The 56,333-nt window shown below is 39.5% G+C and overlaps 1 protein-coding gene across 4 annotated transcripts; it reads right to left on the bottom strand.

The window, feature by feature from the left end:
- Positions 1-4,848: 4,848 nt before the first annotated feature.
- LOC118914675 (AP-2 complex subunit beta-like) lies at positions 4,849-43,941 on the bottom strand. 4 transcript variants are annotated; one of them, XM_057496805.1, is made up of 10 exons: positions 43,858-43,941; positions 38,842-38,901; positions 33,144-33,249; positions 29,903-30,038; positions 23,137-23,247; positions 19,780-20,025; positions 8,115-8,305; positions 5,893-6,114; positions 5,264-5,384; positions 4,882-5,133 (listed from the first exon to the last, which is right to left on the bottom strand). In XM_057496805.1, the coding sequence occupies exons 2-10, from the start codon at positions 38,876-38,878 to the stop codon at positions 5,020-5,022; spliced, it is 1,284 nt and encodes a 427-aa protein (XP_057352788.1). In that variant the 5' UTR covers positions 38,879-38,901; positions 43,858-43,941; the 3' UTR covers positions 4,882-5,019. The 4 variants fall into 4 exon arrangements, with proteins under 4 accessions (XP_057352790.1, XP_057352788.1, XP_057352787.1 ...); XM_057496804.1 differs by lacking the exon at positions 43,858-43,941 and adding an exon at positions 43,509-43,831 and having other exon boundaries at positions 4,886-5,133; XM_057496806.1 differs by lacking the exons at positions 23,137-23,247; positions 43,858-43,941 and adding an exon at positions 43,509-43,827 and having other exon boundaries at positions 4,899-5,133.
- Positions 43,942-56,333: the final 12,392 nt, after the last annotated feature.

Here is a 56,333-nt window from a genome sequence, read left to right as displayed (position 1 = left end):
ATGAAAAGCCCCAAAAACAAAGAAACATATACACACATATAAAATTTAGTATATGATTAAGATATTTCATAACAGTAAGAAAAGAATGATTTGTTCTGGGGTTTGATCCTCACATTCATATCTTTTAGCAAAATTATTTCTATTTTAATTATCAAAAACCTCTTTAAGTGTAAAAAAAAATCACTGCCATAAAACTGGAAAATAAAGGTGCCCCTAACTTTAAAGTGAAAAAGACTACTTTGTAGGGTGTGCCATGGAGATACCATTGAGAAAAAAACTGAGAACTCCCTACATAAACAAATGTAAACATCTGTGCATTAAGAAGTTAAATGAAATCCAAAGGAAAACAAATTGGGAAAATAACTGCTAAAAAAAGGAAGGGTTAATATCTTTAATAAAAAAGGATTTTAAATATGTTCACCTCAACTAGAAATCAAGGACTTGACTACAAGGATCCTCCTTACACCATTATTGGGAAAAAGAGCAGAACAACTTTACAGTCCTACAATAAGGGAAAGGCTAAATAAATTATGAAGCAATCACACATTTTGTCTATACCACTAAAACTGACACAAAATGTTATTGGTAACATGGGAAAATGTCCATGTATAATAAGTGAAAAAAGCAAACTACAAAAGTTAATAGCATTTGTAGGATGATTTCACTTTTGGAAAAAATACACCCATGCATGGAGAACTATATAAACCAAGGTTTAAAATCAAGCCTATATCATCTCTGGGAGATGGAACACGGATGGGGGTAAAGAGAAAGCAGTGTGTTCTATTTCGACTTGTCTTATTTTATCACCCTATGTAGTAAACACATATGACTTTCCTAATAGGAAAAAATGAAAATGTTGTTTATTTCTGACTTAAGGGATAAGACATAAATCAGTATCTTATCTTAATCTATACAAATAAGAAATAGTGAACACCAAAGAACAGAAAACGAAGAAGTAAGGAACTCCTGGTCTTAACTTAGTGCCTTAAATTATTTTAAATAAAATAATTTGATTTTATCTAGAAGATTAAGAACGGAGAGGGGTTTGCTTCTCTCCTTAAAGAAATAGGTATGCACTGTACATACATACAACTTTAACTTGTAAATCATATCTCCGTAAAGCTGGGGGTGGGGGAGTAAAACCCATTAAAAAAAAACAAAAAGGCAAAAGTTACTGGAATAAAAAAACAGTACTATGGGATTGCTTTTTCGGTATTATTTATTGACTCAACAGCATACTGCTTGATCTTTAACTTAAACAACTTAATGCATTTTCCTCACCTCAGTATACTTGCAGACACACCTGAACTTACAGTTATGATAAAAATATAACTCCAACTCTTAAAGACACATAAACTTTCCAATAGGCCTAGTTCTCTTAGCTAAGTACTAAATGAAAATTCCTTTTTTCTCATTTGTCATATCTCTGAAACCTACTGTGCATTTGAAAAAAAGAGAAAGAGGCCCTGAGAGAAAGCAGAAGCTCAGTTTAGAAGCTGTACAGCAAGTCTGTCACAGTTCTCTGGCTGGGTCGTGTCCCTCTATCCCAAGGCAATCATTGCCTATCCTTTCCCAACCACTGTGTTTGGGGGACTAGGTAACTCTTTCCAACTGGTAACTTTCATAATTGAAACAGTTCTACAAAAACTTTGCAGGCAAATCCAAGTAACCAAAGCTAACGGGGCACTAGAAAAAAGGCACGACTTTTGAAGGCTGATCTCAACTTTCCAGAGAAAATTCATTCTTCACATACTTTCATTTTCCCACCACGGAGCCCTGAGTCATAGGAAGAAGTGAAAGCCATCAAAAGCTTATCTCTTCTGGATCAAAAAGACCTGAATGTAAGTCATGAAACCATAAAACTTTCAGAAGAAAACTTAGGCAAAAATCTCTTAGATATAAACATCAGCAACTTTTTCCTGAACACATCTCCTCAGTCAAGGGAAACAAAATAAAAAATGAACAAATGGGACTACATCAAACTAAAAGACTTCTGTACAGCAAACGGTACCATCAGCAGAACAAAAAGGCATCCTATAGTATGGGAGAATATACTTGTAAGCAATTATTCAATAAGGGATTAACATCCAAAAAGAAATTATACGCCCCCAACACCCAAAAAACAAGTAACTCAATTAAGAAAAGTAGAGAGGATATGAACAGACAGTTCTCCAAAGAAATTCAAATGGCCAACAGTCACACGAAAAGATGCTCCACATCGCTAATCATCAGTGAAATGGCAAATTAAAACCACAATGAGATACCACCTCCCACCCATTAGAATGGCTACTATCTAAAAGACAAGGAACAGCAAATGCTGGTGAGGATGCAGAGAAAGGGGAACCCTCCTACACTGTTGGTGGGAATGCAAATGGATACAACCACTGGAAAGCAGTTTGGAAGTTCCTTAAAAAACTAAAAATAGAAAAACCATTTGACCCAGGAATTCCACTTCTAGGAATTTACCCAAAGAAAACAAGATCCTGGATTCAAAAGGAGATATGCACCCCTATGTTTTTTGCCATACTATTTGCTATAGCCAAGATATGGAAGCAACCTAAGTGTTCATCAAAAGATGAATGGATAAAGAAGATGTGGTACATACACAATGGATTATTATTCAGACATAAAAAGAAAAATCCTACCATTTGCAACGACATGAATGGAGCTAGAGGGTATTACGCTCCGTTAAATAAGCCAGGTGGAGAAAGACAAATACCAAATGATTTCACTCATTTGTGGAGTATAAAAACAAAGCAAAACAGAAGGAACAAAATAGCAATAGGCTCATACACACCGAGAAGGGAATAGTGGTTAGCAAGGGTAAGAGGTTGGGGCGGGGGGCAGAGATTAGGGGCACAATAATTCACAATCACAATATAGGTTTGTCACTGGCTAGTAGTACAGCACGGAAAGTAGTTCATGATGCTGAAACATCTTACTATGTTGGTGGACAGTGACTGCACCGGACGGGGTGAGGACTTAATAATGTAAATAAATGTTCAACCACGGTGCTGTGTATTTGAAACCAAAATAAAATGGTGTATCAATGATACTTTAATAAAAAATTAAGAAAAGCTTATCTCTTCCACATTATGACAACTTTTCCATTAGTGACAATCATGGCACCAATGGCCTCCAGGAATATAAATGTTTTGAAAACAATTTCCATCATGAGGCCATCATTTCCAATACATGAGGCCATCGTTAATTCCAGGGGTAGAAAAATCTCTTTAACTTTGGATATAATCTTGTACAACTCTTTACAACTTTATCAGAGATCAGTAAGACAATGACAGTGTGGCAGTGAAAAGCAAAAAGAAACTCTTAAGCTACCACAATTCTTTTGAAAACTATCTACCTTAAGTAGGTGGTTATACCTCAGTAAGAAAAAGAAAAAAGACAGGTAAGTATGTGAAGTGTGGTAATAAAAAAAAAGATGTAACAGACTTTCCCATTTCTGAAATGGAGTGACAGAACTGTATTAAGAATCTGAAGCAACTGAGAAGAACCAGGAGGAGAGAGGATTAATTAACTCCTTGCTGTAACAGCTAGTTTACTAAATGATGTATCAGTGGTTAACTAATGAAGAATCACTGAGTTGAATAAAAACAAGGAAGGGCAATTAGGAACTGGGCTTTCATAGAAGCTTCTTTGACACAGGATGTTTCCTTTTTTTCTCATGAAGTCCTGGCTGGACATACTGCACAAATTAGTTTAGGATCCTTGAGAAATCACATGGTCCAACACTGAATCTAAGCAGAACTGCACACAGTCAAGGAGTAAGAACAAATACAGAGTTCTGAATCTACCAATCACAGTGAATAGAGGCCATCAATATTTTCAACAAATTTCTGAATGAGGAAAAACAAGTGGAGGACTGGTGACTGATGAAGCAGGGCAATGCAAGTTGTAGCTCATATACCTACTGGAAGGCTGCAACCAAGCTAGAAACCAATCGGCCCTGTAAGACCACAGAGAGGCTCCAGGACTACCAAGATCAACTCCCTGCCCTAAAGCAGAAAACCTGCGAATACAAAGTGTTACCTACAGGTGCACAGAAATCCTAGTGAACTTTCTGTCATCTCATTCTTAATATAAATGGGCTGCAATTTACTATATGCATGGTAAACACCTTAATTGAAAAGCTATATATATACACAAGAAAACGTCACCCATATAATACCCCAGATGATTCAATTCAAACTGCAGAAACAAACAACAATTCATATCCCAGACTGAGAACCTACTACAACCACAAAAAAAGGGATCACTACAAAAACGTACCAATGACAAGAAACAGCAATGAAGAGAGGCTGTATGGAATGATGGCTGTGCAGAGGCCAAGAAAGCAATCAGCCAGACTGGAAGAAGAGAGAGGACAGAGGACTAGAAGCTCAAAGGGACTAGGACAAAATGTTTATACAGATTTGATATAAGCTTGAAAAGCTGGTTGAAGATAGGGTTAGAATGAAGACACACAATTCAAGAAAAAGAGGCCATCATAAAACTTGAGAAAAAGAAGTCTGTGTAAGAAAATAACTATTATGTGTACTGTGGTGACTCTACATATTTACAGTCACAGTATGCATACTGTTTTGCAGGACTACAGTTGACAGAACAAGAGATATAGGTGTATTATCTCAATTTATAAGGATAATCAATAAAGGAACATAAATTTCATGGTATAACTATACCAGAGAATAGGAGGGTAGAAGTAGGAATGGTAGGATATATGAACTAAGTTGCTTACGTCATAGCAGAAAGTTAATAGACAATGTCTATAATTGGTAAATCAAAAAGTAAAACACAAACATATTAGAGATACAGAAATAATCAAAACAACTAAAATGAGAAACAGTCAAAATGATTCTCTCTGGCAGGGGAGGGACCAGGGACACCTGCTTTTTACTAAAAGTTCTTTAATATTTTAACTATGTCCTTTATTCCTTTAATAAACTTTAAAAATGTATTTTAAAGAAAGGAGTGAATACTCAGAATCCCCTGAAGTGATCAGAGCTACCACCAGACACTTGCCTCCACCTTGATGGCGCACCTCCCAATGGCCCGCACAGCTTTGCGAACAAAGTCAACATCCACCTCTGTGGCATACTCCTTCAGTTCTGCTAGAACCTGGTAAAAATCCAGAAGTGGACAATGACTAAGCATTTTCAAACAGCAATTTCATGGTCTACCTTTTTCTGAAAGCCAGACCTTAAGATCTAAGTCACTATAAATAATTTGAGTCTGCTTTAGATCCCACCTGAGCAATGTTGGCTTGGGATGCCAAGTGAATCATTATGTCCAACTTCTCTAGTTTAACATAGATAGGGTCATTGTACTTCACAAAGAAGACTTTGATTTCCTGCTTCAAGATTTCAGGCCTGTGGAATGAAGAAACCCGAGATAAGAAAAGTGAGACATATATTGATATATCCTACTAAGTCTGTATTGATACCTAAGCTGTGCCTCTCTGCTCCCTATCCACTCGCCCCAGGGAAAAACCCACAAACTTCCTCTACATCCCTTTAACTGTCTATTTGGCAGACTATTTTAGCCTTTTTAATGGTCAGGATATATACTGCCAAAAAGAATTGCTGGGAGAATGACAATCTGCCTCCAGATAATGGCCTGCTCCATATTAAGCAGGCAGTAGCTAGGATACCATTAAGAGGCCCTCAGAAAACAAACCCAACTGGAGAGCAACACCAAGCATTTATTACAGGAACACTCTGAAATCAATGCCCTGCTGACTCTGAGCAAGTTGCTCGGCCACACATTTTCATTTCCATACATTAAACACAGCTTAACAATTGCCTCTTTATATATCGATATTCAGTTTAATTCAAAATGATAAACACTTAAATCATCACTAGTTCATTTTTTCCCAACCTTTTCTGGACAATTAGGTTGATGTTCCTCAGGGCGACGTACTGCACCTCTGGCTCCCCAGACAGTAAAGTGACAAGTGGAGGGGCCAACTTCTTCAGCAGCATATTGTAGTAGTCAGAGTCCTTAGGTAATAACTCTAGAAATTTCATTAGGACTTTTACTGCTGAAAGCACCACTGCTGAGTTGGCATGAGATAGTCGGGGAGCTACCCGCTCACAGATGCTGAGGGCAGAAAAGGAAGATTAACAGCTTGAGTTATAATTTCTGTGCTTAATCCAGTCTATAATGTGTCAGAGTTCCATGGCCCAAGTATAGGAACTTAAAGAATCAATTAGATAAGTCAAAGTTCCAAGCATAGGTAATAAAACTGGGATCCAATACTGCAAAGCCAGCAAACTACAGGCAGAGCATGTACAGTGGTAGACTTTAGGAAATCAACAATAAGGGATATTCAAACTGGAAGGAAACTGGCTACTAAACCAAACACTTGAAGCTCACACTATTTACCTTCCTTTTCAGAGTTCTGTGTCCCCTTATTATGTAAGAGCTCCCTGCCTCACAGCCTATTTCTCCTCAACATACAGGAAGTCAAATTAAGCATTCTGAGTATTATTTCATAGTGAGAGATACCATCCAAGTGTGGCTGAAGGTTTCATTGTAAGATGCAGGAAGAAGTGGGTTGACAGAGAAAACTACCCAACTGCTTGTCTTCAGAATAAGAGAATCTTTCAAAGGGTTTTTGTTTGTTTTTTTAACAGAAGCACTGAAATATTCTCTCAACCTTTTCTCCTTGTCTTAGCTCCTGCCACGTACACTTACATGCCTTACGAAATCTTGAATACTGAGTTATCTTTCGAGCGTTCTTCAGAAATTAATCTTTTATAGCTCTTATGCAACATGAGCAGCTAGTTACCTATATTCAGTTAAGGATACAAGATAAACTGTTTCTCTCCTTTCCTCCTAGATCTACTTGACTAAATTCCTTGACCTCCTTCAGGTCTTTATACAAATGCCACCTGCTCAGGAAGGCCTTCCCTGACTAGTCCCAAGTGGCCAGTATCGCTTAGATCTTTCCCTGCTTTACCTTTCTTCTTAGCACTTATCATCATCTGACATATTACGTATTCTACTATATATACATATAATATGTACTTCTGTCCCCATCCCTCAGAATAAGTGTTCCAGGAGGGCTACAATTTCTGCCCATCCACTTCTATATCCTCAGGGCCTAGAAGAGCATGGACTCAAAAAATATTTGCTGAGTAATTAAGTGTGAGATGTCAATGACCAACAGAAAATAAAATTTTATCATCGTAAAGTTCTTTCCAGAAGATACTTGTACTTTCAATGAGTGAAAGGATCTATCAAGGTAAACTTTAGTGAAGTCCAGAGGGAACAATTTCCCAGACAAGTGAAGAGCACTTACGTTATAGTAGCTTGAGCTTCAGCCAGGCAAGGAAGGTTCTTATCTACCATAATTAAAATATGTCAGCTTTAATACAAAGCCAATATTTCTTCAGAAGTACTTTGCCTACTACAATGCCTATATACATAAAATGCTCATAAAAATTGGTGAAGATTCCAACTCTGTAAACTAAAATGTGAGTATGTGTATATGAAATTTAGTAGGAGTTCATTTCTGATAGAGAAAATTTGTAACATGAAAGGAGCAAAGGGCTGAGAACAATCCAGGTGTACCTTTAAAAATCTTCTCTAAATTCAGAGTGCTTTGATTTCTGTATCTATTGTAATACTTTAAATATAGAAATTTTTTGTGTGTGTGGTGCAAACACACTTTACCTAGTACTAAATTACAGGTATAGCTCAGATCAATTAATTCCTATCAAGCCACTTACTATGTACCTGACAGAGTGAAAGTTTGTCACTACAATGAGACACTCAGAAACCGTTGTTTGTCAAATGGCCAGGAACCGCTGTATGGAGATGTGAGACCACGATGAGGCAGATTTTAGGAGAAATCAACTGTACTGCTCACATAAGAAATGAAAAACACACACTGCTTAAGAAAAGCTATTTTTTCATGGTTTACTCCACCACCTAAAATGTTCCTAAATTGAATGAGAAAGTACCACGAGGACAGCAGTATCTATCCCATAAGCCACTGATCTTCCTCAACATAACAGACCCTTATTCTCATACAGACACTAGAACTTGTTCAATCAGACAAGACTCCCAGACACCATGCAGGCAAACAGACTGACCTCTGAGCCTCCCGGTCATCTTTAGGGTTGTAATTAGACAGGCAGTCCAGGATGAAAATCTGGCCCCATTCGGTGCACTCATTCAGGGCTGTCAGCAGCTTATTAATGTTCTGTGGGTTCAGATCAAGTAAGTTGCTATTTGGGTGAGATTCACTGATTTCAGATAATGCTGCTACAGCATTAGCCACCACCTGGGAAAGAAGCAGGTAAGACTTTGATTTACCAAAAACAGTACATCTACAGACAAATACTTAACCTTCTCTAACTCACTTTATAGATATCAAGTCATTACTATTCCTGAACATTTCCACAGGCAGCATAAACAGATAAAACTGCTTTCAAAACATACAAGCACACCTTAGCTCAGTGACTGCACCAAGGTGAACACTGAAATAAACTGAGTCGAATGAATTTTTTGGTTTCTCAGTGCATATAAAAGTTATGTTACATATACTGCAGTTTATTAAGTGTAGCATAGCATTAAAAAAATGTGTATGTCTTAATTAAAAAATACTTTATTGTTAAAAAATATTCTAACCACATCTAAGCTTTTGGCAAGTTTGTCACAGATCACCATAACAAATATAATAATAATGAAAAAGTTTGAAATATTGCAAGAATTGCCAAACATGACAACAGAGACATAAAGTGAGCAAATGGTGTTGGACAAATGGTGCTGAAAGACTTGCTTGATGCAGGATTGCCACAAACCTTCAATCTCTGTGAAATTCAGTTTCCTCATCTGAAAACTGGGAATAATTTAATCCAAACATCGATTTTAGTTTGAAGATAAAATCAGATGACATATGTATAAGCGCATCTACAAAGCCTTGTGCAAATTTAAGGTGATAATAACAGCATAATTAATTAAGGGTAAGTTGAAATTTTTTACATTCACACCTCAAACTGGGATGCCTTTTGTAATCAATAGCATGTAAGTTTAATAGGAAGTATTTTTCTTTCCAGGTACCACAGAAAATATCAATGCATCTTACAATCACTGGCATCTTAGAATCAGTGATTATGGTATCTCAACTGTATCCTCCTTTCAGGAAGTACAATAAATGAAAAATTGCTACCAAATTTAAAAACTATACTTGTATCCTGACTTACAGATCTAGGAATCCACATAAGCTGCAAAATAAACAAAATGAAATGAAAACAAATTTTAAGTTTTCCCAAAATTATAGGTTTTTAATATAACTGACAAATCTACAACCAATCAATGTTTAACTTAAAAACTCCAACAACACCTAAAAATAAAACAACAGAAAAACTACACAACGGTCCTGTACAAGTCAATTTAAAACCATGTTTGCTGTGAGGCTCCCAGTTGTTACTAAAAATAGCAAGGTAAGGCTAAATATAAATATTCTTAAGTACAAATGAGACATGAGGGGAGAGAGCAGCTTCAGTAATTACTTACATATATCAAAGACACTCTCTGCCAGTGTATTCATTGTATTTATTTATTTTTTAAAGAAGAAATAAAAACCCATCTTCTCAAAAAAAAAAAATTCTCAAAAATGTCAGCTCATTGTAGTTCTTGCTAAAGTCCCTTGTAAAAAGCTTGAGAAACTAAGAGTTGTGTGATTATCCTTTTGCTGGAAAGAAAAGAAAGATATTGGCCACAATTTAACTATTTGAATACCCGTATTATCTAGGTAGCCGGCGGTTTATTCTAGCATGTTTTTACCTAGAAAGTAAGTGTCGAGAGAATATGACTTTTTAGCTGAATAATACATTTATAGCAATATCCATTATTGTGTGAATGATAATGCCACAAATAGAATCATCTTTAGCTATAATTTTATGATCACAACAAAAATTGCAAGATGAGAAATCAACGACTTGTGGTAAATATGGTTATGGATACAGTATTTTTGTTATTAAGACAAATTGGGAAGAAACAACTAGTCCACCTATGACATGGTAGCATATATGAAGTTGTTTTCTGACTTAATTTTTATTTGCTGACTCCGCCATCAAGATGGCATTTAGTGAAAACTAAAGGCATAAAGAGTGAAAGAATAATCCCCTCCATCATTTCAGTGCTTTACACGCAGGAAAAAGGTTATTTTATTTCCCATGCATGATACACTTGATAGATTCAATTACAGGATAAAGGATCAAAATGTCATACAGGAAGACCAAATATTGTTTTCATCTATTGCTGCCAACATATGCCCAGTCTTGGTAACCAGTTGTCCAAAATAAAACATCCTACCACATTTACTATTGCTGCCAGCCAAAACCTTTAATGGTGTTTTTTTTTTAAGTTAAACATAAGGTCTATTAATAGGAGACATAGAAGAAAAAGTGAAAATTGGGGTAATTAAAAAAAGCAGTGGCTGAAAGGAATGAAGCATTAGAATCCCTCTGTTAGTATCACAGGCAACTGGAAATTAAACCAAGTATATAATGCAGCTAATAAAGCATATGTTCTGGTGGTAAAACAGGCGATTTCTGCTTATTATCACATTAAAACAAGAAAGGGAATAGGGAAATGTAAGTCTAATGAAAAGATCCAGAGAAACCAGATTACAAGATCATGTTTAGAAAAGCCTTCACTGAGAAAAGGAGATCACTGCCAAATGGTCACTGAGCCAATGATCTACCAGAAAGATGTACCCCCCCCCCCAATAACAAAGCTCTACCTTCTCCCTTTCATCTCCACATCTTCACATTCAGGCTGTTACATTTTCAGAAATGTACCAAAGCAGGCTCATAAGAGACTGCTTAGAGTTCTCCTGGTCAATAAGCCATGTTTCTCTCAGTCTTTCCTGGAAACTTAAAATAAGCCAGTTACACTGAATTTTAAGTAGAAAAAGAAAGAAACTGACTTCAAGACAGCAACTGGATGGCTAACTAGGGTATACAGGATGATTCAATTGTCAATGTTTATACTCTGTTTCTCCAGATTTTTGTACTATATCCTAGTACCTATATTGTTGATTTTCTTTTTATATTGCCAATTTAAAAAAATAAACTTTAAAATTAAAATTGAAACTTAAGATTTACTTCCTCTTCCTAGAAAGCCTCCAAAAAATAAATCAGTATCACAAAGAACAAATCAAACCCTTGCAGTAACTGCCTTGATACCATATATTAAAACAAAGTTCTCTCTTTTACTTGAACCATCACTCTGAATTTGAACTGTAACTAACACATGTTAGTATTTTTCCCCCTAGAAAATTGCCATTTTTCTTAGGAAATACTAAAAGAACATGAAGACAACAGTGAAAAACTAGACTTCCCAAGAAAGAAAGGGTTTCTAAAGCAAGTTTTGCTTTAAAAATGGATTTTCAAATAGGTTTTCTTAAGTGAGTTTCTTCAGTACATTGGTCGATTTATAAAAAGTTGGCATCTAGGCTACAAAAGAACACATCCATAGAGTAAAAATAATATTTTATATTTCATCTTGCCAGAAGATACATATAAAATCACACTCAAAACTAGACAAATCTTTCTCTGCCTTAACTAGACTTCTCTTCAATTTAGTACTTCTATGAACCCTTGGAGCCTGCTGAATGTCCTTTAAAGTAAGCAATTTGCATTCTGACCTATACTTAATAGAATGAGTTGTACAAAAAGACAATGATAGCTAAAGTTTATTGAAGACTTACTGTGCACCATTCATGCTCACAGCAACTCTGATGTAGCTGCTATCAAAATCCACTTATTACAGATAAAGAAAACAGGTTTTAAAAATTAATTTATAAATGGGGTTAGAGAAATTCTGTGACTTGCTTACTCAATATAGCCAGAAAGGGGTAGTGCTTAAATATGAACTCTAGGCCTATATCTGATACCACAGTCTAACTAGTACTCTAGAGACAGAGTACTAATCACTCTAAGCAAGTTCCAAGAGCTGTGACCTGCAATGGGGGGGAAGGGAAAGAAAAATAAAAGTTGGGGGAGATATATCAAAATATTATTCCAGGCAAAGGTGACATGCAGATTTACATGGAGAGGAAAATGTATTCTTCTACTTCATATATTTCAGAGATAATCATATCCTGGCAGCATTTGAAAGAGGCAAGATTTACTCTCCAGTTACAAAATCTTATTTATAGCTACCCCTACCTTAGATGCAGGACATGAATTTGACTTTTCTTTTTTTAAAGGAGCAAGCTGGAGCAGCAGGGGTATGGTTAGAATAAAAGTGATCCTGTAAAAAAGAACCCCAGAGGAAATCCAGGTACACAGTGGAAGTGGAGTATCAGAGACAGAAGCTCCTTTATGAGAAATCTCTCACACACTTGCCTGTTCCTTTCAATGGTTTTCATCCTGCACTCCTTCCACTTATTTTCACAGCTTCAGAACCCAAGATAGCACTTTCCAAAACAGTGCCTTCCTCCTATTAACTAAATTACTTTTTAGAGAATTTTCAATTCTAAGCAATGACCTTCAAGGTCACACAATCAGCTTTCCAGTTCAATTTGCAACTCTTTCGGCTGGGTGCCCCTGAAGACCTGAATACGCTGAAAGCTGTAGAATAACTGACCAGAACTATTATGATTAAATAAATAGGTGGTTTACATATTTTTTATCCTTCTAAAAATCAGCAACAGTTTGCGATCTCACTTTCTCCTTCATGGAGTTTGCCTCAAAGGACATGTTAAAGCATGGGGCTTTAACATATATTTGGTCTAAGAATGTTTCAGTCATTGTCCTCTCCTTAAGGACACAGAGACAATGCAGTACCAGTTAACTCTCCCCCTCAAACAAGTAACACTTACAGCTCAGGCTTTAATCTAAGACACTGTCCAGAATGCTAACAGGTAACATATCAACTATAATACATTCTACACTGTTGGATTTTTTTTCCCATCTTCTTCCCTGGAATTAGGAAGTTGACTCAACATCTACTTAGCTGATCTCATTATGGCAAGAAACTTTGAATACATGGTAACAAGAAGCGATTTTCAAAGTAGACTCAAAAAAATTCACTACTTACATGGTTTAAGATGTGGTAAGAAAAAAACAGAAATATTCTCAAAGCCAAAACACTACAAATAAGTACCTACAAATGGACAAAAGGCACTCTTAAGAATCAAGGAGTTACTTGACTCACTGACCCTAAAATCACACTAAAGAATGCTGCAACATGTACAAAACAACACAAGTTATTTTCCTAACGCTTACAATCATCCTTTCGACAGTAAAATAATCCTTCTCCAATTTAGAGTCTTGAAATTATCTAAAAGGGGACACTAAGAAATGATAAGCCATGATCTTTGGTACATTACTGAATTAATGTGTACAACAGACCTAGTTTTCAGGAAGTTGTGATGAAAACTGCCTTAAAGGTACATCCTTGAACACTTACTTTTTAAAAGTAATTGAGAATGACGCAGTAATATTGTAAAGAGATGTAACTTCATTTATGGGCAAGCTGCCCTCAGTGTTACCCTAAAAAAACTATGTCTGGCCTTAAATAACATACACAAAAGAATTAGGTTATCTGTAAAAATATCCACTTGCCATTGAAAGATTAACCCTTCTAAACTCATTAACATCTAGCACCATGCTCACTGTACAATATAGATTATAAATGTTTGTTATTTTTATTAAGGGCTTATCAGATTACCTCTATATGAGGTCCAGTATTAAGTTCTCTGCAAACTTAATATCCTTGAATGCTCACAACAATTGCATAATAGAAGCATTGTTTACAATTCCCAATTTGGAAATGAGGATACTGAGAAGTTTAGAAAGACCACACAGCTAACATCCGGCAAAACCAGGATACAAATCCTAGTCTGTTTGGTTCCAGAGCCTAAATTTTAACCACTATGGAGTGGTTAAAAAATTTCAGTTACAAAGCACTTTTCTGTTTTTGAGATACTTTCATATAGAGTCAACTGTTTATAAAAAGAAGTGATTAAATACATTTTGGTATCCTGGATTGAATCCTAGAATAGAAAAAGACATTTGTGTTGAAACAGGTAAAATTCAAATAGCCTATACATTACTTAATAGTAATGTACCAATGTTAATTTCTTAGTTTTGATAAATGTGACATGATCACGTAAGATGGTAACAGTTAACAGTAAGTGAAATTGAATGAAAGGCCTACGGGAACCTGCTGTACTGTCTTTGCAACTTTTCTATAAATCTAAACTTATTCTCCCCCAAATGAGCTAAGACAAAAAAAAAACACCTAAGTTCGTAATAATATAAATAAACTGATGTTTTTTAAAAAATGAGAATACACAGAAAAAGATTTCTATAAGTTTTAGTATAAAGGAAAATAGAAATGACTTGCTTCCTCTCTAAGTAGAGACCGAAAAGCACTCAGATGAACCAGTGGGAAATTCAAGAGCTGGTAATTGGACTTAAATCAAAGTAGCCTCCAAGGATTCCACTTACACAACAACTCCAATCCTGCAGAAATTAACAGTGGCTCCTCTTTTAGTACGAAATATAACATTACTCACTTAGGGGATCCAGACACAGACTGAACGTACTACCTCCTACATTACTCCTGTCAATTGCCGACCACACACTGACACTCTCATGCATGACGAAAATTCTACCAGCTCTGGGACTTCTTTATGGACATTTGGCATGATGAGCATTAGGCATTTCTAGTATCACTTGGGTATAATATTTTAATTTTATAACTATCCTACTCATATATATTTGGGAATAAAAGAAGTCAAACTACTAAATCAAGTGAGGTTATTAAGGTTTTCTCTTTGTTCTAGGCCTATCTTTAATAGACAATTTAACATGGCCCACATGGACACCAAATATTTCTGACAAAAATCCTTCTGGAATTTACAAAGTGACCTAGAGAGACCTGAGTTTTCCAGGATTTATTATAATCTCACACTGACAACAAGCCACAATAAAGTAAACCTCCTAAGTCCTAAATAAAATTACAAAAATCAAAGCCTGCATGATGGTAGGTCTGTTCCTCAAGAATAGCTGTGGTTTATTAAGCATTTACTGTATACCAAGCATTATAAATAAAGTCCTTCGTGTCCAAAATAATCCAGTAAAATAGGCATTTTACCTCTGTTTCACACATGAGGATACTGCGGCTCATTTAAAATAACTAGTAAGAAGTCAAGTCAGGACTCAAAACAGCAGGCACTCTTGCCCTAAAGGCTATGTGCTATTTCCACAACTCCACTGTTCACAACCTTAGCAGCACCACTGACACTTCAGGACAAACAACTCTGTGTTGTAAGGCTGCCCTGTGCACTGCAGAATGTTTAAGGTACCCCTAGACTCTACCTACTAGATGCCAGCAGCACCCCTTTCATCAGCTATGACAACTGAGTGTTTCCAGACATTGCCAAACGTTCCCTGGGGATCAAAATCACCTCCAGCTAAGAACCTCTGCCACAATACCCTGCTGCTTCTACATGCTGGCTAGCGCATGGTTAAAATACAGTATTTCTGGGAAGAAAAGTATTTCTCATAAACAGCTGTCCAGAATAAGTTCAAATTAAAAGAAGCTGACAGTTTAACTAGAACCTTTGCTAAAGGCTATAATGGGCCAAGGGGAGGCTTTTCTGAGAGCATGCTGCTTCTGCACAAGAGCCTTCAACAAATTATTTTTTTTTAACTAATTCAGCAGTTTGTGCTTTTGCAGAGAAGACAGAGCTGTGGAAGAGGGGTATTCCCATGGGCAGCTCTCAGAGTGATGGAATCTGAACCGAGAAGGCTTAGAAGATGGAGACCAAAGGGGGCTAAGTCCCTAAGCCAAAGGGACTTAAAACTGGGCTCACTAACAAGCAAAGCCCATGTTGTGGGGCTGTCAAGAGAGTCTCAAGTGGCAGATTTAAACATATGGTAACTGAAGTTGGAATACCTCAAAACACCTCTGAGAAAGAAAAGAAACACCGTATTAAGGAGGGAAAATCCTAAAGTGTGGGCAAAAACGTCAGAGAACAGTCTATCATTGAAAAGTGCAAAGTGACATTTGTGAAGAAATCCTGGGAGCTGTTTTCCTGTCACTCCACAGTGTTTCCTCATTCTGAATACAGGTTTACTTGCAAAATAATGGATTAATAAAATCTGCACCTGAAAACAAGTTTAGCTCTAATTCCCTCAGAAAAGGATCCACTACACAAATACCACAGGAATCATCTGAATCATTAAATATTTTAGCAATAATGTTAACTTTTGCCTAATATCTATTTAATAATTACAGAAGCTGCAGCCGTCATCTCATTAGCTCCCACAAGCAAGGTACTTTTATGCAAAAGCTCAATTAATACTCCCAACAACTCTCTGACACAGCACCCCTCACTCTACAGAAGAGGAAACAGACTCAGGGAGGTTACACTACAACTTAACAGTGAGACTTTTTTACTTTGAAGTCTGTTCTCTTTCAATCCGTATTTCACTGTAAGTCAGCTTTAACTCAAGTATAAAGGTAAAACAACTGCAGGAAAATGAAGACCAAAAAAGACAGGGAATGAACATAAAATAGTTCTTTACTTGTAGCAAGCTACACCATCCAGGAACAAGCCTGGAGGTCCACAGAACCCCAAGAGTAGCCAGACCTTGACCAACAGTTCACTCTCAGACGTCAAGGTCACATCTGCTGATGGTCGGGGGCCTTCACATCTAGGATATCTTTCTGAAGTGAGCTACAAGGGAACTACAAAGGCAGAACCCCCTAGAAGTGTTGTTTTTTTTTTGCAAGTGATTTTACTACTTGCTGGTAATAGGGCTGCCACTGTGTGGAGCAACTTCCAAAAAAGTAGACCCAAACTACCCCTCAAGAGCAGTAAAGTAGAACTCATACCCATTATCAGAACAAGAGGACTGAGAGGATTTACATATTAAAACAGTTTAAAAATAATTAAAGGCCTTCATGTTCAAATTTTTAACTGTTTTGAGAAAATGCTGTTGTAGACATACATCCATTAAGGTGAGGACCAATAATGGGTACTGGGACTAAGAACTGGAATAGAACCCGGTTACATTACCACTTGCTATATGACTCTGGGATAATTCCTTAGCCTCTCTGAGTATACATATCTAGATGTAGTACATAACCTCCACATCACTGGGAAGATATGACAACTAAGTAAAACACTGTAAGTAAAAGCACTCATCACTGTGCCTGGCACAGAATACACTTAAATTTAAATTTCCTGTTTCCTAATGACAGAGGGTCAGCATAAGCCTTAGGAGATTTTCGTATGTTTGAGCTACTACACCTTACATTCCACCATTACATCTTGGAAGGTGCTTAACACTCACACACTTACCTGTTTCCCATCAACACCATTTGATCGAACTCCTAAAGGAAGATCTGTGGTCTAATGATAGTTTTAATACTATCTGGCAAAAAGCAGGACATACAGTTGAGATGGAAAAGTATGGATTCAAGATCAAAAGTAGGCATGTGTGTATGTGTGTTGGCTACCTATTAGTCCAAGCCTTTCAAGTCCTTCACTAAAACAACAAGAATGAAGAACTCAAAACATGATTTAAAAATGAGTCTGTAAAACAAAGCCAGGAGAAGAGTAAGGCAAGCCACTCCGGCACATACTGTAAAGAGCCACCCCACTCTCAGGCTTACATAAGTTCAGAGTCGGCACCTGAGAGCAAATGCTTCCTTGAATTTTGCACCCTGGGCACCCTGGTTGCAATAGGCTGAACAGTATCAGGGAAAGATCTGCTACTGAGAAATCTGACAAGAACCAGAAAGATACTCTGTTTAGGGGGAAGTAGGTCCAACAGTTTAGGACCAAATGCTGACACCTGCTCTAAGAAAATATGCAATAAAGATACAATAAAACAAAAGGCATTCCTGAAACGGTTCCTAAAAAATCTACCAAGTGACCTTAAATTCCCTCCAGAAGTTTTCTCAAAGATACTTTGTAAAATTTCCCCAAATCATTTGCTGATTTGTAGTAAAACCAGGTTGAGAATTATTAAAAAGGACTATAGTTACTATGTTATAGTAAATAGTGACCCATGACTGGCATGTACTGATAATTACTGATTGTGGTGATAGTAAATGGGTTCATGGATTCATTTTATATTTAGTTTATTCATTTAGTCACTCTACTTTTGAGTATGTTTGAAAATTCCCATCAGTACTATGGACTATGTAAAAAACAGCCCATCCTCTACAATGAAAACTTTGAATAAATCAGACAACTTAGGCTTGTTCCAGATAATCTCAACCTCTCAATTCACCTGAATAAAGATCTTTAAGTGCTTCTTAGGTACCAGAAAAAAAAAGCCTTTACTAAACTCTGTTAGTCCGTATCCCTGACCATCTGACTTTATAGGTCCTGCTTTGAAGAACTTACGTCAGTGTAAAAACGCCTTTTTCTCTCCCAAATGGAATTGCCTGTACGAGATACAACGCATTTCTACCTCATCCCACTCCACATTCTTAACCCCACTGAATGTTCAACAAGTTTCCACAGGGTATGTGATATCCTGCTCATCTGGATGCCCAAAACTTGGAGTGTGCAGGCAAAACATTTTCACATTTGTCCGTAGGCAGAAAATTTCAAAGACAGTTGCTCAGAATAACACACTGAATCAAAAGCAACACCAAAAGCACAAGTGGGTGCCAGCTCAATATTCTAAAAAACAGATATTACTGCCTTATAAATCTATGAATTTTTTAAAAAGGTGTCATACAGTGCTGCTTGAGGGGGAAAAGGCAGGGTTGAATCCTCGAACACTGGTGGCAACCCTGTCAGAAGTCATGGTTTAAACACATACAAACACACACCCACTTCTATGCCCAGGAGGCGGCTAAAAGATTCCTGATGATAGCTAGTATCTCAGTACCTTTAAAAAAATGTGGCTTGCGTCATCCTTAGACTTCGGTACTAAAAGTTGAAGGACATTATAAAACAGAATCCATGGCTATCCAAAGAGTAAGACAAACCAAAGGAGAGGTCAAAGCAGACATGTCCATCTATTTCAAAAAGTTCAACCAAAAAAATGTATTCAGAGGTTACCCACTGATTAACTCTTAATGTAATTCACCTCCAAGTAAATAATTCATTAGGAAAAATGGGGAGAGAACGTAGCTATAGTCCTCCATCTTCTTGGTAAATGATACTTTGGGACCAATCACTAGTTTCAAATGAGCTTCCGTCACTAAGAGAGTCAAAGTACCACTTAGGACTCATGCCCATTCATTGTACAGGAAAAGTTTAAAATGTCAGTAAGAGAAATATGTTCTAGCCGCCAAACATCTGAACATAATTAAGTTGGCTAAAAATAATCTCGTCCTACAATTCTCCTGCAGAAGAATTCATTATAGTCATTAGCCAGTAATGGTACCTTTTATTAGGTTTCTATTCCCACACTACCAGAAAATACCACAAACATCTATCTGAAGAAGTAATCTTTTAAAAAATTGATATAAAGTTAAGGTGAAACCTCCTTAAAAAAATGATGAAGAATATGTTTGTTTTTTAACAAATACAGGGGTAGGGATGATGCAGAGGTTTGCTTTAAGATCCCTGTACTTTCGTACTTGGTTTTCACCTCAGAAATACCTAGGGTGTGAGAGAGACAAACTATGGTAGACACAGAAGTCATGCTTTCCATAGCTAACCTATGGTTTAATGTCCCAAAGATAAGATTTGTTTTAAACATGCTTTTTTAAAGGGACCCATTTTAAACACTGCTCTTATAAAAAAAAGCAGCATCTTATTACCATAGGATTTGAATCTGCTATGAGATCCCGCAGAGAATCCAGAAATCCCTGATCTTCCACCATTTGGGCATTGATATCATAGAGTTTTGCCACGCAGACTGCTGCTGTTTTCCGAACATAGGGATCTTCATCCTTCAAGCACTTCCGAAGGGGCTCACAGAGATATTCTGTAATCTTGTCCACACGGATACACCCCATGTTTCTAACTGCCAAGGCCCGAATCAGAGGATTGGGATCTTCACAGTCCTACAAAAAACAATCATTGACAACTACATGCGTACACAGGGACTAAAGTCAACAGTCTAGTTTATATAAGCCACAAAATAGTATTTCATTAATGTAAGCATCCAGTTACATTCTACACCAGAACTCAATCTCTCATGCTATACCCTCTTTCTAAGTATAAATCTTCATACTCACTTCAAGTACAAACAAGAGTTTATGTTAGGAATTCATTTAACAGCCTTATATACACAATGAAGAAAACAACCAGTAGTATTAATTCCTGCATTAGACAGAAGCCTAACAATCTGGTGTTACCATCCCACGGCCATTAGTGGACCTGTCCTAGAAACAGAAAAGGCTTCGCCATCCTGACTAAAGCAACCTACAGACTCAATGCAATCCCTATCAAAATACCAACAGCATTCTTCAACGAATGAGAGCAAATACTTCTAAAATTCATATGGAACCACAAAAGACCCCAAATAGCCAAAGTAATCCTGAGAAGAAAGAACAAAGCTGGGGGGATCACACTCCCTGACACCAAGCTCTACTACAAAGGCACAGTAATCAAGACAATTTGGTACTGGCTTAAAAACAGACCCACAGACCAGGGTAACAGAATAGAGAGCCCAGACATAAACCCAAGCATATATGCTCAATTAATATATGGTAAAGAAGCCACGGATATACAATGGCAAAATGACAGCCTCTTCCACAACTGGTGTTGGCAAAACTGGACACCTACATGTAAGAGAATGAAACTGGATTATCTTCTAACTCCACACACAAAAGTAAACTTGAAATGGATCAAAGACCTGAATGTAAGTCATGAAACCATAAAACTCTTAGAAAATGGAAAAATCTCTTGAATGTAAGCATGAGCAACTTTTTCCTGAACACATCTGCTTGGGCAAGGGAAACAATAGCAAAAATGAAAAACTGGGACTACATCAAACTAAAAAGTTTCTGTACAGTAAAGAACACCATCAGTAGAACAAAAAGGCATACTACAGTACAGGAGAATATATTTGTAAACGACATCTCTGACAAAGGATTAGCATCCAAAATATATAAAGAACTCAAACACCTGCTTCAACACACAAAGAGCAAATAACCCTATTAAAAAATGGGAGGACGATCATACACTCCTCCAAAGAAATTCAGATGGCCAGCAGGAACATGAGAAGATTCTCCACATCACTAATTATCAGGGAAATGTAAACTAAAACCACAATGAGATATCACCTCACACCAGTTAGGATGCCAACATCGCAAAGACTAAGCACAACAAATGCTGGTGAGGGTGTGGAGAAAGGGGAACCCTACTTCACTGCTAGTGGGAATGTAAATTAGTTCAACCATTGTGGAAAGCAGTATGGAGGTTCCTCAAAAAACTATAAATAGAAATAGCATTTGAACAAGGAATTTACCCAAAGAAAGCAAGATCTCAGATTCAAAAAGTTATATGCACCCCTACTAGTTACAATAGCCAAGATATGGAAGCAACCTAAGTGTCCATCAGTAGATGGATGGATAAGGAAGATGGGGTACATATATACAGTGGAATACTATTCGGCCATGAGAAGAAAACAAATCCGACCATTTGTAACAACACAGATGGAGCTAGGGGGTATTATGCTCTGTGAAATAAGCCAGGCGGAGAAAGACAAGTACCAAATGATTTCACTCATTTGTGGAGTATAACAACAAAGCAAAAATAAGGGAACAAAACAGCAGCAGACTCAAAGACTCCAAGAAGGGAGTAGCGGTTACCAAAGGGAAGGGGTGGGGGAGGGTGGGTGGAGAGAGAGGGAGAAGGGGATTGAGGGGTATTATAATCGGTACACATGCTGTGCAGGGAGTCACAGGAAAGACACTGCAGCAGAGAGAAGACAAGTAGTGACTCTGTGGCATCTTACTACACTCATGGACAGTGACTTCAATGGGGTACAGAAGGGACTTGATAATATCAGTGAATGTAGTAACCACAATATTTTTCATGTGAAATCTTCATAAGAGTATATATCAACATTACCTTAATAATATAACAGTCTAACAACAACAACAAAAAACAGTAAAGGCCTTTGGTCTGGTATTCTGATACAGGGATAAAATGAGGAAGTGGAAAGACGTGTCCCACTCCACAGCCAGTCTGCAAATATCAAGCAGGGAGAAAAGAGGACTGGATTTCTGGGGCCTACAGACAAGAAAGGAGAGAGCACAGAAACTGGTTTTGGGCCTGACCTACGTTTCTGGAGTTAAGAATGCCCTCTGAAATCCTGAGTAACATACATTCTCCTTTACTAGCAAGTGCTTCCAAAGTATACCACAAAAAGACCACACCTTAAATTGTCCTACCTTATAAAGTCTCTGTAATTATTATAAACCTGTGTGCATGCTCACTTCCAAAAAATGTAAACTAAATTCTTTCCAATGATGTAGTACATATATGAGGTAACAGACAGTATGAAATATTATGTTATCTCTGATTCTGCTTTATGTAGCTAAACACAGGAAAAGAACAAAAATTCCAAGAGAAGGAAGAGAGCACACTTGTTGTTTTTCAAAACAGTTTAACAGAAGCTAAGTTTAGAAATGCCGTATGATTTTTTTTTAATGCAGACTGAATTCCAGAGGAAAAAAAACAAGAAGTAAAAAAATATATATACACTAACTGGAACATCGTTATCATGTTAATTAAATCTAATGGTAGGAAAAACATGACTGAATATTCAGTAAAGTAAGCAATTTTTTAATGGTCAATTTTTAAAGATGTGAGAATGGTAATGTAGTTATGTTCAAAAGAGATCTGATGAGATTCAAGACAGCGGCGTGAGAGGTGAGACAGAGAACTCTGCCCAAAACCACATATAGTATGAAAATATAGTTTATACAACCAAACCTAAAAAAGCATCAGAAAAGAAGGCTGCACCAGACTGCATACAAACCTCACGAACAGAGCAGATCTCATGAAACAGGGTAACGTACAAAAGCCTTGATCCATTGGGACCCAAGTCCTTCCCCGACCCCAGCTTACTGGCAGGAGGGAGAGAAATGGAGCACGGAGCGGGAGGAAGCCTAGAACTGATGAATACCCAGCCCTGGAGATCTACTTTGCAAGTACAAACCTACATTGTGTGGTGCTCTGGAGGTTGGTGGGGTTGGGGAGGTGGGACAGGCAGAGTGCTTGAGAGACTGAGATTCGGGCCGTTTGAGCAGGACAGGGATCCACATCCGGCTGCTCTGGGACAAAGGAAAGGCAGTAGGTCTGAGAGGCTTCCTAGCAGTGAGAGGGCTGCTGAAGGGGCAAGGTTTGCACAGAGCTTGCTGCACAGGAGAAGGGAGAGGTGGACAAGGTTGTCTGGGTGCGCTCTGCCTAGCAGGTTGGGAACTTTGTGGAGCTTCAGGCACTCCATCCCCCTGGCTGACTACTCAGCTATGTGACACCCAGCCTACTGAGCCTTCCTCCTGGCCTGCCGGTACCTGCTCACAAATCAGCAGTCACTGCGCTGGTGTCAGGCCAGACAGAGGGAGGCCACGCCTACATCAGCTAGAGACGCAAAGCACAGAGACTTACACCTCTGTGCTCAGCCCACTGGCTCTGATACTGGAGACAGGCGACTGTAGCTGCGAATCAGGAAACAGCTCTATCCTGCCCCCAGGCACCAGAGCTCCTCCACTACAACACCCAACCTCACTCTAGGGGCTGAGCAGCTCCAGACACTAGAATTTCTGGGCACTAGAGGGCACCACATAGAAATATGAAACGTCAAAGGAACCTGGTTCAGACCAAAATCTCACAAACCCCAGAACAAGAGCCAAATGAAACTGAAATCACCAATCTTCCTGAAAGAGAGCTCAAAACAAAAATCAGAAACATGCTCATGGAGGTACAGAAAAATATACAAGAACTCAGAACAAATTTAAGATAGAGATTCAATCATTAAGAAATTCCGTATCTGAAATGAAACATACAATTGAGGGATTTAAAAGCACATTAGAGGCAGCAGAAGACATGTTTAATGGAATAGAAATTAGCAAAGAGGAATACAAGGAAACTGAGGCACAGAGAGAAAAAAGGATCTCTAAGAATGAAAGAATATTGAGAGAACAGTGTGATGAAACCAAATGGAACAACTATTGCATTATAGGGGTACCAGAGGAAGAAGAAGAGAGACATAAAGGGATAGAACGTGTCTCTGAGGATGTAATTGCTGAAAACTTGCCCAATATGGGGAAGGAGATAGTTTCTCATGCCACAGAGATGCACAGATCTCCCAATACAAGGAACCCAAAAAGGACAACAGCAAGACATACAATAATTAAAATGGCAGAAAGACCAAGGATAAAGACAGACTTTTAAAAGCAGCTACGGACAGAAAAAATATGACATACAAAGGAAAACCCATCAGGCTATCATCAGATTTCTCAAGAGAAACCTCACAGACCAGAAGGGAGTGGCATGATATATTTAATGCAATGAAGCAGAAGGGCCTCAAACTAAGAATACTCTATCCAGCAAGGTTATCATCTAATTTGGAAGAACGGATTAAATGATTTTTCAGATAAGCAAAAGCCGAGAGAATTTACCTCCCACAAACCACCGTTACAGTGCATTTTGGAAGGACTGATATAGATGGAAGTATTCCTAAGGCTAAACAGATATCACCAGGAGAAATAAAACAACAGCAAAGTAGAACAATTAATTACTAAGCAAATGCAAAATCAAATCAACCACCCCCAAAGTCAATCAAAGGATAGACAAAGAGTACAGAATATGATACTTAATACAAAAAGAATGGAGGAGGAAGAAAAAGGAGAGAAGAAAAAAAAAAAAAAAGACCTTTAGGTTGTATTTCTAATAGCATACGAACTGAGTTAAATCAGACTGTTAGATGGTAAGAGAATTACCACTGAACCTTTGGTAACCATAAATCTAAAGCCTGCAATGGCAATAAGTACATAGCACATACCTATCGATAATCACCCTACATGTAAATGGTCTAAATGCACCAATCAAAAGATATAGAGTCACGGAATAGATAAAAAAACAAGACACGTCTATATGCTGCCTACAAGCGACTGAAAGTAAAGGGATGGAAAAAGATATTCATGCAACTAATAGGGAGAAAAAAGCAGGAGTTGCAGTAATTGTATCAGACAAAACAGACTTCAAAATGAAGAAAGTCACAAGAGACAAAGAAGGACAATACATAATGATAAAGGGGTCAGTCCAACAAGAGGATATAACTATTATAAATATCTATGCACCCAACACAGGATCACCTACATATGTGAAACGAATACTAACAGAATTAAAGGGAGAAATAGAATGCAATGCATTCATTTTAGAAGACTACAACACTCCACTCACTCCAAAGGACAAATCAACCAGACAGAAAATGAGTAACGACACAGAGGCACTGAACAACATATTAGAACAGATGGACCTAACAGACACCTAGAGAACAGTCCATCCAATAGCAACAAAGGATAGATCAACCAGATAGAAAATAAGAGACACAGGCACTGAACAACATTAGAACAGATGGACCTAACAGACATCTACAGAACACTCCATCCAATAGCAAGAGGATGTACAATTTTCTCAAGTGCACATGGAACATTTTCAAGAAGAGATCATATACTAGGCCACAAAAAGAGCCTCAGTAAATTTAAAAATATTGAAATTGTACCAACCAGCATCTCAGACCACAAAGGTATGAAATTAGAAATAAATTACACAAAGAAAATGAAAAAGCCCACAAACACATGAAGGCTTAACAACATGCTCCTAAATAATCAATACATCAGTGACAAAATAAAAACAGATCAAGCAATATATGGAGATAAATGACAATGATACCTCAACAATGCAAAATCTGTGGGACACAGCAAAGGCCACGCTAAGAGGGAAGTATACTGCAATACAGACCTACTTCAGGAACGAACAACAATCCCTATGAACAGTCTAAACTCACAATTAACAAAACTAGAAAATGAAGAACAAATGAGGCCCAAAGTCAGGAGAAGGTGGGACATAATAAAGATTAGAGCAGAAATGAATAAAAATGAGAATAATAAAACAATACAATCAATGAAAGCAGGAGCTGATTCTTCAAGAAAATAAACAAAATAGATAAACCTGTAGACAGACATATCAAGAAAAAAGAAAAAAAAAAAACAGTCTATACACATAAACAGAATCAGAAATGAGAAAGGAAAAATCACTACCGACACCACAGAAATACAAAGAATTATGAGAGAATACTATGTAAAATTATATAGTAACAAACTGGATAACCTAGAAAAAATGGACAACTTTCTACAAAAATGCAACCTGCCAAGGCTGACCAAAGAAAAAACGGAAAATCTGAATACACCAATTATCAGCAAGGAAATTGACTCCTGGTCCAGACGGTTTCACTGCTGAATTTCATCAAACATTTAGTAAAAACCTAATACCCATCCTCTTTAAACATTCAAAGAAGTAGGATAAAAGGGAATACTCCCAAACTCACTCTACGAGGCCAACATCACTCTAATACCAAACCAAACAAAGACACCACAAAAAAAGAAAATTACAGACTAATATCCCTGACGAACACAGATGCAAAAATACTCAACAAAATAATAGCAAACCGAATTCAAAAATACATCAAAAAGATCATCCATCATGATCAAGTGGAATACATCTCAGGGATGCAAGGATGGTACAAGATTTGAAAATCGATCAACATCATCCACCAAATAAACAAAAAGAAGGACAAAAACCACATGATCATCTCCATAGATGCTGAAAAAGCATTCAGCAAATTCAACATCCATTCATGACAAAAACTCTCAACAAAATGGGTATAGAGGGCAAGTATCTCAACATAATAAAGGCAATATATGATAAACCCACAGCCAACATCATACTAAACAGCGAGAAGTTAAAATCTTTTCCTCTGAGATTGGGAACAAGACATGGATGTCCACTCGCCCCACTGTTATTCAACATAATACTGGAGGTCCTAGCCACTGCAATTAGACAAAACAAAGAAATACAAGGAATCCAGATTGATTAAGAAATCAGAGTGTCACTATTTGCAGATGACATGATATTAAACATAAAAAACCCTAAAGACTCCACTCTAAAACTACTAGAACTAATATCGAATTCAACAAAGTTACAGGATACAAAATTAATACACAGAAATTTGTGGCTCTCCTATACACTAACAATGAACTAATACAGAAATCAGGAAAACAATTCCATTCACAATACCATCAAAAAGAATAAAATACCTAGGAATAAACCTAACCAAGGAAGTGAAAGATCTATACCCTGAAAACTGTAAGATGCTCTTAAGAGAAATTAAAGAGGACACTAACAAATGGAATCTCATCCCATGCTCTTGGAAAGGAAGAATTAGTATCGTCAAAATGGCAATCCTACACAAAGCAATACACAGATTCGATGCAATCCCTATCAAATTACCAACAACATTCGAACTGGAATAGTTCAGATATTCATATAGAAACGCCAAACACCACAAATAGCCAAAGCAATCCTGAGATGGAAGAATAAAGTGGGGGGGGATCTCGCTCCCCAATGTCAAGTTCTACTACAAAGCCACAGTAATCAAGACAATTTGGTACTGGCACAAGCACAGAGACACAGACCAGTGGAACAAAATAGAGACTCCAAACATTAACCCAAACATATATGGTCAATTAATATTCGATAAAGGAGCCATGGACATACAGTGGGGAAATGACAGTCTCTTCAACACATGGTGCTGTCAAAACTGGACAGCTACATGTAAGAAAACGAAACTGGATCACTGTCGAACCCCATACACAAAAGTAAATTCGAAATGGATCAAAGACCTGAATGTCAGTCATGAAACCATAACACTCTTAGAAAAAAACATAGGCAAAAATCGTTTGGACATAAACATGAGCAACTTCTTCAGGAACATATCTCCCCGGGCAAGGGAAACGAAAGCAAAAATGAACAGTTGGGACTATATCAAGCTGAAAAGCCTCTGTACAACAAAGGACACCATCAGTAGAACAAAAAGGCATCCTACAGTATGGGACAATATATTCATAAATGACAGATTCGATAAAGGGTTGATATCCAAAATATACAAAGAGCTCATGCAACTCAACAAACAAAAAGTAAACAATCCAATTAAAAAACGGGCAGAGGAGCTGAATAGACAGTTATACAAAGAAGAAATGCAGATGGCCAAAAGACATATGAAAAGATGCTCCACATTGCTAGTCATCAGAGAAATGCAAATTAAAACCACAATGAGATATCACCTCACACCAGTAAGGATCGCCACCATGCAAAAGACAAACAACAAATGCTGGCGAGGTTGTAGAGAAAGGGGAACCCTCCTATACTGCTGGTGGGAATGTAAATTAGTTCAACCACTATGGAAAGCAATATGGAGGTTCCTCAAAGAGCTCAAAATGGAAATACCATTTGACGCAGGAATTCCACTCCTAGGAATTTACTGTAAGAATACAAAAGCCCAGCTTGAAAAGGACAGATGCACCCCTATGTTTATTGCAGCACTATTCACAATAGCCAAGAAACAGAAGCAACCTAAGTGTCCATCAGTAGAGGAATGGATAAAGAAGATGTGGTACATATACACAATGGAATATTATTCAGCCATAAGAAAACAAATCCTACCATTTGCAACAACATGGATGGACCTAGAGGGTATTAGGGTCAGTGAAATAAGCCAGGTGGAGAAAGACAAGTACCAAATGATTTCACTCATATGTGGAGTATAAGAACAAAGAAAAACTGAAGGAAGAAAACAGCAGCAGAATCACAGAATCCAAGAATGGACTAACAGTTACCAAAGGGAAAGGGACTGGGATGGATGGGTGGGAAGAGAGGGGTAAGGGGGGAAAAGGGGCATTATGATTAGCCCACATAATGTGGGAGGGGGTACACAGGTAAGGCAGTATAACACAGAGAAGACAAGTAGTGCTTCTATAGCATCTTACCATGTCGATGGACAGTGACTGTAATGGCGTATGTGGAAGGGACTTGATAACAGGGGGACTCTAGTAATCATAATGTTGGTCATGTAATTGTACATTAATGATACCAAAATGGGAGAGGAGGGGAGGGGAGGGGAGGGGAGGGGAGGAGAGGGGAGGGGAGGGGAGGGGAGGGAAGGGAAGGAAAGGGAAGGGAAGGGAGGAAGGAAGGAAGGAAAACAGATCTTACTCTGATAATGATAAATGTAAGGATGAACTTATTTTTCATCCTTGTAACTTCCAGGGTTTGCTTTAAAATTATCCAGGAGGAGAGGGGTAGGGGTCAACAAAGTATTTATGAGGAGTATAAATTAAAACAAGCCCAGCTGTGGGTTGGTAACTATTGAAACTGCCAAGGTGGGTATTTAGGAAGATACTACACTATGTCCTCTCCTTGAACACATTTCAAAACTCACATAATACAAAACCTTATCAAACATTTTAACACCTTATGTGAAGCAAAAGTAGTAGCTCCTGCAGTTTTTCCACTACTTTGGACTTGTAAGCATAATTTCTACAAAGATAAAATAGTTAAAGCCCCAGTTTACTGATCTTACAATGGTAAGCCCAACCTCTGTCAGCCTTGGAAGGTACAACAGGTTTCACCTGGCTTTCTTCTCCATCTCCAAGGATGCACCAAGCCCAACTAACAAGGCTCCCCATTTAACTGGATGACAAATGCAGGCATATACGTGCTTAAGATATGAATGTTCCCAGTCACTGCCTCTACTTCTCTGGAGGCCCTCTTTTGGAACAGAGGTTGCTTGTTTGCACTATATCAAGAAACACTTCTGTAAAGGCTGAGGTAGAAGAGACTGCTCTTGAGTCTTTGGGGAGAAGTTACCTTTACAAAGCTGTTAACAGCCATGATAGCCATATCTGGCTGACTCTTGGCATAGTTCATTAAGTAGAGATACACGAGCTTCTTTAGCTCCAGGTTGTCAGTCTGCATACAGTTCACTACGTCTGGAAAGAGAGAGCTGAGAAGAGAGAAAAAAGAAGGGAGTCAACAGATGTTGGTGTTAAAGCTGTTGGATCGAATATGAAGAAATGACCTTATTTTACAAAGTGATTGGATGCAAGGACAAGTGTCCCCACATGATAATTATTATCACAGAAACAAATTACTAAAGAAATTACAGTGTTGGTTCCACGAAGGTCTCTAAAAATAATTTTTTTTAACTTACAAAAACTGTCAAACAAAAGGAAAGAGTAGTAGAGTGAACCTGATGTATATTCTCCACACAGTCACCAACAACTTTTGACCCATGACCAATCTTATTTGATATATAGCCTCAACCTACTCTTCCCTCCCCCAGTCCCTACTCCATATGGTTGCTCTGGATTATTTTTAAGCAAATCCTAGACATTGTTATCATTTATACATAATATTTTTGGGCATACCTTGAGGAATCATTTTTTAAAATATCACAGTATCACATACAAAAATTCAAATTCTTCCTATCAATTCATTGCAGTTTCAAAGAACTACAGTTGTTAAGCTTTTTAAAACTCATATTCTTCCATCCTTGATTTTAACTTATTTAGTTATTAACTCCTGGGTTCTTGTGATATATATCTGTGTTTTCAATAGCTTCCTTGCTTTCTGAGAGAACAAGGCACATTCCATCCAGGCTCATTTTGTGTATTTCTAATCCCACAACTAGACTCAGTCATTTTTTTAATACATCCTGATTCTCTTTTAGTGGAATGTATTTATTTTTAACATTACACATTCAAACAAATGAAAATGAGTGCACTCAAAAAGAAAAGGAATTTATACTTTTTCCATGTTCAAGTCATTGCCTGGTCTATCATTCACCTATAAAGCCAAAGAAAACAAATTTATATTTCCGTACACAAAGAATCACCTTTTGCATGGAAGGATTGAGTGTGTCAGATTTTAAATTACAAGCCGTATTTTTTAAGTATGGTTAACGTTACCTTTACACGAAGTTAGTAATTAATCGTCCCCCAAGGCTTTTTCAAAGTACCTTACAAACTTTCAGTTCTTCTAAATATCTTACTAATAGTACAGGAGAAAGAAGAAGCAAATGTCAGTACATTCTACAGAAAAGTTAACAGAATGACTGAAAACCTGCTTATATAGTATAACTCCTGTACATGCAGAAAAACAGTATACAGAAATATAAATTATTTACAAAGATGAAGATGGACTGCAAAGTCAAAGAATCCACCATTACCTCCAATGAACCAATGACTTCTTACCTGGAAGGCAAACTCTATGTTTAACTTGCCTGTATGTACCTAGTGTAGTTTCATGCACATGTAGATATTTAAAACACTAACTGACACTCTTCAAAAATTACCATTCTTTCCATGTCCTAGGGTAATAGGAAATAGCTCATGTGAAAACAACAGTAAAACCAGTAAATAAATGTGAAACATGAGCTAATAGTAAATGTAAGATCCTAAAGAAACGAATTCCAACAACCTCCACAAGATCAAGATCTTGATAAAAAATAGTCAAAGCTCTGGCAGACACCATAGGGGAGGAGGGGTGGTGTGAGTAGGTGAGCGAGGGCTTCTGGCGGGTGTTGGGGATGGTATACAGGGTCACAAACTTCCAATCATAATATACAGGGATGGTAGTGCAGCATGGAGAATATAGTCAATGGCTCTGTAACATCTTTCTGTGTTGACAGATAGTAACCGCACTACTTGGGGTGAGGAATTAATAATGGGTTTAACTGATGAATCATTGTGTTGTATAATTGAAACCAATGTAATCTTCTATATCAACTATACTTCAACACAAGAAAAAAGAACAGTCAAAGTTCTAGTGGTAAAAATTGTTAAGTACCAACCTATAAAGCTAGAAACCTGAACTTTCCAATAGGTTAGCCACTAGTCACATAGAGCTACTGAGCGCTTGCAATGTGGCTAGTCTGAACTGTGATGTGATGTCTATATAAAACATATACTGGATTTTGAAGAGTTGGCATGAAAAATATGTAAGAGTTCATTAATAAATTTTTAATATTGACTTCATGTTGAAATAATACTACTTTGGATATACTGAGTTAAATAAAATATAATAATTACGTATAAAGCACTTCTGCACAGCAAAGTGTGGTGGCTGACTTGAAAAAGAAAAGCCCTTGCACAATTGTTTGAAATGGGGACACCGTATTTTTGAATGACTGACATACTTCTAAATTTTCTGGTAGGACATTAAAAAAGTAAAACAAATTAATTATTTTATTTTATTTAACTCAGTATATCCTATTTCACCACATGGATTATTAGTAAGACCTGTACTCAAGATTCAAGGTTTAGCAAAGTAGAAGTTTCAATGCTTCATGAAGGACAGACCTAAGTGAAACTGCCTTTTTCCTGTAAAAACACAGTGGTGAAGAATATACATTGACTACTGTCATAGTTTGGCATCACTGCCTTGATTTATGCTAAGGCATCAGAGGTACAAATGGCAACACAGTGAAAAAGCAAAGTATTATTATTATAAGAATAGATATGACCTCATGGACTCGCTGGAAGAATCTTAGGAATCCTGAGAGGCCTACAGATAATCCTTACTTAATTCAAAATGCTCTTGATATATCAACTACAAAAAAAAAGAAGAAGGAAGGGGAGAAAAAGGAGGAAAGGAAGGGAGGAAGGAAGGAAGGAAGAAAGAAAATAAAAAAACCAAAAAGACCCAATGCATTTTGTTAACATTTGTTTTCATCTTGAATTCAGCAACTGAATGTAGAGCTGTAAAGTTAAGGGTACTGACTTGAGCCAATTAAAGAACATAAGAGTTTCTGCTTCCCAGTATATTTTTATCATCTTCTAAAATTCAGGAACAGGTTTGTAACTGTGCCAGCTCTCAGGTTTTATGCTGCATGTATGCAACAAAATCAAACTATTTATTCTGCCAAAACAAGATCAAGAAAGCTTAAGCCATGAGTTAACAGAGAAGTAATTTCCCTCATGACGTTTTCAGTGGGACAAATCCATTTTCATAGGGTCTATGATTATAACAGTTGTCAAAGAAAAGCAGTAAAAGCCATAAAGTAGGATATGGGTCTGAAGTGACCAACGGCAGGGGTGACCACCCTTACCTAACATCCTTCCCCACAGTCATAGCAGCAATCACTTTCTTCACAGCCTCCTTCCTCTTTTCTTTCTTTTCATTGTTGAGTTCAGCCTTTAATTCAAAGATTTCTCCTACAAGAAAACAGAAGGGTGAGGTCCCCAAACGGGAGAACCAGAGCAGAACAGTGTACCACATAACAAGTAACACAACAACACCAGACCAGAGGCAGGGCAGTAACTGAAATAAAAATTTTTCAGTTATCGGATAGGTACAAGTCAAGTCCCTAGAACATCAACTGACCCACTGATGAGGATACCGTTTTTTAAGGTATGGCCAAAGAGGAAGGTACAATCGAGATCTGAGGAGGCACAGGAGTGGGAAAACAGATCTCCTGAAATCTTAACACCATGAGGAAAAAATGGCATCTGCGGGATCACCTCCCATCAGAACTGCAAGATCCTAGGAGAACAATACACGCAGACAAGGAAAGGGTTCACAAATCATTGTCTTCAAGCCAGAAGAGACTCCAGTTATCATATCATTCACCCACTCTCAACTTCACAAATAAAGAGCCAAGGCTCAAAGGTCACAGTGAGTTAATGACAGAGCGAGCTACCTTCGAGCTGTCTCTCCAGACTGCTGAATCCAGAGGTTCTCAACCTTGGCCACCCACTAATATTACCTGGGAAGTATTTAAAAATAACAATGCTCAGGCTCCACTCTGGACCAAATAAATCAGCATGTCAAGGAGAACTCTTAAGTTCATATTTTTCTAAGTTCCCCCAAGCGATTCTAATGCACAACTAGGATTGAGAATCACTGCTCTCTAATTAGAAGCCAGTGGGTTTTAAGGCTTCATCCTATTCAATCAATCAAACAGAAATTATAATCTTGAAGTTTCAAGAATGGTACAAACCAGAGTCATTTCTAAAGGTCCAACCTGAGTGACCCTCGGGCCCTGCACTGTGAAGGCCAGGGGAACTATAAGGCCCAGGCTCATCTATCTTCAGAAAGCTGAACCAGAAAAGAGAAGGTAACAATCCTTGCTGTTTTTAAAAGAAAGAAAATACACCACTAAGTCCATGAAAAAGTAGACTACTCCCAGTTCAACCTTCCATCTGTATGCTTAAACTCTGCTACAATAACTGCCTCATTTCCCTCCACCTTTACGGCTGCTCTTGATGTTCATTTTAACCAGACCTCATTCACCAGTTAGAAATAGTGGGGGCGGCAAACTATGTGATCTGCTAAAGCCTCTAAATGGGAAGGATGAAACTGGCAAGAAACATACAAGTTGAGCACTAAAAAGATTTATTACACAAATAGCCATGGCCAACAGGACAACCAAATCAATGTTACAAAAATCACTGATTTAATGGACAGCTGCAAAAACAGCTGAACCAGAAAAGCTAGACCTTTTAAGAGTCAGCTGTCTCTTCACCAAGTCCTCTGCTGCCAAATCCAGCTCTCTGGGTTCCCATCATTTACTTTCGGGAACTGTAAAGGACAAGCAGCAGGGTTTCAGAAAGTCTGCACTGGGACTAGCAGCAGGACTTAAAGAATCAAAACAGGATGTAACTGAAACTATTCCAACAGCATAACTTAAAGAGTATGTTCCAGTGGCAGTTCTGGTGGGCGATGTAGGAAGTAAAGGGAACTCGGTCTATCCATTTTTTTCTAAATGTGGTGGTTCACCCAGGTATGATTCAATCTGTAAGTCTTAAACTTAAACAAATCCCTGAATTAAAAAAGGTTACCAGGATCCACTGCAAGAGAAGGAAGGTTTGAGAAGTTAGGTGAGTTTTAAAATTAAACCTTTCATGTCATTATAGAATAGCTTGGTCATTAACAGAATAAATAAACACATTTCAGAATAAGAGATTCTGAAAAAAGCTGAAAATGAGTGACAAGGGACTGATGGTTTTGGGGAGATATAATTAATAAAAATAGGGAATAAGCTGGGTGGAGCCAAGGAGGGCCACTAAGTCAGACATCTATCTTGTACATACCATTAAATTCCTATCTTTTACCCCTACTCCTCCCCCTATAAAAATCTACCAAACATGGTTAGCAGCTAGCAATGGTTCTCAATCTTGGTTACAAATTAGAAAAACGTGGGGAGATTTTAAAAATCCCCCACGACTGGGCCACATCACAGACCAATGAAATCAGGATTTCTGGGGGCTCACCAGTATTGTTTTAAACTTCCTAGGCGACATTAAGGTGCAGGCAAGGTTGAAAGCCACTAGCAGCTGATACACTTCAACAACTCACTGTGGAGGTTTCTGTAATGTACCCTTACATACCTCCAAATGACAGAATAGGACTGACATATTTGTGTTTTCTAGAAAATGTTCTGGAGCTCCTTGTTCACTCCAGGCAACTATAGTATGACCTATTTTTCTTTTCTTTTTAAATAATTTCAAACTTTTTTTTAACAGTATTTTTTTTTAGTATCATTAATATTCAATCACATGAGCAACACTGTGGTTACTAGATTCCCCCCATTATCAAGTCCCCACCACATACCCCATTTACAGTCATTGTCCATCAGCATAGTACGATGCTATAGAGTCACTACTTGTCTTCTCTGTGCTATACTACCTTCTCCGTGCCCCCCACACATATATTATGTGTGCTAATTATAATGCCCCTTATTCCCCTTCTCCCTCCCTTCCCACTCACCCTCCCCAGTCCCTTTCCCTTTAGTAACTGTTAGTCCATTCTTGGATTCTGTGAGTCTGCTGCCGTTTTGTTCCTTCAGTTTTTGCTTTGTTCTTATGCTCCACAAATGAGTGAAATCATTTGGTACTTGTCTTTCTCCACCTGGCTTATTTCACTGAGCATAATACCTCCAGCTTCATCCATGTTGTTGCAAATGGTAGGATTTGTTTTCTCTTTATGGCTGAATAATATTCCATTGTGTGTATGTACCGCCTGTTCTTTACCCATTCATCTACTGATGGGACACTTAGGTTCCTTCCATTTCTTGGCTATTGTAAATAATGCTGTGATAAACATAGGGGTGCATATTTCTTTCCAAATGGGATTGTGCATTCTTAGGGTAAATTCCTAGGAGTGGAATTCCTGGGTCAAATGGTATTTCTATTTTTAGTTTTTTGAGGAACCTCCATACTGCTTTCCACAATGGTTGAACTAGTTTACATTCCCACCAGCAGTGTAGGAGGGTTCCCCTTTCTCCACATCCTGGCCAGCATTTGTTGTTCCTAGTCTTTTCTATGGTGGCCATCCTAACTGGGGTGAGGTGATATCTCATTATGATTTTAATTTACATTTCCGTGATAATTAGTGATGTGGAACATCTTTTCATGTGCCTGTTAAATCATTTCAATCTTAAAGGGAAGTTGCAAAATTCCCCAATTGTTAATGCTGGCGCCACATTTGCTTTACCATATTTTAGATTTACATATTTATTCCCTGAATCATTTAACAGTATGCTGCAGCCATCATGTCCTTTAGCTCTAAATATGTCAGTGTATAACTCGTAAGAACAATTATCTTACATAACCAAAATATAATGATCAAAATCAGGAAGTTTACAATTGATATGTCACCATCATCTATCTTTAGACTTTATTCAAAGGTCTTGATAATGTCCTTTATAGCAATTTTACCCCTACCCTGCTGTGCCCAGGATCATACAATACATTTACTGTCATATCTCTTTAGTCTTCTTTAATGGGCAACAGTTCCTCAGCCTTTGTGTTTCATGATAGTATTTTCTTTTAAGTACAGGCTAGTTATTTTATAGAACGCCCTCAGTTTGGGTTTGTCACAGGTATTCCCTCACGATTACACTGAGGTTAAGCATCTTGGCAGCAAATTCTTAAGTGATGGTGTGTTCTCAGTGCACGACATCAAGAGACAAATGTTAATTTATCTACTGGTGATGGTAGCATGGAATACTTAAGGTGGTAAATGCCAAGTTTTGACACTGTGAAGTTACTATTTTTTCCTTTATAATTAGTAAATAATCTGTGAAAAGGTAACTTGGAGACTATTTAAATATCCCTTCCTCAAAAACTTTCACCCGCTAGTTGGTTTAGCATTCATCAGTGACTCCTGCCTGAATTAGTTATGATGATGATTTATGTGTATATACATATATATTATTCAATGAGTTAGAGTTCACCGTGATCTCTTTTTTATATGATTAAACCATCTCAAATTTGGCCAGTGGGAGCCCCTTCAAACCACATCGCTCCTTGACATGTCCCATTGTTTTTTCAGCGCTCCCCCCCTTTCTGGTACAAGATGTTATGTTCACCTAGTACTCTGCCTTGACCCTGCCCTGGAATCAGCCCTTTCTCCAAAGAATCATGACTCCTTTTAGTGGGAAATGATATTTAGAAAACAAGATCTAGGCATTTGGTATACTCTAACTTGAAAGAAATTAGGGCATTTAATAGTAACTCTATATATTTTACAGTGCTGAGAAAATCTGACTCACACATAGTAGGCACTCAATAAACATTTACCGAATAAATGAATGGAATTAATAAATCAACGTAGAAAGGCTCTGCAAAGTGTTCAAGACGAAAGACCAAACTCAGTTCAATCTCACAACAGTCAGGAGGCTGAGGCCAGTAAACATTACATGGAATAACAAAAAAGATAAATTCTGGGGCAGAAAAGCAGTCATATTTCAGCCCCTGGGGGAGAGGAGAAAAGGTACATCTGAGAAGGTAAGCTGTTGGAGAATAAGAGGAATGCTAGTTGGTACCATGCCCAGAATACTTCAGTAACTATAAGGATGACTGAATACAATAACACAGAATTCTGATCCTGAGGAGTAAGCTCAGCTCAGCTGAGGCGCACAACAGCCTGAGAAGGGCTAAACTGGCCTGCTTTTGATGGGAGGGCCATGTACATAGCACTAGAAATGAACTTTGTTATTTAGGAACAATTTTACAAAAGATGAGGGATTTGGACTTTTCCTAAGAACGCTTACTTTCTAGCCCCACAGTCATATGTAAAAACAAATGTTATTTCTCACTACAAAGATGGACGAGCTAATAAATTCAAATTTATTAATCAACAGCCTGACTTTAAAATCATGGAATTGACTCAAATGGTTCCCTATTTTAACTACAAAGAATATATTAAACAAAGCCCAAAAATGAGGTGGATCTGTATGGAAAGATGTAAAAACATCACATTTCTATGTAGTTTTGCATGGCCCCTTTTTTGTTAAAGACAGAAAAATGTTTAAACTGTAAGTATTAATATATGCATTTATATGCACAGAAAAAGACTGAGTATACACACCTAGTTCCCCTCAGGTACAAGGAGGGGAAAAAGAACTTTCATTTTTATTTTTTATATATCTATACTGCTTTAATCATATTTCTTATAAAATGTTTATTTCCAAGTAAAAAAATGAAAAGAAAAGAAACATGCTGCTTACTCTTTTCTTCTCAGATCTATCAATTTTCAACGGATCCGTGTTGGAGCCCTTCCTTTCACTAAAACATGACCTTTAAGTCAAAATGATGTACAGCACAGTCTTATCTTTAGAAACCTATACTTCAGGAATTTACTCAAATATACTTTTCTGTAGAAGCAGAAGGTCCTCAATGAGACTGTGGATGTCTACTTATCTGAAGACGTCAAGAACTTTCCACTCGTGGCAATCTTATACCACAACTTTTGAAGAATCTCAAGAGAACTCAAAAGTTCTTTGATCAGGTTTGTATACTTACCTTTCTTATTTGTTGTGAAGTACTTGGAATCTGTCATGGTTTTGGATCTTTAATGTGCACCTAGAGCAAGAAAAAAGAATTCCTTTATCCAAGTTATTTATGTCCAGCAAGGCATTTGATTAATTTTAAGGACATTTGTAAGAACTTCGGTATTCAAAAATGGGTATCTTCTTATCACCATTACTCGTGATTCAATAGATGCAAAGATAAAAGAACTTAACTCTTGCCTCAAGGAGCTAATTGGGGCAAAGGCCAAATAGAATGGAGCGATAATCTGAACCTATTATGGCTTTGTGATTTTATCCACAGTTTTCTACCCAAAGCTTAAAAGACCTAAAACTAGACCTTTTTGTAAATACACCTTCAGTTAGTGACTCAAATATTTAAGATAGGGAAAAGCTGTTTTGAAAGATCTCCCCATTGTTTTCCATTCAGGAAAATATGACTTACTTTCTGCCTCAAAATGGAGTCATTCCAAAACATGTATTCTGAAGCAGTATAAGGTCTAAAGAGAAAACAGTTCTGCTACCCTACTCATCATTACAGGCAACTTTCAATGAAAGGAAGCTCTTTCAGAAAAAAAGCCTAAATTAATAGGACAGTATTCTTCCCCCAAAAGCATTTTAGAGAGGTAAACATGCTTTACACATGAATTCTTTTTTTAATCATGGTTTTCTTATTTGCAACAACCTACACTTAGCCTAACACTATTCCCAAAGAATAAATATCAGTTTACACTTAAAAACAGGGCAAAAAAAAATGTGACTGTTTTTCTGTCATATTTATAACAAAAGAGAATCAGAACTGGTGCTAAAACTTAAAAGAACATGAGTCCCAGACTCAAGGTTAATTCTGCTGTTCCATTTCCCAGGAGAATTAATCCAAGGGACACATGGCTCTACCAGTAAAACAAAAACAGTAGCAACTGGTCACATTTCTTCCTAAACAATGACACAATGTTTTCTCATTTGAAAAACTCCAAGACTTTGTCCAATGTACTTGATTTCTCTAAATACATTAAAATTTTCTTTTAATAACATTCCTTCTGTACTCAAAAATGAGTATCGTGCTCCTTATCACAATCACTACCAATACTTACTACCAAATTTAGGACAGATACCCTGGCACCTGCTCGGTACTGTTCAGTCAAAAACGAGTGACATCTGGCAAACTTGAGTGATAACACATTTGGCAAACAACAGTAAATATGGATCTGAGAGAAAAGACCTAAGCACTAAAGAAATCAGTGTAATTAAGGAAAAAGAGCCAGATAAACATGAAATCATGAAAAAAGCCTGGCTCAAATCTGATCTCTAAATGTGTTACGTGGACACTCTAAGGGAAATTAGACTCATAGGCTATCTCTTCAAGCAGCTGCTTGCTATTTACAGTCTTGGTTCTTATATAAGAATGTTTTGGTTGAACCAGAATTTCACTGAATTACCTTGTAAAAAGAAGTGAGCTAGAATTCACAAATATTATAGAATGCAAAAATTTGTTTTCACAGTATTTGTCATAACTAAAAATCTGTACCAGGTTTGCCTTATGCAATACTTTATCATAATGCCTTTCCAGCAAAAATTCAAAGAATGGTATAATTTAATCAATTCACAATGTAAACTAAATGTGAAGTGAGCAAACTGAGGAAAGGAGCCCTTCACATAAGAGACCTGGAATAAATCTGGTTACCTAATAAGTATCCAGAAATGATTACTGAGCCCACCTGGACTCTAGGCTGTTACAGTCTGTCCAAGATGTTACTATGCTATTCTAAGGCCCATGGGATCATCAACATTTAGAAGCTGCTGAAGACTTAAAACCAAAACTCTGGAATTTTTCACCCAGTTTCTTTGGAAGGCACAAGAAATTCTTCTGTATTCCAAAGCTCTCATACACACACATTAAATTCTTAACAGTTTTCACCACAATCTGTTAAACACTAAATTAACCTAGTCTTAAATCCTACCTTTATTAGCGACCCACACATTTCACTACCTCCCCTACCAAATTTCACTGTCAAGGAATGTATTCTGTCCTATTCACACTGTGAGCACAGTGCTCTTAACAAGAGAATAATGTGCCACCCACAAAATTTCAGCAAGAGCAGGTTATCAAGCAATCTTAGATCCTACATTAAGAATCCCAGCTCTTAAAGGGAGAAACATACTCTCTGAGCTCACGCTGTTGTAACACAGTAATAGTACAGAGCTTACCCATAATGACTTTATCAAGTTAGTTCCTGTCTTAAGCCCAAAAGAAACTCCCTGAAAGTCTAAACAAAAACGAATGAGAAGAGGTGGCAGTTGCAAATGCCACTGAACTGTTCACTTCAAAACAGTTGATTTTATGTTACATGAATTTCATATAAAAGTTATATTATCTATATATTTTTGAAAAACTTTGGAATACAGTTGAGAGAAGGCCTCCTCCCTATACAGATTATGTATCTAGATTTAACACAACCTACTTTCTACCAAATACAGCTTGTGAAAGTCTCTTCTCTTCCTATACTCCCTCCTTCCAGTTCTCCTAAAGAAAATAAGGCCAGAAAAAAATTAATAAGGTCTTAATTTAAAATAGGTCTCTGGGAAATTACAACTAAATTAGAGTTGGTGAGGCCACTAAACCCCTTTTTACACACAGATGGAATTTACAGCCTGGTGCTCATAGTGAAAAACTGGCCAGAGTAAAGTATAAAGCGGAAAGGTCATTCCAGCAAACTTCTATTACAAGGGTGACAGGCGGTAATCAGCTATTTCGATAATGCTGCAAAAACAAAAGTATCTTCAGTTATCATTTAGCTCATAAGAAATTATAACTGATTTCCATTTAAACATGACAGACTCCAAAGCAATTTGTTAATATTACACAGTAAGGAAAAAAGAGCAAAGCTTAAAAGTTTTACATCCAATTCTTAACTGAAATACCACTAAACTTTGGAAAACTTAAGCCTGAAAGTTAGCAAAGAAGGAAGGAAAAGGAACATACCCTACTCAATTCATTACATGTTCAGCTTGGTTCAAACCAGTGCCTACAATAGTACACATTAAAATGTGGATGTTCAAAAAAAAAAAACTGGAAGAACTGGACTTTCTTCAGTCTCTTAGTTCACAGAATGTTAGGTTTCTATTAATTTTCACCATCCAACTTTCAGTGAGGCAGTTGGAACACACTATCCTCTCTGCTTCCTTGGGAGTTTAAACTGTTCAAATACCTGCGAATAGTTCTCACTTTACTGCCACGCTTTGTCATCACTGGAATGTGTTACACGTTTTGCTGTACAGCTGCATCTCCTTCATCCACTGCTCTCTATTATTACTTTATAAATGTACCCTGAGGCTAAGCAATTGAGGTATACCAGGAAAGTAACTAATGATTTAAATTTTTTCTCATTCAGACCACCTTTTTTGTCATTCTGCCTTTTCTAAACTTACTACCTGCGTTTTTCTTTTAAACCACAGTGATTATCAGGACAGTGTTTGGCATTTAAAAAACACTGCTTTAAGCAGACAGACTCCACAAAGGGACTAGTGGTTACCAAAGGGGAGGGAGGGAGAAGGGGACTGAGGGGTATTATGATTAGTGCACCTGGTGTGTGTGGGGTCACGGGGAACACAGTTTAGCACAGAGAATACAAGTAGGGACTCTGTGGCATCTTACTACACTGATGGACAGTGACTGCAATGGCGTAAGGGGGTGGGGGGACTCGATAATAAGGGTGAATGTAGTAACCACATTGTTTTTTCTTGTGAAACCTTCCTAAGAGTGTATATCAATGTTACCTTAATAAAAACAAACAAACAAACAAATACTGCTTTATAAAATCCAAGTTTAATGAGGCATCAACACTATTTACGCTGGATAATGAAGCAGCCAAGTGAGTACACTTAAAGCCTGCCCCTCACAAAGAAGACAGCTCTGAAAACAGCATGAATAAATTCTTTGCATTCAAAGAATACGAAACAGGAAGTTCCAGTTTCTTTACCTCTGGCTTAATCTACAGCCTTTCTCAAACTAGATCATTCCTGATAAATCCAGAAAAAAAAAATCCAAGTCTGAAATGGAACCCCCCTCACTTCCCACTCTCTCACATCAGGTCAGTTTTGGAGGTTTCTCTTCCCTTCCCCCAAATGTCAGGAATTCGTCTTCTTTCCCTGGGTGTTCAAGATTCTACAGATATGTTCCTCCATTACCAGATGGGAAAGAGGAGTCCCTTAACCTTTAACTACGGGAGACGGGCGCAGATTGCCCACCAAGCGACCAACCTCTGGGGAACCCCTTTTCCCTCATGCTGGCTAGGCACGTTCCCAGTACCTCAGTGAACGACGCCAAGACGTTAACAAGGAAGGTTCTCCCCTTGGCTTCTCGCTTCTAACGGCCACACCCCTGGTCTCTGGCCCTGCTAACCCACCGCGACTCTTCGAACACATCTCCCCCCCGGTGCCCCTCAACTCCCAGCGACCACATCAGGGGAGCCCCTCTTCCCAGAAGAGCGGCGGAGTCCTTCTCTAAACCCCCTCCTCCCATCGGTCATACCCGCCGGCTCACTCCGGCCTCAACGGTCACGCTCCCAGGATCTCCTCTGCCGCGCGTGCCTGCGCCCAACCTGGGGTTCCCCTTTTCCCCCAGTGAGGGACATACCCCAAAGTAAGCTGTCTTGGACTCACCGAGGGCAAAGGCGGGGCGGCAGCTGCCTGACGGCGCAGCCAGAGAGGTGGTCTAATGGTTTCCTGCGCGTCACGATTCCTCCAGGTCTAAGCCACTGCGCAAAACCCACTTGCCAGGGACAAAGATGGTGGACAGTTACGTTTCACGTCAGAAGACCTCGCCTCGCGCGTAACGTCATGCCCGCAGGGGCAGTGCGAGCCGCAGGCTAGCGTGGGAGTGGGCCAAAGCCCCGGGCTTTGGACTGGGAAGGGTAAGGGGTCTGAAGCAGGAGTTTCAAGGCAACCAGGGGCTTGACGTCACGAAGAGCCGCTCTTCCGCTGCCCTCCTCGCCCCCGACCCCTAACTCACCAGAGGGAGCGGGGAGAGGTCGAGGGCTACACGGCGACAGCGGGCTTCAGACCTACGACGCGACGCAGCGGCCTCCCGGCCACTGACAAACGGAAGCTCCGCACTCGTTGCCCGACGCCATGACGTCGAGTAGGCGCTCTGGTCCGCCCCCGCCCCATGGAGCCAATCGCAAGGCCAGCGGAGCCGCGGGGCTGGGCCTGTGCTCTTGGAAACCGGACGATTCCCAGCTTAGGAGCCCGCCTGTGGTTCGCGAGCACCAAGCGCTGAGGCGTCCTTACTGCCCGCCTCCAGCAGGGTTTGCGTCAGAGTTAGATGCTGTTCTGGGTTGCTGACCTTGCCTGGTCTCAACACCGTAACACTGGCGCAGTAGCTTGGCCTCCTTTACTTAAGTTTGCCCACTTGCAAAGTGGGACCAGTAATGCCTACTCTATTTTGGCCTCCCTGAGAGCACCAGAGCAGTCTGGTCGGCAGAGCCTGGCGGACTTCAAGAAAAAAAAAACATGTTTTAACCATACCTTATACCGAGGGAGCTCCTTGAGAGTCCCTGGGCACGCTTCTGTAACCCGCCCATCAGCCCTGCCGGGCACGAGGCTCAAGCGGTCAGCTGATTCTCACTAGCCATGTTGTTTACTTGCCTTTCGCGATAGAAGTGACATTTTTCTTTCAAATGGACTCAGAAAAGGTCAAAAGTAGCAGGGAGCGTCTTGTCTTGATACAGACACTTCACACATGTAGGCTTCGTTCAAATGGGAGCCTAGGGCCTGAGTGTGGAGGTGAGGAGTTACCACTAGGAGCGAGTCCAGGAGGGCTTCGGGGATGGCTACAGGGCTGGCTGGGAAACAGGCCAGTTCTTGGAAGCAAGCTCCACTGGTTTCTGCCAGGGGTCCTGTGCTCACTGGGCCTCTCCGGGAAGGAAGATGTCCTCCTATCTCTGGGAAAGGTCAGAGTCCTTTCTGGTCATAACCGGTGCAGCCAAGCATCAGTGACTTGACACAAGCATCCCCTCCCCCAAAATGGAGCACACAACATCCCTGTTATTACAAAAAGTTTTTGCCCAGTTGTCTGCAAAAGCTGTGGGGACCCCCCCCCCACAGTTAATCTCCTGTTTCACTTTTTAGGAGGCTCCATCTCAGGTCTTCTTACTTCCCAGGCCTGTCCACATCCCTGCAGCATGTGTGGGCTTGTTCTGGGAGTGGGTAGGGGTAAAACTGCAATACTTCCAAAATATCTTTCCTGGTTTAGTGCATCTCCATATCAACAGGTGTTTCTAAGGGGTGGAGAGAAGTAGTCTTCATATCCATAGAGGGCTTATCTGGACAGGAGAGGCTGGGTGGGGCCCCTTTTGCAACCGGGGTTGTGAGAGGCAGTAGAGAGTAGAAATGGATGACTGACTGCTTGTAGGGTAAAAAATGAGTTTCTCCCAGTTGATTTCTCCCTTCAATTTAGGTTTCAAAGGTATTTTGTCCCGGGATTTTCCCTCTGCAGTTACATCTTCATCTTGCACCCCTTTGTGAAGCTGAGTGAAGCCTTGGATCCTGGGGAGGAGGATGGAATGTGGGATACAGGGATGAAAGAGACGGGAATGCACACACATGATGCACATTTCCACAAAAGATCTCATCCATGGACCGTGAGTCCTCCAGGTAGACTCCAGCCAGAAAACACATCTCACATTTCAGTGTAATTTGAACAATAAGAAAGGTGCTTGCAAAGGGTTACTGAGACAGGGACCATGGGCTTAGACAGACTAGGGTGAGGGCCTCCAGAAAAAGCAAGGCAAGATATTTACAGTCAAAGCAATGTAACAATGTAAAGTACCTATCAAAACTCTGTGTTCAGCATTATGCAAAGTCAAGGTCACACTACTTCTCTAGGTAAAGACACCAGACTAGGAATACAGACAACTTCAGTGAGATCAGTTAAATGTCAAAAGGCCAGGAGCAACTTGGCCTGGAATGTTTGAGCATTCTGCAAGGGTATCTCAGCATAACCTGTGACTTCACTATAAACACCCCTAGCAAACAGACAACAACCCAGTCCACCTTGAGGGCAGGGCAGGTGGTACAAGTCCACACCCAAAGACCCCAATTCCCAAAAATACTCAACTGCCTATAAATCCCCTAGACAATGCACCAACCCAGCCTCTCGTTTCCTCCTGGCATGAGCCAGGCACCCTTTCCTCTCACTGTACTTCTAAATAAAAAGTACTGTGTACCTGTACTTTTGCTCTCCTACCTTGAGTGTTTGTGAAGCTCGTTGTCTGGCTTCGAGAACAAGAACCCCGGCATCGTCAAGGTACCAGAGGAGGGGGCTGAAGGGTATCCACAGGTGGTGACTTTTGATCTGAGACCTCCAGGTGAGTAGAGGAAAGAGCCATTGCAGAAGGTACTGACAAAAAAGCATCTGATCAGTAGGAGTGGAGGCTGAGCTCGGGGGACGGTGCACCAAGAGGTGGAGAGGAAGCCAGAAAATAAGAAAAGAGTAAGAGGAGGAGGTCAGAATGGGAGGGAGATAAGGAGGAAAGGGAGAATGCACAGACACGGAGGCCAGTGCAGGAGGGGCCCAAAACATTTGCAAAGGCAGCTCTCATCCCGCGGGTCTGTGAGATTTCAAGCACCATCCAGGGTTCTTCAAAGCCAGATGGGAGAACTGCAGGCATCCGGATTCCCCTGGGACGGGTCCAACTTGGAGAATCCTGAACCCCACCCCAGCCCAGAGAGTCACTCTAGGATGGGGTCCAGGAAATTTACGCTTGACACTTCCCCTCTTCTGTCCTGTCCTCATCATCGATGGATCTGAAACACAATAAAATGTGAGAATCTCTGCCCTAACCTTACCTAGGAGACGAGGGGTACGGAATTTAACATCTGTGGGAAATAAGGGCTCTAACTGTTTGCCAGGTAGGAATTGTGATTTGTCCTCACCAACCCCCAGGAAGGTTGGAGACATTGCTGTCCCCACAGTACAGGTAAGCAAACTGGCTTAGGGGAGTTTAAGTAACTTGGGGGCCCACACAACTAATGAATGGTAGAAGCAGAATTCTCCTCCAGCTCTCTCTGATTCTGGTGGGAGCGGTAGCATAGTTCAGTGGTACAGCAAGTGGGCTTTGGAACAAGGAATGCTTAGGGATGAACCCCAGCTCTATCCCACACTGTTTGCTGGTTCTTCCCAGAACAGTGAGGGGACCCGGGCAGCCTGAGGGGTGGGGCTGAAACAGCTGCCACAGTATCGGTACTTTTCACAGGCCCCCTTAGATGGTATTGAAGATAGAAACTTCTAAGTGAACTTTTTTTGATGTTCAGAGAAGGAAAGTCAGTCACACCACCCTATGGCCCCTTAGCCTCAGGCAGAGAGGCCAGGATGTGACTTCAGGAAGTTACAAAAATTCTGAGCCTCAGTTCCTCATCTGTAAACTGGGAAAAATAGTGTACTTAGGACAGTTTCTGGTCTGCAGTAAGCACTTAAAGATGGCTAGCTATTGTTATTACAGTTCTGGCTAATTCTCATCTTTCCAGTCTAGTCAGGTCCCTGCCTTTAACTGCACTTCTGAGCACTGGAGTGAGATCCTCCCTTTCTTGTTTGAACCCCACTTATATCCTTACTTGGCATCTGATTGAAATCAACAAACTCTTAATAACGCGGCCCTCTCTCTTGACAGAGGAACAGCCATTGTTCTTGTGGGTTCTGTTGTAGAAAGCTGGTCCTTCGAGCTCCTTTCAAAAATGGATTTAAAATCTTTTATCAACTGTACCTCAATAAAGCTGGGGGAAAAATAAACATCACAAAATAATAAACTTCAAAATACCTTGCATTATTCACAGTTTTCAAATAGTGCTAAGTGAACTGAAATGGTGATGAAACGTGCCGCACGAGCTGTTCCCCAGGACCAGCCCCTGGCCGCGCCCGCTGTTCCTGGGCTCCAGCTGAAACTTCTGGCGCCCATCTCCACATCTCCTGTACTTCTGGGTTTTGCTCTATCCATTGTAGACACTGCCTTTCGACTTCCTAATGACATCGGCAAGGAGTTAGTTCATTCACAGCCCTGGCCCAGTCCATTCTTGAGGTTTAGTTATGTCACCCTTTCCAGAGAATGAAGTTTACAGAAGTGTGACTGTGGCAATATTGTGCACCCCAGAGCTTAATGGTGTCCTGCATTTGCGTGCCCAGACGCCAGGGGTTTAATTTCCTCACCTGCCTTTCTGTGCTGCCTGCCATTACCACCCCCCAGCTCCCCTCCAGTGCTCTGCGGCAGCAGCTGGTGCCCGGTTCCCTCAGAGCCCCTCCCTGGGCTGTCCTCCAGTGTGTCCGGTCACCTCCTCCACCTGTCACAGAGCTGCCATCCCGGAGCTCCCCTCCCGGCTCCCCTCTCTTGCTTCCTTTACTCTCTCTTTGCAAGAGCACAACCTCAAGTTAAGGATCCCTATTTAACATGAACGTTTTGGGACCACCTCAGGATAGTACTTATACCTTTAGTATGCATTAATTGGAAAAAAATACAGAAGGACCAAAAATTACCAGGAAGGCTTGTCAATGAATTTCTTTTATTTACCAGGATAGCATCTACTGACATGTGAAAGCCTGTGAAGACTTTAGGCTTAAGGGCTGGATCAATCTCACTTCATTCACTCTTTGATCCCTCCGGCGCTTTCCTCACCCCCTGGTCTTCTGGTGAGAGATCCTTTCTCGTAACGTTTCACTGAGCTCCCGCTACTCCCTCCGATCCAGTCGGAATGAAGCGCGGGTTTAAGGCCCCACCCAGCATGTGCACATGACCATGCATGGCAAATTGGGGTCTCCTCCTCCGGGACGCGTTGTCCAAGCAGGCCAGTTAGAGGCTTTCAGAGGATGGGCTTTCCTCTGAGAGCTTAGCTCCGCGGCGGTGCAGAGCTGCAATTATCCGGGACCATCTTTGCCACAGTGAGGCACCCCTGAGGCAGAAGGCATCACAGAGGAAAGCAGAGTTGAGAGACGGAAGGGGGAGGAGGTCATTGTTTGAGCCCTGGATGCAGCCAACTTTAAGCCCCTAGGCCTCCCTGCTATAAGAGCCATTGTGGGTAAAACGGTAACATTTCCAGAATATCTTGCCTGGCTTTAGTACATCTGCATATCATTAGGCGTTCAGTGGTGGAAAGAAGTAAGGCTTTAGTGCATTTGCATCATTCCTCAGAGGTGGAGAGAAGTTCATCTCCATATCAATGGATAATTACCTGGGCCATGGAGGGCTTATCTGTACCCGAGAAGTGAGGGGGAGGGTCGATTTTTGGCTTCTGCAGGAGCAGGAAAGGGAGAAGCGGCCCCAGACTGCAGTCTGTGAGCAATAAACAGATTTTAAACTTTATTTCTCCCTTTGACTGTTTTCAGTTTTTAAAGAGTTATTTTTACCCAGGATTTCCTGTCCTTGGACCTACAGCCAATATACTGTATGCCATTTTTGGTTTAAGCATATTTTAGTTTGATTTCTTTCTCTTGGAACATAAAGAATGGTGATGAATGTATTTGTGAACTAGGGCAAGTTATTTGCCCACTCACCTGCACCCCAAGTCTCAGTTTCCTGATTAATTGGAGAGAAGATCTACCTCACAGGAAGCTGTAAGATTTCAGAGAGACAACATGTACTTAGACTCAATATATTATCGCTGTTAGTGATACAGCAATTTCCTTTGTTGGAGACACAGGATTTGCTTGCTCTCTGAACAGTGCTTTGTGTGCACATGATTGAGAGGCCCCTGCTCTAACTGGCCTTCTAAGTGAGACAGGGACCATGGATGTGGTCAGAGTAGGGTGAGGGCCTCTAGAAAAAGCAAGGCAGGATATTTACAGTCAGAGCAATGTAACTCCCTGCAAGAAACCTCCCCTACCAAAACTCTGTGAAATATTAAGCCCTAGAATCATTCTTCAGTGAGATCAGTTAATATTCCCCAGATAAAGAAGAGTAGCACATGCTTTTATTATGCTAATCATTTGTAATCATGTGTAAGATTCACTTTAGCATGCTAAAAGGCTCAGGGCTATGTGCTGTCTTTCCTCCTTCAGATCTGATGAAGAGATTTGCAAACTGGGCAACGAATTCAGCATGCAGACCCAGCTGTAAACAACATAGTAAAAGGAAAGAAGGATTCCACCTTAAGAAAAGATTGCATTTTAACACCCAGGAAGTTTAAGAAGTAAGATTCTTAACTTACTCTTTAACAAATACACAATAAATCAGTCCACTCTGGAAGCAGGGCAGGTGGCCTTGTTTGATATGCTCCTGTAAAGGAATGCAAGAAACACCCTAGAGCGAGAGCCACCCAATTTCCATACCCTAAGGGGGACGAAACTCGTGACAAGACGTTAAGGAATGCTCGTGCAAAGGTCAGGCAAGCGGCGGGTTCCCGTTTCAACTTTATTGGTTAAAGTATGGGATGTGTTTCAAATTCATTGGTTGTGGTAATGTGTGGGCTTTGGTGCAATGGCTGTGGAAATCCTATATAATCTATACCTAAAGTTGCTTGGGGGGTCGACAGCTCGGACTCGACCTGCGACCTGCGTGTCAGGAGAGGTGCTGTCGGCCCCAGCTAGCTGGCTGAATAAAGACTTTGCTTGGATTTACATCTCCGTGTCCGTGTGGTTTGTTCTCTGGGGAAACCCCGGAGTCCTGGACCCTAACACTCCCTGACCAAGATGCTGGAATCCCAGGGAGAACTCAAAGCAGGAAATTCCTTATGTTAAGTTAATTCTAAATATTCAGGGCCCACTTAACAAGTCCACACCTGTAAGCCTTTTTTCATGTTCCCCCAAATCCTCAACTGCCTATAAAACCCTTATGGGCTCTCTTGTATCCTCCTGGCTCGAGCCAGGAGCTCTGTCCTCTCACTGTCTCTCTCAATAAAAGCCTCTCCCTGGCTCGCCTACCTTGGGTGTTTGCTAAGTTCATTCTTCCACTCCTCAAACAAAAACCCCAGCATCACAAGGACCTGTGGCCACAGCTTGGAAATCACTGTTCTGGGGGTTGCCTTTTGAGCAGAACAGTGTACATTCTTCCATCCCCTTCCGGTCTATACTTACTCGTTTTCTAAAAGCATGACTGGCTGTTGCACAGCTCCCCCTACCCCTATTCCCACCTTAACCGGCCTGAACGCAGGTTACAGGCAGGATCCCCATCCCCTGTTATCTCCGTACTCCCCATTCTCAAACTTGCGCAGGAGGCAAGGCATTGGAAGTGGTGCATTTCGCAGAACGCTTCTTTCAGTTACTGAAGTAGGAATAACCTTCCCAACGGGTACTATGGGCATGTTTATTCATGCAGAATAAAATCACAATCATCACACATTGCTCAGGACAAAAATGCTACCAACCAGGACTGCAGTCGGTTGAGTTGTCCTTTAAACGTCACCTTGCTCCTCATTACTTCACCATGTTGCCTGTGAGCTCACAAGGGCAGAGAGATGGTGCCACGAGTCAAAACTTTCAGCTATGAAAAAATTAAATGTGAAATTGTGATATCTATTAACTTATTTTGTTTCAGGCAGATTGCAAAGTCAGCTCTGGGGAAGTCACTGTCCTGGTAAAGTGACCTTATGTAGGGACTCCTAATTCCCAATTTGTTTTTTAAAATTTATAAAATTCAAAGGTAAATAAGGGAACGTGGCACTGCAGCCTCCCCATCGTCTCCGCGGAAAACCACCACCGTGACCAGATAAAGGTAGTGGCTGACCCTGAGTCGCTGCCCTGAGATCCATCTCCCGCCCACATGCCCCCGCCTGGAATGCGGTGGTGATGGGAGCAGCGCTCTTTTGGGTTCCAACGGATCCCTGCGGGCGGTTTTCCGTCAGTGGGCATCGTTGGGTGGGAAAGGCAGCAATTAAGGGGAGGCATCTAGGGCCCGTTTTGCTTATGTCCTGATGAGAGAGGCCAAGAGACTGAGGAGCCGTGGGGGCTGTGATGGGGACCCTGACTAGGGCAGTGCCTACAGCAGCCTTCCTGTTAGGATATTTCAGGGGATCAGAATCTTCACAGATTCAAATGGCCTCTAGAGAAAGAAATTCCACTGACCTGTTTGATGTTTACCTTGTGTAAGGCCTTTCGTTTGGAGGTCTCTAGGGGTGGCACTGGATATAAGATTTGGTATTGGATCTGCATACAAATCCCGGCTCCAAATGGTACAGTCCCTTTGCAGCTTATGGTGCAAACACGTAGCACTAAGGGCTGACAGGAGGTCAGTCTGTATTTCATAAGGATTCATATGGGAAGAATGAAGAAATGACTTAAAATTCACTTGGAAATGTGACTCGTTATTTCTTTTTCTCACTGATCAATTAATTTTTTTTTTTTTGGTATCATTAAGGTACAATTACTTGGACAACATTATGGTCACTAGACTCCCCCTAATATCAAGTCCCCCACACATACCCCATTACAGTCACTGGCCATCAGCACAGCAAGATGCTACGGAATCATTACCTCTCTTCTCTGCATATATTGACTTTCCTATGTCCCCAACCCCAACTACATTAGGTGTGCTAATCACAATGCCCCCTCTTCCCCCTTATCCCTCCCTTCCCGCCCATCCTCCCCAGTCCCTTTCCCTTTGGTAACTGTTAGTCCATTCTTGGGTTCTGTGAGTATGATGCTGTTTTGTTCCTTCAGTTTATTCTTTGTTCTTATACTCCACAGATGAGTGAAATCATTTGATACTTGTCTTTTCTGCCTGGCTTATTTCACTGAGCATAATACCCTCTAGCTCCATCCATGTTGTTGCAAAAGGCAGCATTTGTTTTCTTCTTACGGCTGAATAATATTCCATTGTGTATATGTACCACATCTTCTTCATCCATTCATCTACTGATGAACACTTAGGTTGCTTCCATTTCTTGGCTATTGTAAATAGTGCTGTGATAAACATAGGGGTGCATCTGTCTTTTTTTAAAACTGGGCTGCTGCATTCTTACGATAAATTCCTAGGAGTGGAATTCCTGGGTCAAATGGCATTTCTATTTTGAGTTTTTGAGGAACCTCCATACTGCTTTCCACAGTGGTTGAACTAATTTACATTCCCACCAGCAGTGTAGGAGGGTTCCCCTTTCTCCACAACCTCACCAACATTTGTTTTTGTTTGTCTTTTCGATGTTGGCCATCCTAACTGGTGTGAGGTAATATCTCATTGTGGTTTTAATTTGCATTTCCCTGATGATTAGCGATGTGGAACATCTCTGAATGTGTCTTTTGGCCATCTGAATTTCTTCTTTGGCGAAGTATCTGTTCAAATCCTGTGCCCATTTTTTAATTGGATTGCTTGCTTTTTATTTGCTGAGGTGCATGAGCTCTTTATATAATTTGGATGTCAACCATTTATCACATCTGTCATTTATGAATATATTCTCTCAAACTGTAGGATGCCTTTTTGCTCTATAGATGTTGTCCTTTGTTGTACAGAAGCTCTTCAGCTTGACATAGTCCCACTTAATTTTTGCTTTTGTTTCCCTTGCCTGGGGAGATATGTTCATGAAGAAGTTGCTCATGTTTATGTCCATGAGATTTTTGCCTACATATTTTTAAAGAGTTTTATGGATTCATGGCTCACATTTAGCTCTTGGATCGATTTCGAGTTTACTTTTGTGTATGGGGTTAGACAGTGATCCAGTTTCATTCTCTTCCATGTAGCTGTCCAGTTTTGCCCACAGCAGCTGTTGAAGTGGCTGTCATTTCCCCAATGTATGTCCATGGCTCCTTTATCATATATTAATTGACCATATACGGTTGCGTTTATATCTGGAGTCTCTATTCTGTTCCACTGATCTGTGGACATGTTCTTGTGCCAGTACCAAATTGTCTTAATAACTGTGGCTTTGTAGTAGAGCTTGAAGTTGGAAAGAGAGATCCCCCCCCCCACTTTATTCTTCCTTCTCAGGATTGCTTTGGCTATTCGGGGTCTTTTGTGGTTCCATATGCTGTTGGTACTTTGATAGGGATTGCTTTGAATATGTAGATTGCTTCAGGCAGGATGGCTATTTTGGAACTGTTAATTCTTCCTAGCCAAGAGCATGGAATAAATTTACATTTGTTAGTGTCCTCTTTAATTTCTCTTAAGAGAGTCTTGCAGTTTTCACTTTTCAGGGTATAGGTATTTCACTTCCTTGGTTAGGTTTATTCCTAGGTATTTTATTCTTTTTGATGGAATTGTGAATGGAACTGGTTTCCTGAGTTCTCTTTGTTTTTTTACTTTCTGTCTTTTTTTTTTTTGAGAGGGCATCTCTCATATTTATTGATCAAATGGTTGTTAACAACAATAAAATTCTGTATAGGGGACTCAATGCACAATCATTAATCAACCCCAAGCCTAATTCTCAACAGTCTCCCATCTTCTGAAGCATAACAAACAAGTTCTTACATGGTGAACAAATTCTTACATAGTGAATAAGTTCTTACATAGTGAACAGTGCAAGGGCATTCATCACAGAAACTTTCGATTTGATCACGCATTATGAACTATAAACAATCAGGTCAAATATGAATATTCATTTGATTTTTATCCTTGATTTATAAGTGAATCCCACATTTCTCCCTTATTATTATTGTTGTTGTTATTATTATTATTTTTAATAAAATGCTGAAGTGGTAGGTAGATGCAAGATAAAGGTAGAAAACATAGTTTAGTGCTGTAAGAGGGCAATTATAGATGATCAGGTGTGTGCCTATAGACTAAGTATTAATCCAAGCTAGACAAGGGCAACAAAACATACACGGGTGTAGAAGATTTCTCTCAAAACAGGGGGGGTGGGGTTCTAAGCCTCACCTCTGTTGATCCCCAATTTCTCACCTGATGGCCCCCCTGTGACTGTGCCTGTCTTAGGTTGTTCCTCCCTTGAGGAATCTTACCCGTCTCTGGCTAACCAGTCATCTTCCGGGGCCATACAGGGAAATGTAAAGTTGGTAAGTGAGAGAGAAGCAATATTGTTTGAAAAGGTTAGCTTTTTACTTCTTTGCAGATTTATGCCCTGTGGCTTTTATGCCCAGCATTTGTCTTGAGGTATCTTTACCACTTGGAAGAATTATGATACTTGGTAATTTCATTATGAGGCACGAATTCTACTGAAGGGTTGTAATTAGGAAGGAAGAAGAAAAGCTATAGAAGTAGCAGACGGTAGAAAACATGGGAAGATTGATTATTTCTTTGACATATCTTCTTGTAGAGTACCATAAGCATGTATAGGTTTTAAAAACTACTAATAAAATTGCACACACACATTAACATAATAGGAATACAGCTACATAACCAAAGCAGACCTACAATTACCAGCCTTCTCCAGTGAAAGCAAGAAAACCAGTTAGGCACCCTAGGCATTTGTGAAAACTTATCTATGATATGGTGGATATTGTCTAACTGAATTTGAATAGTTTGAGAAAAATCAGACAAATTAAAACAACACACTCCTGGGAACTGTTCACATCCCATATGTTTTTTTTTTTTTTTTAAATAATTATTTTTTATTGAAGGGTAGTTGACACACAGTATTACATTACATTAGTGTTTCAAGTGTACAACACAGTGGTAGAACATTTATATACATAACTCTAGGTTCCAGCCATCACCCTACCAAGCTGTTACAATATCTGGACTATATTCCTTATGCTATACATTACATCCTGGTTACTTATTTATTTTACCATTGGAAGTCTGTCCTTTTTTTTTTTTTTTTTTTTTTTTTGTGAGGGCTTCTCTCATATTTATTGATCAAAAGGTTGTTAACGACAATAAAATTCTGTATAGGGGAGTCAATGCTCAATGCACAATCATTAATCCACCCCAAGCCTAATTTTCGTCAGTCTCCAATCTTCTGAGGCATAACAAACAAGTTCTTACATGTAGAACAAATTCTTACATAATGAATAAGTTACATAGTGAACAGTGCAAGGGCAGTCATCACAGAAACTTTCGGTTTTGCTCATGCATTATGAACTCTAAACAGTCAGTTCAAATATGAATACTCATTTGGTTTTTATACTTGATTTATATGTGGATACCACATTTCTCTCTTTATTATTATGATTTTTAATAAAATGCTGAAGTGGTAGGTAGATACAAGATGAAGGTAGAAAACATAGTTTAGTGTTGTAAGAGAGCAAATGTAGATGATCAGGTGTGTGCCTGTAGACTATGTGTTAATCCAAGCTAGACCAGGGCAATAAAACATCCACGTATGCAGAAGATTTCTCTCAGAACAGGGGGGGTGAGGTTCTAAGCCTCACCTCTGTTGATCCCCAATTTCTCACCTGATGGCCCCCCTGCGACTGTGCCTGTCTTAGGTTATTCCTCCCTTGAGGAATCTTACCCGTCTCTGGCTAACCAGTCATCTTCCGGGGCCATACAGGGAAATGTGAAGTTGGTAAGTGAGAGGGAAGCCTTATTGTTTGAAAAGGTTAGCTTTTTACTTCTTTGCATATTTATGCCCTGTGGCTTCTATGCCCAGCATTTGTCTTGAGGTATCTTTACCACT

Source organism: Manis pentadactyla, unplaced genomic scaffold (genome assembly GCF_030020395.1).
Source record: "Manis pentadactyla isolate mManPen7 unplaced genomic scaffold, mManPen7.hap1 scaffold_539, whole genome shotgun sequence".
Lineage (NCBI taxonomy): Eukaryota > Metazoa > Chordata > Mammalia > Pholidota > Manidae > Manis > Manis pentadactyla.
Note: the sequence above shows the minus strand (reverse complement) of the source record. Positions and strands in the feature narration are given on the sequence as shown.

Excerpts from the sequence above, each read along its gene's own strand:
- LOC118914675 (XM_057496805.1), bottom strand. The coding sequence starts at position 38,878 with ATGACAGATTCCAAGTACTTCACAACAAATAAGAAAG. Across the intron at positions 5,385-5,892 it reads AACCTAATTGTCCAGAAAAG|GCCTGAAATCTTGAAGCAGG; the intron begins GTTGGGAAAAAA and ends TTCATTCCACAG. Across the intron at positions 5,134-5,263 it reads CCCAAGCCAACATTGCTCAG|GTTCTAGCAGAACTGAAGGA; the intron begins GTGGGATCTAAA and ends GATTTTTACCAG.